This window comes from Solanum verrucosum, unplaced genomic scaffold, assembly GCF_900185275.1.
Source record: "Solanum verrucosum unplaced genomic scaffold, falcon-dt-bn FXZP01000121.1, whole genome shotgun sequence".
Lineage (NCBI taxonomy): Eukaryota > Viridiplantae > Streptophyta > Magnoliopsida > Solanales > Solanaceae > Solanum > Solanum verrucosum.
Window position 1 is genome coordinate 1 of NW_026020509.1, and position 54,919 is coordinate 54,919.

The 54,919-nt window shown below is 32.0% G+C and overlaps 6 protein-coding genes and 5 pseudogenes across 8 annotated transcripts; 3 read left to right on the forward strand and 8 right to left on the reverse strand.

The window, feature by feature from the left end:
- Positions 1 to 6,677: 6,677 nt before the first annotated feature.
- Positions 6,678 to 9,396, reverse strand: LOC125809659 (cyclic dof factor 3-like). Its single transcript, XM_049489250.1, has 2 exons — positions 9,008 to 9,396; positions 6,678 to 8,407 (listed from the first exon to the last, which is right to left on the reverse strand). The coding sequence occupies exons 1-2, from the start codon at positions 9,212 to 9,214 to the stop codon at positions 7,136 to 7,138; spliced, it is 1,479 nt and encodes a 492-aa protein (XP_049345207.1). The 5' UTR covers positions 9,215 to 9,396; the 3' UTR covers positions 6,678 to 7,135.
- A 5,287-nt stretch (positions 9,397 to 14,683) lies between these two features.
- LOC125809667 (protein EMBRYO DEFECTIVE 514-like) lies at positions 14,684 to 17,334 on the reverse strand. The gene is made up of 2 exons (XM_049489259.1): positions 16,822 to 17,334; positions 14,684 to 15,350 (listed from the first exon to the last, which is right to left on the reverse strand). Exons 1-2 carry the CDS (start codon positions 17,203 to 17,205, stop codon positions 15,054 to 15,056), a joined length of 681 nt encoding a protein of 226 aa, XP_049345216.1. The 5' UTR covers positions 17,206 to 17,334; the 3' UTR covers positions 14,684 to 15,053.
- A 2,439-nt stretch (positions 17,335 to 19,773) lies between these two features.
- Positions 19,774 to 25,458, forward strand: LOC125809724 (uncharacterized). Of its 2 annotated transcripts, none has more exons than XM_049489319.1 (8): positions 19,774 to 19,905; positions 20,840 to 21,132; positions 21,523 to 21,594; positions 22,055 to 22,122; positions 22,485 to 22,638; positions 23,530 to 23,613; positions 23,725 to 23,814; positions 24,846 to 25,458. In XM_049489319.1, exons 2-8 carry the CDS (start codon positions 20,860 to 20,862, stop codon positions 25,002 to 25,004), a joined length of 900 nt encoding a protein of 299 aa, XP_049345276.1. In that variant the 5' UTR covers positions 19,774 to 19,905; positions 20,840 to 20,859; the 3' UTR covers positions 25,005 to 25,458. The 2 variants fall into 2 exon arrangements, with proteins under 2 accessions (XP_049345276.1, XP_049345277.1); XM_049489320.1 differs by having other exon boundaries at positions 24,849 to 25,458.
- Positions 25,459 to 26,566: 1,108 nt separating this feature from the next.
- Positions 26,567 to 27,453, reverse strand: LOC125809685 (gibberellin-regulated protein 6-like). Its single transcript, XM_049489279.1, has 3 exons — positions 27,180 to 27,453; positions 27,064 to 27,097; positions 26,567 to 26,889 (listed from the first exon to the last, which is right to left on the reverse strand). The coding sequence occupies exons 1-3, from the start codon at positions 27,273 to 27,275 to the stop codon at positions 26,708 to 26,710; spliced, it is 312 nt and encodes a 103-aa protein (XP_049345236.1). The 5' UTR covers positions 27,276 to 27,453; the 3' UTR covers positions 26,567 to 26,707.
- Positions 27,454 to 30,459: 3,006 nt separating this feature from the next.
- Positions 30,460 to 31,269, reverse strand: LOC125809748 (uncharacterized; annotated as a pseudogene).
- A 1,780-nt stretch (positions 31,270 to 33,049) lies between these two features.
- LOC125809618 (uncharacterized) lies at positions 33,050 to 33,992 on the reverse strand (annotated as a pseudogene).
- A 3,935-nt stretch (positions 33,993 to 37,927) lies between these two features.
- LOC125809619 (uncharacterized) lies at positions 37,928 to 38,723 on the reverse strand. The gene is made up of 2 exons (XM_049489218.1): positions 38,112 to 38,723; positions 37,928 to 38,011 (listed from the first exon to the last, which is right to left on the reverse strand). The coding sequence occupies exons 1-2, from the start codon at positions 38,721 to 38,723 to the stop codon at positions 37,928 to 37,930; spliced, it is 696 nt and encodes a 231-aa protein (XP_049345175.1).
- Positions 38,724 to 40,065: 1,342 nt separating this feature from the next.
- On the reverse strand, positions 40,066 to 40,867 carry LOC125809620 (uncharacterized; annotated as a pseudogene).
- Positions 40,868 to 41,607: 740 nt separating this feature from the next.
- Positions 41,608 to 42,297, reverse strand: LOC125809621 (uncharacterized; annotated as a pseudogene).
- Positions 42,298 to 44,784: 2,487 nt separating this feature from the next.
- Positions 44,785 to 45,624, forward strand: LOC125809622 (uncharacterized; annotated as a pseudogene).
- A 1,352-nt stretch (positions 45,625 to 46,976) lies between these two features.
- On the forward strand, positions 46,977 to 49,475 carry LOC125809672 (uncharacterized). 2 transcript variants are annotated; one of them, XM_049489265.1, is made up of 3 exons: positions 46,977 to 47,041; positions 48,345 to 48,998; positions 49,239 to 49,475. In XM_049489265.1, the coding sequence occupies exons 2-3, from the start codon at positions 48,372 to 48,374 to the stop codon at positions 49,314 to 49,316; spliced, it is 705 nt and encodes a 234-aa protein (XP_049345222.1). In that variant the 5' UTR covers positions 46,977 to 47,041; positions 48,345 to 48,371; the 3' UTR covers positions 49,317 to 49,475. The 2 variants fall into 2 exon arrangements, with proteins under 2 accessions (XP_049345222.1, XP_049345221.1); XM_049489264.1 differs by having other exon boundaries at positions 46,983 to 47,041; positions 48,350 to 48,998.
- Positions 49,476 to 54,919: the final 5,444 nt, after the last annotated feature.

Below are 54,919 nucleotides of genomic sequence, written 5' to 3' on the forward strand. Positions count from 1 at the left end.
TGGTCAAGCGGTGCTCCGGTCCCTACATGGTGACATCATGTAGGCATAGAGTATGCGTTAGTACGTTTGAATGTACTAAGTATGTGGGATGCAATGCAATGCTACAATAGATAGACATCATAGGAAAAATGCATAATCATACCCGATAGATAGCACATAAATGAAATGATGTATATAATGACGCTTACATAAAAATCATATTTAGTGGGACGTAGTACATGTGTGGTGAGTGACCATCAATATAGTATTTCCAAGGCCTACCACCCCCTTGGAGAGGCGAAAGAGGTACAAACCCCTCAATGTGGTTACCCGGGCCTACCACCCCCCGAGCTAGGGACCAAGGTACCAACCCCTCGATATGGTTATACGGGCCTACTACCCCCCGTACTAGGCAACCAAGGTACAAACCCCTCGATACGGTTATACGGGCCTACTACCCCCCGTACTAGGCAACCAAGGTACCAACCCCTTGATACGGTTACCCGGGCCTACAACCCCCCGAGCTAGGCTTGGTCGACTCACACACTATATAGAGAAAATCATATACATGTATCCATTTCATCATCATTTCAATACTTATATAATCATCCGACTCATAGGACGTACATTGGACCTTCCATTTCATAAGAATTCTATAAATGGCATTTTATCAAACATATGGTGGGCTACTTGTTCATGTAAATAAAATCATGTGTTTCAAGAGTACTAAGTCCAACCAATTTCAAAATCCATATAAAACAGCCCACCAACAACATACATATATATATACATATATAACAACCTTCATAATTTGATCATGGAGGCATGAAAACCATAAACATCATATAATCATTCCATTTCATGATAATATACAAAAATAGACCATAATAGGATGTGTAGTAATAATTCCATAATTCAAGAGTTCATAAATGATCATAAGGACCCATAAACTTGAAGTAAAATAGAGGATAAATGGTTGGACTTGTGGAAAGGAAGGTTTCCACAATCAATCCACATACCTCAACTTTGGAGAATTCTTGATGAAGATTGGAATGGAGAATTGCTTGAGATTGAATCTTGAATCCGGAATTAAAGCTTGGGATCCTTGAATTTGGTTGATGATCTTGGTGGAATTTTTGGAGAGGGTTTAGAGAGAGTTTTTGGATGTTTGAGAAATGTTTTAGAGACTTGGAATGAACTAATGATATATAGGGAATATCATATGCCCTTTTGGAAAAAAAATTGTCCAACACTTAGAAAAATTAATGGGGCGGGTGAACAGTGTTTCGGCTTACTGGAAATGGCACTTTTCTGCCGGCGAGGTTTTACGAAAATGGTCATAACTCCTTCATCCTAACTCGGAATGAGGTGAAACAAATTGCGTTGGAAAGCTAACTCACAGAGCTTTAATTTTGATAGTTTGAGCTCCTTCCAGTTCCTTGTGTGCTGAGAGATATGCCCCTTTAAAGTTGACCCTCAAAATCGCATTTTTTTGCGATTTTCGAAATTTGATACGGTTGTTCTAAAATTCGGGTTAGACCCATTTCCCACTCAATTTGACCCCCTGAATAAGAATATGAAGTCGAATTTCCGAAATCATGCACGGATTTTGAGATATATGGAAATTACAATTATAGGTGTTTCCGAAGCACATTTTCGGGCATTTTTGGGGTCGTTTCAGTGCATTTCCTAGATGCTTCGCTCCTAATTTAATTTTTTTTCCGAATGCATGATGATAAATGTGGTCGTATTTATTAAAATTGTGATTACAATTATATGTATTTCCTAGATTCTTCTCTCCTAATTTAATTTTTTTCGACTGCATGATGATAAATGTGATCATACTTATCAAAATTGTGATTACAATTATATGTATTTCCTAGATTCTTCTCTCCTAATTATTTAAATTCTTTTATGAATGCATGATGATAAATGTGATCGTATTTATCAAAATTATGATTACAATTGTGTGCATTTTCTATATTAAATGTTCTCTCGTAATTTAATTTTTTTCGAATGCATGATGATTTTGTCATGCATTTTATCGCCAAAAACGTTGGTCAAACTTGAGTAAGATTGAATCTTGATCACTATATTTGATGTATTTTGATCTCTTTTTTTTTATAAATATCCAAAAAATTGTAGAATATTGCTTAGTATTATATCCAAAAATTTGTAGGATATTGCTTAATAGTATATTGCTAAGAAATGAAGAAAAACGCAAGAGAGTTTATAAGAAGATTTTTGTATTAATTTGGAAGATTGCTTACACTTGTTTGGCTACGTTACAAATGAAGAGATCGGAGCCAAAAGGGCAAGAAAATTTGTCGAAAATTTCAAAAGGCAACAAAATTTAGTTAAAAACCAAAAGAGCAACATTTTAACGCCCAAATTAACGCCATTGGAATTAGGTCAAATTGGATAAGGCTCAAAATTTCATGTGTCTTATAAGGCACAGCGTTGTCAGCGTCTTGTAAGACGCACGGGCACGGCGGCTGCACCTTACAGGGCGCAAGGAATTTGAGCCTTCCCTTAAAAAAAATTTTAAAAAAGTTTTTCACGTTTTGGCTTCCCTTAAATTTTTTAAAAAAAAAATCAGTTTCAATGAATTACAACTTTATTAATGGTCACTAATCACTTATCTTGCTCAATTGGCAACCCCCGTAATTAATTATATTTCCTTCGTTTTAATTTATTTGATTTTTTAAAATTCGTTTAAGAAGGAACATGGTATAGGTCCATAATGTTTATATACATTTGTGATGTACACTAAATAAAATAATTTTTTATATTTAAATAACCAATATATCTTGTGATGGGAGTGAATCTCAAACAAAAGATGAAATGTTTTTGTCAATTATAATTTTAATACTTGACTAAAATCTCTAAGAGTAATAAAAAACAAGTCACTTGCAAAAAATGAAAAACTGAAAAAACTTTAAGGGAAGGCTCAAATTCACAAGGCGCAGCCGCGTGCGTCTTGTAAGACACTGACAGCGCTGCGCCTTACAAGGCGCATGAAATTTTAAGTCTTACCCAATTTGACCTAATTCCAACAATGTTAATTTGGGCGTTAAAAAAGGTGTCTTTTTTGTTCTTAACTAAATTTTGTTGCCCTTTTGAAATTTTCGGCAAATTTTCTTGTCCTTTTGACTCCGGACTCTACAAATTAATGTCCTATATTCAGTTTGCACATCTAGGAGCTAAAATGTAAAATAAAAAGTATTACACAAGTCCATACATATTTATAAATTGATCCTTCTTCTAGAATTTTCTACAAGCCGAGAGAATTCTAAAGTCTTCCAAGAAATCTTCTAGGGTATTCTAGAGTCTTCTCCAAACCTCTTCAAGACTCTAGATTCTTCTCACTAAGGCTAGCTCGCTTATGCTTTAATTTTATGCCTAAATGGTATGATAAAATGGCGGATCATAACAGTAAGCTTGATTTTGATAGTCACCTCCAAGAAAATTTAACCGACGATTTGAAAATAGATTTGACTCGTTCATTATTTCAATACACTTCAAAAAAATTAGTTTGCAGATAATTTTTAGGGTGAATTTTTTGTGCACTCCTAAAGTGTCCTTTGGATCCAAAAATAAGGACATTAAGTTTTTCTAATCTTATTTAATACTACTATATTTTTATTTTGAAGAAAATAAAAGAGAAATTACTTTTCTTATCCTAGCCAAAGTCATGATTAGGAGTGTTTACGATTGGGTTAAAATCGACTCAAATTAAAAATTGAAAATTGAACAAAATAAATCAATTTTTATTTGGTTAATATTTAAGTTTTAAAAGATTAATAATATTTGGTTGGTTTCATTAAAAACAAACCAAATAAGAAAACCGAACATAATTGATACGTTATATACATAAAATTTGAATTATATATAGACAGTATATTATTATTATTTTTATAAATAATTCGAAGTACTTTGTATTATTTTTTCGTGAAAATTTTATTTATCTACTTTACACCTTATGCTCAATTATTATTTGAAAAAAAAAATTCTTCATAATCTAAGAAAATTATAGCCACCAGAATAAAAGGTTAATAATAGATTATAAGTTGGAAAATGATGAGGGAGGGGGAAGGGGGGGTGGGGGGGTTAATTGTAGTAGAAAAAATTAAAGAAAGAAATAGCATAGCATCATATTTTTTAAATATAAAAAATATTGAATCAAATCAAACTGATGAATATAAATTATATGTAATTTAACTTAATTTTAATAATTTTAAATTTTTACTAAATTAATTTAATTTTACTCAAATCGAATTATGAACACTCATTGGACATAACACTTGAGTTATACTCCTTCGATTTGATTAGAAATGCTGCAAGTATTTAGGTAAAATTCAAAATGCATAACACTATTTATATTTCTCCCACACAAGGGTAGGTGATTAATTTTTAAATGTAGTGAATATATCAAAATTGAATCATTATATTCGAATAGAATTTTCATAATATACAAAATATAGGTATTTGATTTTCTCTTCACAAGGCAGGAATAACTGAATCATATTACAAAAGTGCTAAGTGTAATTTACTATAATTTTGAGAGGCTTCTCCATGTGGAATACAAAATTCATCGATTGAGTTTACACATGAAAATTTTTAAGTTTATCATCAATCTCTAAATCGAGACATGAATTCTATCAACAATTATTATTTCATAAATGAATAATTTCTTCATTTAACTTATCACGTATATTGTTCGTAATAATATCAAGATTAAGAGTGTATTTAATGGACTAAAGAATTTATTTTAAATAGTCAATATAAAATATTTATCTCTATTTGGTCCATTCAATACATAAATAACATAATGTACTAACACAAAAAGTTAAAACTATATAGTCCCGTAATCACGATAGATTACATTTAATTTTGTGCTACAATCATGTCGACAACTTGTTGATTTCGTCTTTAATTGTGAATATAAATTTTATAGTTATGAGAACCGATGATTTAATCTTTCATATATAAACTAAAACCTAATTCACTAAATCATATATTATACAAATAAAGAATACACAAATTCGTATATGACCTATTTAAAACTTTATTAAATTAATAAAAATATTTCATAACAAAACTCCTTTTATATATATATATCTCACACATAATTAATATTATATATCCCAATAATTTTCCACTTGAACTTTTAATTATGATAGTTATTAAAATAAATATTATATTTAAATATTTGATTAATAACGTATATCCCTAACACTTTGCAACTTCAATTTAAGAATTAAACAGTTACAAACAGGAAACAAACTCATAGAGTACATAAAAATGTAGATATAGAACAACATCGCCAAGCAACATCAAATCAGGGGCAACTCTATGCATGTAAAAATAAGGCATTTGTTTGAGGGCTTTAATATAAAATTTGTAACTGTCTAGTTTAATACAACTACCTTCAAAAGTTTGCTCATTAAATTCTTAATATCAATTCAAAATCAGATAAACAAATTAAAATAGAACTAAAAGAAAAGAAGTTCTGCTTATAGAAAAAGTAGACTTTTTCATTTAAATAAACTAGAAAAATATACTTTAAATAAAAAAAATACATCATCAATTATTATTTCAAAATTTAAGGCCTCCTATTTATTTTTCACTTTAGCTTCTGAAATGTTTGCGCCGCCCCTACATCAAATTAATGGTCTAAAAAATGAGTTGTAAAATTCATAAATAGATATTATTTTTTAGGGGGGAAAAAAAGGAATGGCTTGAAATTGATGAACCCTACCATGAAAAATCTTCAACCTTGTATTATCAGTTGTCTAAGAAACAGAAAAACAGAGAACATGCAGATATACATCAGACATTTTTATATAATAAATACCTCTAAAAGGGAAAGGAAAAAATCCAAAAGAAAAGCAAAAGTTAATTGAAAATGCCTTAATATCATTATGAGCATATGGAATTTGGGACCCAACCCCAACTAATTTAATCAAAAGATGTGGCTTAGAGTTGCCTGGCCCCATTAAAAATATCTACTTTGTTTCTTATTCATAGATTGCTACTAAAAGTCTAGTCAGGTATTTGCCCCTGTACACTCTATCCTCTTCACTCTTTGTATAGAAGAGAGCGCTATCTATCAAAAATAAAAATCATTCATGTGACTCAAAGTTAAGCGTAGAGATCCATTCCATCACATCCTGGATGGTAACAGTTTTGTTGATATTTGCTTATCCAAATTAATTCGGGATTGAAGTGTAGTTAATTGATTGATCATTTCTTGTCTAATTAACAGGCAAAACAAGTTTTGAAACTGCAGGGTCAAGTAGAGGTATCTATCAGTTTTGGTTTTGTATGATATATTAGGTTGTGAAACAGTTTAACATTTCATAATCCAGATAATAGTGAAAAATAAGTAAAAAAAATTGAAGTGAACTGTTCTTTCGGAATTCTTGCTTATGATGTTTCAACATTTCAGTAAGGCATGCTCCATTTTATTCCCAACATATTAAGAAAGAGTTGACATAACTAGTCAGTAAGATGACAATGCCAAAATAAAGGGTTGCTACTCTCAAGCTTATAGAGCACAAGTGTTTCTATTGATATAGTTTTAGATTCTTTAAGTCCTTGTAATGTATGCTTTGAAACACATCAAGGAAAGACAGAATCTATCTTAAGATCATAAAGATTTCAAGTCTCCAAGAAAAAGAGGTACTAATAGGAAGTGGCTCTCCAAACTAACTTTGACATTAATTTAAAATATGTTACAACTGTTGGATGAGGATCTAAACAACTGTCTTCCTCCTTCTAGTGTTAGCTGTAAAAAGCTATGTACATTTAGAAAACACACAAAAAGTAGAAACCAAGCCAGTCACTAGCTCTTATTGTTACCAAGAAAACTATAAACATAAGTTTCTACAATAGCTTTCCCCAGTTTCATTGGATCACTTGAGAGATATTAGCCTCACAGCTCTGTAAGTGATCTGGTGCGCGGTAAGTGTCCATCAGGCAGGAAATCCATGAAGTTGATCAAGTACTTCCCGCTGGAGCTCAATGGGAGAAAAAAGCATTATCTTAGCTTTGTTACTTTTTGGTTGCTAGGCCCCAAAAAGCCCTCATCAGATAACAGAGTCACACTTAACTTCAAGTGAAGACCATCCTACGGAGATTCATAGGATCATCTTTAGGCACTTTGTTGGAAGGTGATAGATCTAGATAAAGCTGCAGGGTTAGTATGCAATACTGGAGATGTATTGGCTTTGTTGTGCTTGTCATTGCTTTTTGGTTGCAAGGCCTTGAAAAATTCTCCCCTGTTAGCAGAATCATATTTAATCCCAAGTGTTGACCATATAGAACTCTTAGCAGCTTCATCAGGATCATCAATCCGCAATGTTTTTGGGACCAAAATAGACCCCTCTGAATACTTTTGGTCTGATTGTTCTTTGCCCCCAGGATTGCTTGGCTTAAGCAAATCCCCTTCTCTAGAATGCTTCCCTAAAGGCGAAGTAGGATCAGAACCTGATGTTTTCTCGTTTGCTGCTCGCAGAGGTGGACTTAGCCAAGGATTACTCCAAGGAGGCACACTGCAATTCCAATAAGGAGTAGGGAAGAACGGCATAGGGAAGGGAATGGGGCAAATAGCCGACATAGGAACTGCAGCATTCCATGGAAAAGGCCAAGGTACTCCATGGAGGCAAGGAACAGGAGATGGGATGCCATTTATACCATGCATAACAGCCTTGTGGGCCTCTCCTTTACCTTCTTCCACCATCATATTTGGAGTTGGGATGTTAGACCCCCTATAGCACTCATCCCCAGTATCTCCACCTTTGCAAGAAGAATTCTTGACTTCTGATTTGTGAGAACCATTTTGGATACCATTCGATACCCTTTTCTCTGCTTGATTTAATGCAGAAGCCATAGGTTCACACAGGGGTATGTCGGGACCAAAGGATAGAATAGTGCCATTTGGTTTGAATATTGGATGGTGAATTAATCCATTTGGAGATTCAATTCCTGCTGCTAGTAATCCTTCAGGGATACTTATATGACGGTATTGAGATGCAAGATTCTTGTTCTTGCGACGACCAGCTCCCACAGGGAGATTCCTCATGGTTCCACCGGCAGTCCAATACCTCTGGCAGCTCCTGCAGAAATGACGAGGCTGGTTGACATTGTTGTTATTATAGTAACAGAATTTTGTATCCAAACTATTGCAACGAGGGCATGGGAGGATTTTGTCTGGCTTCTTCAGATTGTTCTGCTCAGAATTTGTCACATTAGTTGGTTCATTCTCAGTCTCGGATGATTTTACTGCTTGAGGGTCTTCCTCAGTTGTAGATTTAGGACTGCTCTCTGATTCTGATGGAGTCTTAGTATTTTCTGATTCTTCCATCATCTGATTTTGATCTCCCTCCTCAGATTTAGCTTCACTGAGCTCTCCAGTTATATCATCCTAAAATCAAAACACAAAACTGCATAAGCTGCTTATGAAATTGCAATTAAATATCTATAGTAAACTGTGTGAGCTAAATCCAATCAGCACAATAGCAAGAATCAATCACAGACAGTAAACTGACAAGTTCGAAACTTTTTTATAGATCGAGGATCCCTCTTCAACTATGATAAACATGAAAAAGTACACAAAAGCACATTCTTTCTCCAACGTTTGGCTACAAATTAAATGGTAAAGGGAACATTAAATGCATATATTATGATGCTGAAATATCAAATTTGATGCTTTGAATCCTCAAATTAATCAATAATCCCTAAAAAGAAGAGGGCACCAAAAGAACATTAAGCAGTGCCAGATCTAGAACTTCATATGGTTGGTGGGGCTTTCTGAATTAAACTACTTCCCAGAGAACACATATTAAAAATTCATTAACAATAAGCAAAAAGAAGAAGCAAAATCACCAATTAGACAAACAAGAACTGATCCATTTCTTCTGTTAAATCTAAGTAATTAGAAGCAAATAACCAAACCAATTTAAAATTAAACGATTAACTCATTTGGGTCTCACTTTAATTCCATAGAAATTACATAAAGAAGTACCTTTTCAGCTTCTTGCTTTTCATACTCACATCCTTCATCTTTCTCTACACTGCTTGTTTTATTTCCCTCTAAACATCGATCAAGATCAGACCCATTTCTATTTACCTCATATCTAACACCATCACTACCATACAAACCCCTACCGGCGCCGGAGACGACCACCGGAAGTATCTTGCCAAACAGCTTGATCTCTGAATCACAAGTCATTTTCCAGACTAAAACGAAAAGGGTATTCAACAAAATGAAAAGGGAAACTGTAGATACACTAAACTAAGAGATTCTCGTTTAGTATCCAACAAAGTCGCCGCCGGCGAGTTGACGACGTTTCAAAAGTGGATTTTTTTTTCTACGAGAGATACGGTTTTAGAAGCAAACCCTGTTGGCGTTCTATTGAAAGTGATTTAGATATCGTTTAATTTAAACATGGTGCCAGGTCACCCACCCACTAATTTTTTCAGCCACAAGTTTTTAATGGTGGGGTCCTGCATATTAATTTTAATTTTTTCGATTTCTCCAAAACAATTTTTCGTTGTTATTCGAATTGTAGTAATTTTTTATTGTTTAAACTAAATAAAGAATTATAGAAAAGTATTACTCCTAGTCACTAGTTCAATTTTTTAATATGAGAAGTTGTACTTTTTGATCCGTTGAGAAAAAGGTAGAGACTTCATAACATAGTTGGAGAGTCTTTGATACTATTAAGTTCACAATTTATTTTAATGACATGATTTTAAGAATAATTTTTGATATTTTGTATATAGTTTTATTTATGATAACAATAACATACCTAGTGGCTAGTGTAATTTGAGAAAGGTGATATGTAGTGTGTACATAGTCTTATTTCTATCTTGAATATAGGGATGTTATTTCTAAAAGAATCTCATCTCAATCAAAAATCAAGTATAGAAATCAAATACATTAATAAAGAAGTCATGCTAAAAACAACGAAAAAGAAAATAATAGCAACAACAAATACTACGATATAAAATGAAGCAAAGAAAATACAAGTAGATTAAAATCAAAGAATGTGATAATAGAAGAGTAATAATAACCAAACTTATGAGAGAACTAGACAACACTCAACTACCTAACTAACCTTCTATTTTAATCCTCGATCTCCATATTTTTTTCTATCAATGGTCATATCCTTGGTAAGCCGCAAGTGAATAATATCTTATCTAGTCAAATAGTTTTAATACTTTTTCAATCTACCTCTACTTGCGTTCATTCAATCATAGTGAATCTCTCAAAAGTTACACATTTTTGCTAGGACATTGATGTATCTTCTTCTCATATGTTCGAACCACTCAATTCATTTCAATTTTCAACTAACTTTTACATATATTTGCTTATACACGAAATATTTTCTTCTTTATTAAACTTCATAATTGCTCAATATCATCATATATTATAAAATAAATAAATTATTAAATCATAATTTATTTAATTTTTTAAGCTTCGAGTAAAAAAAAATTATTTGACTCCTCAATTCAATTTTCAACTAACTTTTACATATATTTGCTTATACAGGGAATATTTTCTTCTTTATTAAACTTCATAATTGCTCAAATATCATCATATATTATAAAGTAAATAAATTATTAAATCATAATTTATTTAATTTTTTAAGCTTCGAGTAAAAAAAATTATTTGACTCCTCAATTAAAAATAATTTAAATTTTATATACTACTAACATATGAATTTTGAATTAAGTTGATATAAGTAATACATATATGATATATAGTTTAAATTCTCAGAAAATTGTAGGAAAAAAAATATGTAGAATATAACTAGTGAATTTATCTCGAGTTTCCTACTGATTAGACTTTCAAATATTAAATTTCTTAATTCTTTAGTTTTCGAAGTAAAATATTCCAAATTTTAACCAATTTCATAATGAACGCTTAATTTATATAGTTCTATAATTTATCACCACTCCAAAGTTTTTAGTCTTTATTGTATATATAGTGTCTGTACAACACTACAAGTGAAGCTATTTTTTTATTTTTCTTAAAATAAAGTAAAGAAATACAAAATTTCAAGAAAAACAAAACGTTGTATTTTGTGTGTGTATATATACATATATAAAAAAAATTAAAACAATTATTTCTTCTACATCTTTTTTTTAATGTATATACCAGTATCGAATGGTCAGAATCTGTTATGTAGTTTTTATCTTATTTTTTCCTTTTGTTTTCCACTTTTAAACCTTTTTATCTTTAACTTTTTCCTTTGTTCTTTTTACTTTTTCTTTTTTTATCTTTCTTACTTTCCTAGTCAATCACTCATTTTCTTTTTAGAAAATCAGATTTTAATCTGTTTCACCTTTAACTTCCTAACAATGAAAAATCAAATAATCAAAAGATAAAATCTCAACATAAACTATAACAACTACAACAACAGCATGGATCCATTTGAATATAGGAAGATGATACAAACAAATAATTAAATTCAACTAAGATAGAATATCTAATATAATACATAATGTCATGAGACAAATTGTGATTAAGAAAAATACAAAATAGAAATAGTAAAAACTTGTTTGACATTACTGTTAAAAATTTCTTATCTTCGAAATTATTTTTTAAAAGTATATTTTTAGAAAAAGTGTTTTTGATAAAAAATAATAATAATTTATGTTTGGTTAATTCATTGGAAAGTGTCTTTCATAAGTAAATTGTGTTTGATAAATCTTTTTTTAAAGTTCTTTTGAGAGTCAAATTACGAAAATGTGTAAGTATCAAAGTACTTTTAGTATTAAGATCATTTTATAGAGAGGAACTATTTTAAATATCTATTACAAAAATAATAATTTTATTTTTATTTTTATTTTTATTAAATTAAAATCTACTTATTCAAAATTTTAATCAATATTATACCCTTTTTAGAGGGCTGAAATCTTTAAAAAAAAAATCTTTTTTCTAATCTTGCAAAAACATTGTTATTACCTTTTTTCTAATTATGCAAAACAATGCGTAAAATAACAATACATAAATGTAAAATAAAAAATAAATTAATTATATAAAAATAAAAAGTAAATTTTAAAGTGAAACTTAACCAAACTCATTAGATATGATAATTTAAAAGAGATATATTGGTAAATATGTATATATGAAAGAGATATTTCCTTCTTCGACTTTTGCTTTTTTTTTTTTTATAAGAAACATAAATTTTTAATTTCTTTCAACAACAGAAAAACTGTTTCTTCTTTCATATAAAAACAGTTTTAGTGGTTTGCCAAACACCTAATTTGAAAAAAAAATACTTTTTCTCAAAATAAATAAATAAATACTTCTGACCTCCTACCGACACAGCCAATCCGGCTCTAAAGTAAAGATCAACATTCTTCCTTCAATTTCTCCGTCTTTTTGCACATAGTACATAAACATATTCCAGCCTAACATTGAATAATTGAAAACAAATTAAATAATATATTTAAATAACTACATATACTTTACCATATGTAATTATTTAAACTACAAAGTTGAAGAATTTCTCCATCTGCTTACAATAATAAGATCTGCATCACAGATTCACAATGAAATATGAAAGAAGATAAAAAAGTATAGATATTAATATGTATTAATTACTCAATTTAATTGGAGATTTAAAATTATAGACATCATGCCTAGCTTATATTCCCTCCGTTGCAATTTAGTTGACATGTTTTATATTTTGACAATAGAATTTTTAAAAATAATTTTTATTATATCAATATAAAAAATTATAACTTATAATATACTTTATAAACTTATTAAATATTTAAATTTTAATTATAAAAAATTAATTGAGTTAATTCTCGAAAAGTAAAAAAATTGTATAATTAATTTGGGACAGATGGATATATAGATCTTTCCTTGTCCGACTCCTGGCCCATCTTTGTTCTTAAATCTCTCAATAGAGTCGATAGTGGTACGGTTGTTATGGTGCACCGTGGACTGTTCAAAGAGCTCGCGGAATATTTTAAAATTAAATTTGAGATTAAATTTATTTTATTCTATCAAATGTGAGATAATTTAAATTTTAAATTGTAATTTACGAGATAATTTAATTCGCGAACAAAACAATCCCTAAATGTGTCTGAATTTAATTGGCTGATGGAGGATATTGTTGCAATTAACTAATTCCTTGAAGCTGAAAGCAATGGCATATAAAAAGTACATATAATGAGAAGATAAGAACAATGAAAAGTTTAATCAATTTTATCCTCTACTTTTGCATTTTGTTTAATATTATATTATGCTATTATCTCCTCCACTTCTTTTTTCCCCCTCTGCCATTAATTATGTTATGTATGTTTTTGGTTGTGTTGTTTACATTTCATCGTTTTTGACTATTTGTAGACTTTGTAGTACCAAAAATGTCTAATGCACGTTGATTCATCAATTATAATTTAAAAAACGATTCATAGTACTAACTCATTAGTCTAATGCATATTGATTTAGAGAAATTATATATAGTTTTTTGTACGAAATTATACCTAACCTTTTAAAATCAAGAATATAATATTAATCACTCATCAACACTTTTGCTATAGATTTTTTTATTTATTAAATAAATTTTCAATATCCCTACCATAGACTGTTTCAAATAGGCATATGTGTCGATGCCTCCATTACCGATAAGAAATATATAAAGTATGAATAAGATTTGAAGTTTTTCTTTTCTTTTTGTAAAACATTGAACAGAAACTTAGTTAAATAAACAGCTAGTGGCGTTGGGTACCTATTTGATAGACAGCTCGATCGATATCAATAAAAACTAGTAATTATTCTTTCAATATGGAACCATTTTAACACAAGTGTCTTAATCAAAAGAGAATTATTTAAGTGGATGACACGTGTTAATCATCCATGATAAGTATATTAGACTTTGTAAATCCGAAGTCATTTCCCCTACCTAGTAGGAACATTGGAGAGATCAACATATGTCCTATTTCAAATTCCTAATTAGGTGTGTGCATTATTGTGTGCATTATTCGGTAATCCGAATAATCAAATCAAATCAAACCGAATTTTTATTTGGATTGGTTTTTTAATTTTTCGGATTGATTTTGGATTAATAAATTACTTTGTTTGGTTTTTTGGTTTGGTTTCGAATTTTAAAAAATAAAAACCGAAAAATAAAAGTGCACGCCATTTCCTTTTGTCCTATTTAGGTGTAAAGCCCACCTGAGTATTGGTGTCTTATAATTATATTATTAGATTAATCTTACTATAATCTTTTGAAAGAGACCTTTTAAATTTAAATCCCCCCTCCCAAACCTCACCCCACCATTACTAAAATCTAGGGTCCATTTGGACCCTTAGACTTTTTTAGTAGGGAAATACTAATAAATTGGTGTCCATTAGTTGAGGACAAGTTTTGATTTAGACACGTTGGGGCCAAAGAAATATATAAGAGTACAAAGTTAGGTAGTCACTCATAAAAAAATCTTACTTTAATCTTTAGCAAAATGATGGAAATTCAGAAGCCGAAGAGGTACTTCTGGAGTTGAAAAATTCCAAGTATCATCTTTTCGAAGATTTAATTAGTTTGGATACAAAGACCAGGCAATTTTGGTTGATATAACAGAGTCCTAGCAGCTTTTGATGGAATAAACTTAATAAATAGTCCATGTGAAACTCGAGGATATTGTCATGAAGTTTCACTCTATAAGACCATAACAGTAGCTATTCCTATTGAGGTCTTGAAACTTGCTGTGAATACAATTGGGAGTTTGGTGAGGGCTAATGCACTTGGGAGGGAGCCCACAATTTACCAGAGCAATATGTTTAGTTAACACCTCCTACAGTATATGCGAAAAATTGACTAATACGTTCTTCATATGATAATTTCATCTGATGTATTCATACATTACATAAATTTAACGCATATTATGGTAAGATTATAACTAGTTGATGCCATCCTTGTAGTCATGTAACTTCACTAGCAACAAACCGTTATGTCATAAACTGCAGGATTGAAAGGGGTATTGAACAAAATGTGGACTAAACAGCAGCATGCAACGGAGTACAGAATAATTGGTAGAACACGCAGCTGCCTTCAATATCTTGGCTTCCCTCCTCTTCCATGGCCACGCCCACCTCCTTTTCCACCACGAGCCAAGTCTCTGTTTGCCTCGTGTTTTACTTGCATGTTCTCTGGGAGGGGACTAATGTGATCAACACATTTCCTGAAGCTAAAATCATCCACAGAGTCATCCTCCCTAATGACAAAGAAGCAGCGACTTTTAAATTGAGGATGAAACCGGATTTGGAATGCCCGGACTCCTGTACCAATCTTTCTATCTGGCTCTAAATGACCCTTCTTTAGCAAGTCAAGTAAAACAATGTGCTCATACTGCAATACAGCAAGAAAAGGAATCAGAAAGCACAGATAAAATTTCATGTGATGAGACAATGAGTATCTAACCAACCAAAATAGATTACCCAGCACACTTGAACACAACTTCTTTCTACAAGCAATGGGCTAGGGCCTGTTCGGATGGACTTACAAAAAGTAAACTTACAAGTCAAAAACTAAAAGCCATAAGTAGAGGATACCCTACTTTTGGCTTATTTTACAACTTTTTTGGCCTAAAATTGAGTGCTTAAAAATTCCTTTTAAGCTTTCCAAACATCTTTAAAAAGTGCTTGAAAGCTAAAAACACCTAAAAGTAAGCTAATCCAAACAGGCACTTAATCAAGGAGGTCACACAACAAATGTACTATCCAATACCCACACATAATACAACCATTGTGCCCCAAGGCCTAGCTCAAGTGGCAAAAGGTGGAGGATTTGTGGCTTAGGTCGCAGGTTCAAGCCCCACAACATGCAAAGCGAAGCCCGGTATTTAAGTGGAGAAGGGTAGAGGGGCGGGCCCATTATCCACCTAGTTTAGAAGGATGTGATTGGTCCAAAGGGCGGGTTACAGACGGATTTCTCGGTTATAAAAAAATAAAATAATACAACCATTGTTTTCTAAATGCATTTTACTTCCAATTAACCAAGGATGGAAAGAAATGGAAGGTGTGGTCCATGTGGTTGTACTTGTTGAACTGCAATTATCCAGTTCAGGCCCATTTATTCAGCGAGAAGTTAGGTATTCTCTAACTTTGCATTTTGAATTTTGATACTATTTGCTAAAATTAAATGAATATATAGGTCAAAATAGGAGAGGTGCAATCTCACAATTACTATCATATCTTACAAGAGACTGGTTGCTTGAGTCAATATTCATAGTCGTATACACACACAGAAAAGAAATCTGCCATACCATCCATCTAAACGCCGGATGCTTTAGACAGGAAGCAACTTTTGGCAGGCTGGAGTTAACTTATCGCTCACAAATAAACTAGCCCAATTGGTACAACAAAGCCACACAAAGGAACAAAACAGCACAGTGCACTGGCTGACTGATATAAACATATAATTCAGCTTAATGCTCTAAAGCTACACACTTTCAGACTATTCCAATTTCCATGTAAAATATCTGAAATTGCATCCCACATTGGCAGCCTACCCATGAAAAACTAAAACTGGAGACCAAAACCACTCCAAAGATCAAATATTGGTTTATGGAATCATGCACAGTCAATCCTCTACAAATTTTATCAATATGCTCAATAGGCTACACTCAAACAACTAAGCTAAGCCTTAATACCAAATTACTGGGGTCAGTGTAAGCTATATGAATCATCATTATGCATTTCGTGACTATGTGGCCACAATTCATTATTCCGAGCATTTCACATCAAGGTTAGTTATCCATTTCGCTCCACTCACAACTGTTTCACTGCAATATTGAAGAAAAATACATAAAACAGCTTACCTTGTTGAGGTTGAGGTTGGGAGACCAAGAATGAAGAAGCTTATAAAAGTAATCGAACATCTCCACAGACGATCCAAAGTTCTTAGGACCCACGCTAACCGGACCCGACCCGTCTTTCTTTTTTTCATCCACCGTTTTGCTTCCATCTAAATTCTCAAATCGTTCTTCTTCCACAGACTTATCGATCTTCAGCTTCTTCGTGGCGTCTCCATTCTCCGGCTCGTTTTCCTCCTCCCTTGGACGCTTCGACCCCCCGTTATCTTCCGTGTCATCAGCGGCTTGAGCTTCGACATCCATGTCCTGAGCCGAAGTGTCCTCTTTCTCGGCCTCTACTACGGCTTCAACGGCGGGCGCGACGGCGGCTTCAGGCTCTGTTTCTGCCATGGCTATGCTGCTACAAGTTGATGGGAGCAAGTGAAGCGGTTTGAATTGGGGTAAAAAGAACGCTAGGGTTTTGATGCAAGTTTAAACCCTCACTGGCAAAGGTTCGTGACCCGATTAAACTGATCAACTCCGAATTGGGCTTTTAACCTGTACCTTAGCAAAACCCGGATCCGATTTGTTTTCCGGATATTTTTTAGCGATATACGAGAATTATTCTCAATTATTAAACCAAGAGTATATAGTATATGGAGTATTATTTTTCTAAAAGAGATTTCATCATTAATTTGCTAAATCAATATTCTAGTGTAAGAATCACACGTGAGATTAACAATTCTTAATTTCTCAACTAGTCATGATGTCTCATAACAAATCGATTCTTTAAGTTAAAGAATTGTATATTGATACTGGTCAATATACTTGACGAAAAATATAGTAAACTAATCATGAAGATTACAATAATTTTTTCACAAAAGAAAACAAGAAAGCTCATTTTACCTAAATAATAATAATAATAATAATAATAATAGGTGTTATTAACATGACACTCATATAAATAAAAGACATAATACATAAATGTGACTTTTAACTTGGTCTCGTTTCATGTTCTTCAACATTGAGTGTACATAAATAAACACTCAAACTTGTATAACGTTAACAAATAGACACATGAGTCATACGTGTCATAATATATGTAGGACGTTATATAGGACTCAAATTGTCATATAAGATATCACGTAGAATGTGTGTTTATTTATTTAACTTATACAAAATTAACGTTCTATTTCAAATTAAAAAACATACTTATATGTTATACCTGAATAAAATTTAGAACATCTTAAAGAGATACAACAAGTAAAGTGATACTTGTGAATTATAACAATGATGCTCACAAGCAAACAAAATCTATCATGACTCACATAAGGTCAAGAAGACACATCATTGAGTCTATGATATTGTCACTAAACTTTTTCCTTCTATTTGTCCCCATTCCTTCCATCTTCTCTTTTAAACTTTTGTTGATTAAATAATGTTGTTTTGCACACTCATCATATGAATCCTTTAATAGTTTTATCTAGTTGTTCAACCTTAGTTTTTTTTTTTAGAAATTTCGTTTTAATGCTTTTTTGTCTCGTAAACTCATAATACATCACCTTAATATGTAATGAATATCCAATATTTTATGTACTATTGAATTTAAATAACTTTTTCAAAAATCAGAACAACAAAAGATAAAACAATAATGTATATAATCAAACTACAATATTATTTTGAGAATATTTTAGATGTGCAACTAATAATTTACATTTTTTTAGATAGTATTCAAAGAAAAAAAGAAAAGGGAAGAGAAACATAAAACTAAATTGATATAGAAGATTAATTAGTAGTGTACCATCAATAAATGTGTTGTAGTGTAGGAGATTGTTCCTCCCTTAATTAGAGGTCTTGAATTTGAGCTTCAGATTAGTCGAACTCTAATATAAATACCAAACACTTGAAACAAAGAAAGAAAAGAGAAGAAGAGCAACACTTTTTCTAGAGAGCATGCTACATTGCTACTCAACCACCCCATTTTCCCTTTTACTTTTTACCAATTCATCAAGTACTGTTTAAAAGCCAAACATACATACCAAACTTTTCCACCTTTTTCTTCCTCTAATTAGTACTATTAGGCTACCATTAGACTTTTTTTATATCAATTATGTGCAAGTGTGGGTGGGGTACAAAAGGGAGCTAAGAAACATGAAATTACGTGGTACATTTTATTCCCCTCTTGGTGCTTGCTCATTTTTAGCCAAAGCAACTAGAAGAGATTAATGTCTTTGTTTATGACCATTGACTTTTATTGGTGCTAGTTTGCTTCTTCTTGGAAGAAGACCTCTTCCCCAAGGTTTTACTAAGAGGACTAATTACTTGCTACAAAATAATAATAATTTGTAGCCAAGTAAATAATGCAAAACATAAGTCTGATTAAGTGAGATATAAGGATAATTCAACTTACAGGATATTCTATGTCTGATTTGAGTAGTAAATTCTGATATAAATATTAATGATTGATTTTACAACTCTAACTTGTAATCTACAAGTCATACAAAGATGATAAATTTTTATGTTGCCTCGAAACTCCCCTATAAAGTGAGAAATAACACTTCTTAATTTATGACTTTTATGATTAAAAAACTAAGTTTAAAGTAAACACATTTGCGTTTAATATTTCCTTAACTATTTAAAATATGTAACTTTATAATATTCATTAATTAAATATGAATACCAATATTGAGAAAACATTTTTAAAAAAAATTTAAAATTTATGACAACATTGACTTTGTCCATTATACCCATACGGAAAACGTCATTTTCTTTTGGCTTGGGGCGAACGTTACCAAGACCAAGGGTAAAAGAGAAGATTTGTGATTTTTCTAAATTCACGTAATTGTGATATTCCAATCAATTTTTACCATTTTTGAATAATTCTATGGAATATTTATCTAATCTTTACTCGGCCATATAGAAGAGTAGAAAAAGACTTCTACAATAAACTAGAAGAATATAAATATATCAATTTTATCATAAATTTCTAAGCAAACCCCACAAGGAAAAAGTGTTACTGCGACTTTTCTTGTCTGAAAAAGACTCGTATATACTCATTAGCTTCTAAGCTGGTCCTTCACAATACTAACCCATCAAGAATTGCATATTCAGGTACCTTTTCATTTGTTGTTTATCCTAATTTTGCTCTTTTTGTTTGGGGTCTATGATTTTACATTTAGGTGAGTTGATTCAGTTCAGTTATCTCAAATTCCAACCATTAATCTACATTTTAATCTAAGTTCCTAGTCCAAGATTGAAACTTTTTGCTTTGGGTGGAAGATTTCTATAATTGGGTGAGCTAATTAATCGCTGGATTCTGACTTGTTATATAATTTTGCGATTTATTGAAACTGAAGGTAAACGATGTTTTTTTCATCCTTTTTATGCCCAAAGCTTGAAGCTTTTAGAAGTTCTATCATGAAATGTATGGTCTTGATTTTGTCAAGATTGTTGACTGTTAGAAAAAAGAGAGGAAATGGGACTGAGGGAACTCAGAAGGTTGTTTCATGCGTTTGTTTAACCGTTTTGCTTCAGAGTTTGGGTTGAATTTTTGAACTTATTTTATAGGTCAATTTGATGTTAGGTTTCAAACTCTAATTTTCTGTTCAAGAGTGCTGTTCTTTAGTAGTGAGAATGTATGTTTGCGAATTTAAACTAGGAGATCCAGTTTCTTTGCATGTTTAATGTGGCATTCTGGACTTTTGATTCTAAACGAGAACAGCATAAACCTTGTTAATAGGAAATTAAAGGGAAGTACATCTTATGCTTTTCAAATTCCTTTCTCTTGACATGTGATGGCCATTTTAGTAAGTAGCAAGATTCGTTTTTTAAGATGGCAACATAGGTTGCTAACTTAGGGCAAAGCTATACAAAGGTAAAGCAAAACTATACAACACTAAAGTATACCAAATTCACTAAAACCAGTATCTCTAGTCGTCTGTAAATATGTGATGGTTAGAGAATCTTCTTTTGCTTAGTGAGTGTCTGAATTTTTCCTCTTATATTTTTGTCATATGAGATGGCTGACGTTGTTTGAGGATCTTAGGATAAGTTGGTGAACTGGTAATGGAAGAACATTTGGTTTTGCGTGCTGACCATCTTATCACACCCGAATCATTGCACTCTCTGCCACGGCCCGAGCATACAGAATTCTCCGGAGGCACATCTGTCACTCAGACAGTTGGTACGTCCTCAGGTATTGATGCTCAAGAGAATGAATATCCAAGAGCTGGAGATGAAGAAGAGCCATTACTTCAGACTGTGGAATGTCGGATTTGCCAGGAAGAAGATAGCTTGAAAAATTTGGAGATGCCTTGTGGTTGCAGTGGCAGCTTGAAGGTATCTTTGTGAAGTTGGTGAATTTTTGTTCTCTTCTTGTTCAATGAGTTGCTTATGCTTTTATAATTATGTCAATCACGTTTTTTACAGCTAAAGCCTAAATTTGCTAATCCCTGATACATTTTTTCTCAAGATCTTAAGATTTGAATGATTCAACATTCTACAGAGGCTTGATATTTGAGTTTTCTATCCTCTTCAACAAAGTTGAAAGCATTCTAGTCTACTTCACTGTCACTATGTCCAACGATTATTTTGTGTACTTCACTGTCACAGCTTATTTATCTCTGTGTTGCAATGTCCAACAATTATTTTGTGTACTTATATGAGCTTTTATTGGTATGCTAACTATTCTTTTTAATTTGTCATCTACTTCACTGTCACAAAATCCAGTATGCTCATAGAAAATGTGTTCAACGATGGTGTGATGAGAAGGGAGATATAACTTGCGAGATTTGCCATCAGGTACTCCTATGTGTGTTCTATTTACATTGTTTTATTGAGTATGATGATTAACCTTTTGCCTCTCCCCATACCAAAACAGTGTAAGACAATTGAGCCATAAAAGAGTGAGGGTAGGTGTCTAGGTGAGATAACATAATTGACTCTGTACCAGACCACCAGCTGAGAGTATAGACAATCATATTTCCTTTATGTGCTCGCACTTTCCTCCTCAATACTCTTTCCTGACGGTAGAGTGTGTCACTTATCCCTACGCAGCAATTCAGCTGTTTATTTATTTTTTTACTTCAGAAATATAGGACATTGATACAACTAATAAAAAACAAAGGGCATTGATACTTGTCACAAATTTGGAATGCCAGTGAATGCTTGCTGACAGAGTTTTAGTTCAGCTACACGCGGAAATATTTCTATCTAGCTGGCAGTCTCACCAAACTTAGAAAATTTTGTGTCTAACCTGCAGCTTTATCAGCCTGGCTATACTGCTCGGCCCCCGCCTCCTCAATCTGAAGATACATCCATTGACATCAGGTATGTCCGGGTAGCTTAGTTTTCCCCAATATACACTGTTGATGCATAATTTGTCCTTGTTACTTAAAATTTGTAACATAATCTGATGGAACCAATACTTTGGAGCCAGTTTTTGTCGTTAGTAACTTCTGCCTGTGGTAAGTGATTGTTCTGGCTATTTTTCCCTCAACTTCTTTCTTTTCCCCTTTTTAAGAGTGGTTTTCTAGTTTTTTTCCAATAAAATCCAGACAGTGTTTCTATGCTTCTGGGGTCATGTAGCACTCGAAACATAAACAGCACATCCTTTTGTAATCTTTATATGCTGAAAAACTTCTTTTCTGTCTTATCTGTCAATGATGAATTCAACCATGTGGCTTATGTAGAGGTTGGACAGTGGGTGGCACTCAGGTCGACTTTCATGATCCTCGACTTCTTGCAATGGCTGCTGCTGAACGCCGTCTTCTAGAGGCTGACTATGATGAATATGCAGATTCAAATGCTAGTGGAGCTGCATTTTGTCGGTCTGCCGCTTTGATTGTAAGCAACTGAATTATTGTGTAGTTAATTCATTTTGTTTTATTGCAGTGCAAACTTCTTTTGCTTAGTAGTGGCTAGTGTGATGTTGGACATGCATTAAAATTGTTCTTCTAGCTGGTATGTACATGAATGGATTAAAAGTCTCTTGAGAGAGAGGAGGGTGGGAGTGACATTGGTAGTGTGATTAATGAATTTTCACATTATGCTCTGAGATGGTAGAGTGCAGTTGAATTGGTAGTAGAATTTTATCAAGATTGCATTTTTGGGCCGATTCCATCTTTAGAGAAAATACAACGAGGATTTTCATCTCATTGGAGGCATATTTTAGTAATGATATGTAAGAGAAAACATTATTTATATTAAAAAAAGATAGATATTAACTCATCCACCCTTTGTATAGATGACAAACAAGCTTCCACACCCGTCATTACTTATACCCTCATGCTTGTGAAGGTTGTGGGTTCAAGCCCCGGCAGGACCATATTTCTGGTTATACTTGAATAAATAAATAAAAAATAAAGATTTTCCAGCAAGTCCTTGAAATGGCAATCTGTATTAGTATATGATATTATGCCATTGCAATGGTCTCTTGGTAGAGTTCATACTTTTCTTCACTTTCCTCTTATTACCTTGTCTTGCTTCTTATGCTATTTTTCTTCTGGTTGTCCAATGGGATCAGAAATGAGTGTCAATCTCGTTCCTAAATATTTAAAGATTTCCACAGTATGCATGGCATGTATCCTACATGTTTATGGATGTTAAACTTGAAGAAGATTAGGGAAGAATCTTTTAGATGTGCCAAAAACAGTAGATCTTGGTGACAAATTTGTTTTTCTATCTTCTCACTTTGTTTGCTCACCATATTAAATTATGCACTCTGTTTTCCTTCAGTTAATGGCCCTTCTGTTACTGAGGCATGCTCTGATCGTTGGAGATGCTGATGAGGATGAGGATGATGTTTCCACCTTTTTCACGGTAAGTAATACAGTGAGTTTTAAGTCTACTTGTTACTTTCTATGATAAGTTTATGACACATCTACTCTAGACAGCGGGTGGGACTAATAATCTAGTTGATTCTTGACACAGCTTTTCCTGCTCCGTGCTGCCGGTTTTCTTTTACCTTGTTACATTATAGCTTGGGCTGTTGGTATATTGCAGCGTCGCAGGCAAAGACAGGTTAGATACTTTTTCTCTTCTTTATATAACTTTCAGAACTGTATTGACATTTGTCTTCATTCTTGCACATTTAACTGACACTTTGTGTTTATGCCAAATATGTCACTCTTATCGTTTAAGTCCCTTAGTTTTTTCTGCTTTTCTTTTGGTGGTAATGGTTAACTAGCTGCTATATTTATGTACATTCATAAACTTCTAATCTTCATGCTTATTCCATGTTTAACCAACTATTTGATTACCATCTTTGGCTGTTTAATAGTCTTAACTTTCATGAATGAAATACACAATAATTCTTGTTTCTTATACAAACCCTTAATTGGCGTACTTGTTTTCTTTTGAATTTTTCTTCCAATAAGTATTAAACATCACATTTTCAGATTTCATATTGATAACGATGAAAAATAATAGTAGGCCAATGGTTGTATACATCGTGGAAGTTATTCAATGACCACCTTGCACCTGAGAGACATCAGAACTATTTTCAATCTGTGAGATTTGAGGTTCCACTGTGATTTCAGAATTCCATTTTTCACTACTGGTGTAAGTTGGTTGAATCAAATAACGATCAGAGCATTTCATTATCATGATTAATTTTTTTTATAGAAATTAAGAGCAGGTTCAACATTTGAGAATTTTCACCACCTGTTCTAGTTGTGTAGAAGTTAATCATGCCCACTGGTTGTTCATGGTGCTGTTTATTTTCATACATTTTTGGTGTAACCAACATTAGAGTCCTTTTTCACATGTACATAAATGCCTTGTAGGTAAGATAAGACACTTAAAAGTTTCAAAAAAATAACGGGAGACATCTAAAGGTGTATTTAACTAATACACTTGAGTGTACTAATGGTTATGGTAGGTTACTTGCATATTTTTCTAAGTTACCAATCCAACCGTATGATATGCAGGTATCTTTTATTTTCATAGACTATTAAGTGAGTTGACTGTGTAAATTATAAACTTCATTTAACATGTTAGTGTGTAAATGTCAAATATATACTGATGATTTTTCTTTTTTCACATCTATAAAGCAGGAGGCAGCAGCATTAGCAGCAGCCGAAGTTGCTTTCCTGGCGCAGGCCGGGCAGCATAGGGGTTTGCATGTCACAGTCGCACCTGGACCTGCACCGGCCGCAGAACCTTTGACAACACCAGGACGGGCAACAACTCCTCATCTACAACCAGTATAAACAGCTTTCTCTGTTTCCATAAGTTAATTGTACAGATGGTAAGCTACATAATGGGGAAAGATTTTTTATCGTTTTGTTTTAATCATTTACCCACTGTATCTTTTCATCGAGAGATGCAAAAGCTCCAAATTTCCTATTCTGTTATGTTTGTACATATCAAAACATTGCAGCCACTAGGTGGCGTGGAAATCTTAGCCTCCAGGGTCAGTTACAACTTTATCAGATCGTTGCTTCAGTTGTGTAGATACCATATCTTCACATGACATTAGTCGATTACTGTCATTAATATCATTTATTCTTCTCAAGTGACTTAGTGTTGCCATGCCTTTTGCTTCCATTTTTGTGTAATGTTTGCACTACTGTAATCCTCCAGAAGAGAGGACAACTTTGTGTTCTGTCACTGTGATTTTAGCAGGAAACAACCGCTCTCTATAACAATGAAGTCTTTGTGCAACCTATTTTCATGTTATGTTATATTATATGTTCTCCATAGCAGCCAAAACACATCTGGACAAACGATGTTGTTATAGAGAGTTTGACAATATATGATAAAAGAGTAGTGAGGAGAGGATCTGAACCTATAACTAGATTAATGAGGAAAGATGGAAAATCTGTTTTTCTTTTTTTGGTTATTTTCTAAAGGGAGGCTGTTGGGAAATTCTATGTTCTCGGTTGTCAGGTTGTTATGCTGCTTCTTTTTTATTGGCTTTTTTCTAAAGGGAAAAAGGACAAATATACCTCCGAACTATCATAAATGGTATGTGTATACCCAAACGGAGGGACACATGACATCATCCTAGGCATTCATCTGATTTTAATTTATTTACCTAAAAATAAAATTACTCACTCAACTATCCATTTCTAAGATCCAATTAAGACCCGAATTAAACTCCAAACCCAACTTAAACATCAAATCCTAAATTCCAAATTCGTTGAGCCTTGTTGTGATTCAATTGAGGTTTTTAACGTATAGTGTTGCTGAGATGATTTCCCACAGAATTGCATTGTCAATTAACATTTTGGTGGCATGATGCGACAACGATGTCGTGACTGAGATCCATCAAGGGTGGCATTGCCTTCAAATACAATTTGGTGTTCTTCTTCTGTGTCTTTTAGGTCTTTTTGACGAGTTAGGCTAGCGATGGGGTGACACCTCTTTTTGCATTAGCTCCATTGACATGTCGGAGCTCCATCGAGTGAGTAATTTTATTTTTAGGTAAATAAATTAAAATCGGATGAATGCTAGGATGATGCCACGTGTCCCTTCGTTTGGGTTGAGGGTATATACGTAAAAAGTATAATGTCCTTTTTCCCTTTTCTAAAAGCAGAAGATGAAAAACATAGGTAAACCAGCAATTGCATATGTCATGACGATATTTAATTTTCAATTAGAGTAGGTATTTGTGAAATTTACCCTAATTTTGTTGTAGAAATAGAAAAACAGAACAGTAGACCATAAATAATTGGCCAGATATGATCTCTTATTAACCAAAATAATTGGCCACACCAAACTTTTGGTCCAAAGGAACATTAAACTTTCTAGCAAGAGTGTAAACATTAAATGCAAGTAATATTTTTGTTCCATTTAAACTGGAAATATGGTCATATTACATATATAACCACTTGGGTTAGATAAAAGTGCAATAGGAGAAAAAAACAAGAAGATAAGGTAGACATATTAGATGAAGAAAATAGAAAGTAATTTAAGGGCATTTAGGTCCTCCTTCCTTGGTCTTCCAGTTGTTGTAACAAGGACAAACAGCCTTGTTTCCATAAGTACCAGGTGGAACACACAAACACTTGTTGCAACATTTTTGGCAGAAGAACATGCATGGCTTGTGGTACTGTGTCTTGCTACACCTCCTCGTACATTGTGGTAGACATTCTGGTAAAATACAAAAGAACAAAAAACAATCATCACTTAAAAGTTCTCATAAACATTTTTATGAGTTAAAAATCCAATGTTTATAGCTATTTAGTACATTTCTCTGCCGCTTATAAACATTAGATGTTTTGATACTCATACTTTTGGAGAGTGAAATAAAAGAGAAATACTTACGCGAGGGCTTCAAGCTCCCTGGTCCATACTTTTTCTGAGATAATTTGTCACAATATTAGATAACAAATGGTTACAGAAAGTGTGAAAATTCAATAATTAAGAAAAAGTTAACTTACAGCATGGTGGTGTTTGCCATTTGCAGCCATAACAGTGTTAGCAAGCATGGAGATGGCAAGGAGGGCCAAAAGGAGAATTGAAACAATCTTGGCCATGCTTGATTTTCTTGGTGAAAATGGGAGAGCAAAGTATACTTTGTGAGTATAGAAGTAAATGTGGTGTATGATGCAAAGTATAGTGAAAGGTTTGGAGTATAAATAGGGCCAAAAAGGCAACAATTGTTTATTAGTAATAAATCCAGGATTTACAGTTTCCCTATTGGCCGTTGAGAGCATTAAATGTAGAAGCATAAATATTGGGTGTTGGGGTTGTGCAAAGGGATATAAAAAGAAAAATTGTAACTGCTTAGTAGTTGAAGCGAATGGTAGTTGAAGAATGATGGTAGAGCCTCAAATAAATGCAAAAGAGATGAAACACAATTTGCCATTGGACATAAATGTATTTACCTAAAAGAAGTGGCCAATAAATAAATTAGACATCTCTTCCTTCTTTCTTAAACAGAGATGAATTCTAGATTTGAAGTATACATTTGTAATATCAAATGGTTAGACTTTACCATTTTACCAACAATAACACGTATAGGTTTATGGTTGCGGATCCTACTTTCGTAATAACATTACGAACTAGTAAAATGAATCTAAGGAGATTTGTCGTTCTTGAAAGTAATGCGGTCAAATACATGTAATATTAATGTGGATAGGCCATTATCTTATATTCTCAGATAATGAGAGCAACTGAAGAGGCAGTTGCATGTGAAAATTAAAAGGGAAACAAGTGGTGTTACGGTAAATGAGTGAAACCCACACTTGAGGCAAAGAGACAGTGAAACTGAAATCTCTTTAAATCTTCGCATACCGACCCCAACAATACAGACATCAATGCTTTACCTGTTGTAGTACGGCACAATAGAGGAAATACCTCTGCCTCCTCATGTGCCATCATTAATTTCCTTTGACTAGCTACTACTCCTTTCATCCATTATGATATACTAAATCTTAATAAACGGTGTGTCAAATCAATACTGGACAAATACAAATAGATGGAAAGAAGTACATTTAAGAGGTGTACGAAATCAAATATGGACGGAAGGAGGAGTACTACTTTTTGAATTAGAATCCAATGCTACCTACATCTCCAACCTGGATTTTCTCCTTACTACCACCTGCATTCACATTATCTTTCATATTACCTATAGCAGCAATAAGTTCATCTAAACAACAGCATACTTCAATCAGAACATTTCATAATTTAACACAAAGTCATGCGACCAAATGAAACTGTACATTTTAAACCAAAGTGATTGAATAAATAGGTACTCCATAAAACGGGGTAAAAGCAGAGAACAAAACAACAATAATTTCAAAACCAGACAAATTAGTACTCCTAAGATTCAAATATAGCTGAACCTACAACTCAAAAATCAAAGCTACCGGAACATGAAACAAAAGGAAACCATTAAAAAGTAGTTTAACTAAAACAACAACTTCAATTATGTTTAATATGACTCTATTTCTCCGCTTGTATGCTGCTCATGAAAAGACTAGTCAGAACTGCTTTCGACTCGAAAGATGCTTTCAGCGCCTGCAAAATAATACAAATTCTCTAGTCAGTAAGCGTTGGTAGTGTAATATAATTAAATTGAAATTAAAGTGTTTACCTCTTCCATTCCAAAATGAACTACTTTCTCGTGCAAGACAGCAACATCCTCGACATTAAACTTGTTAAGAAGTGTAATGCTAGAGATGGTGGATATAGGCGTAATGACCAAGTCATCCATCACCATGTACGTCACAAAACCTGTGCTTGTAGCTGCCGGTGGAGCAACATTAATTGTCGACCTTCTAACCACATCTTCATCACATTCTGGACAGTAAGCATAATACTCCCTCTGTCCCTATTTAGTTGTCCAATTTAGAAATGACACACTTATTAAGGCAACAATGATTAGCATAGTGAAGTTACAATTTTGCCCTTATTAATTATGATTCCAAAATAAATTTATCCAAGATAACTAATCAATGTTGGGGGAAGTTTAAATTTTCAAGAAGTTTAAATGAGGGTATAATAGGATTTTTTTTTTGTCCTTTCTTGATTTGTCAAAATTGACAAGTAAATAGGGACATCTAAAAGAGGAAATATGGACATCTAAAAGAGGAAATATGGACAAGTAAATAGGGACGGAGGAAGTATTCATTGGTAACGAAATAGCAGCAGGAGTTAGTACAGGATATTTTTGGCTTCGTTCGACTTCATATAAGTGTCATTCAGATTCTCTACGCTTTGGTAGAGGTTATGCAAACACCAATTCATTCCTTTTTCCTTAAGAAGACTAACGACAGTGCCCACTGGCAATGAGAGAATGTGAAAGTGGAAATCAACACAATCCTTTTCAGCTTCAGCAAATAGGACTTTGCCAGCCTTGGTGTCAATCAGAAGTTTCATGCTCAATTTGGTTGGCTCTACTTGCAATGTTTTTTTTAGTTGTGTATTCTGGATGGACGAGAAGGTAATATGCTTAAATAGTTGCAGTTTCTGATCAACATAGAATTCATGTAGACGACGGTAACTCTAGTCTAAAAAATAATAGAGAATTCAAAGAGTTGGCATTGACTAATAATTCAATAGAAGGTCACTCACATCTTCGACCATAGTAACAAAAGGTACACTAATCAAGAATCTCTAGGAATTGTTTTTTAAAAAAAGTAAACGGTCACAGTTAAAAGTTGAAAAATACAACATTTGGAAGTTGATTCGTCAGTTTTTCATTAATCTCATGCCTAAAGGAGTGTGTAGCACTCCAGGTTTTCGACGTGGAAATAAAATGATTAGACAACTCTCTCCATTTCAATTTGTTTATCCTGTTTTGATTTTGATTATAGGGAGTTCAAAATTTTTAAAAAAAAGAATTTTGAATCTAATAACCTTAAATTAGAGATATATCAGAAATATCATTTCCTTTAATGTTGTAAACCTGTCGCGTGAAAAGTTCAAAATTGAAAATTTATTTTAGAAAAACATTATTACTTTTTAAATGTACAAGGAAGAAATTAACAAAAACAGTCAAACACAATGAACATATGTTTGAGAATAGATACTCCATAATACAAAAATGAAACAGAGCATAACTTAACAATCTCAAACTAGTGCAAAATAAGATTGATTAATTAGAAACGGAAAATAAAAACTTAGCTAGATAAAAATCAGACACAACTCCAACGGGAAAACACACAAAAGAAAACCATAAACTGAAACATCGAAATTCCATGATAACATATGTGACTATTTCGACACTTTTATGAGGCTCATGAAAACACTAGTCAGGACTGTCTTCGACTCGAAGGATGCCTTCAGCAACTTCAGCGCCTGCAATATATGATAAGAAGTTATTGAGTTGGTCAACAAAAAAATTGACCCAAATAAAAGCAAATAGAGAAATAAAAAAATAGCAATAATCAATTGAATTACCTCTTCCATTCCAAAATTAACAACTTCCTCTTGAAGTACACCAACATCCTTGACATTGAACTTGTTGAGAAGAGTAATGCTTGAAATAGTGGACATAAGCTTAATCACCAAGTCATCCATCACCATGTATGTCACAACATCCTTCACAAAACCACTTGTTGATGCCACAGCTCCATTCGCTATCGGTGGAGCAACATATATCAAACGTCTTGACATAGGACATTGACAACTTGTACATTTTGCACTAGGGTCATCAGAAACAGTTAAGTGATTGTAGTGATTACTGCTGGAGCAGGAATAAAAGGTCTTATGTGTCGTTGGAACGTCATCAATCGATAGAAAAGGAATGGAAGACATCCCAATTACTGATGACTTAGGTTTCAAAAGGATATCCTTCGACTGAATATAGGTGTCGTTCAATTTTTCGACACTATCATAGAGTTTAGGCAAGCATCCATAATTCATCCCTTTCTTCTTAAGAAGCTTAATGACTGTAGCCACTGGCAATGAGAGAATAAGAAACAAGAAATCAACACAATTCTTTTCAGCCTCTGCAAATAGTACTTTTTAAGCCTTGGTGTCAATCAAAAGCTTCATGCTCAATTTGGTCTCGGAAGTCGTCATTATGCCTAATTGGATGATAGTTAGGAGTGGATTATGAAATTGTCACGTGTACTTTGGCGCTTTTATAATCAAAATTGCTTCATCGTCATAGTAAACTAACAGTCATCAAATTAATTCAGCTAGTAAACCAGTACGTTGTTCAAGAATATCCTTTTCATTAATCTCATAATAAAATGGAGAATTCAAAAAGTTACAATGAATAATTCAATGTACACTGTATCTAAATTTTAAAAACCTCAACCGGTTGAGAACTCAAGGAGTCACGATAGAAGGTTCTCTTTACTGTCCACATCTAACCTGAAAGTGAATCGTTAATGATTTAGGCAATTCTCATGTAACTAATACTTATTAAACTTATTTTAGCATGATTTTGTACTTTCAAATTATGATCATTTTTATTATGACTTGTTAATTTGTAATATTTGTTTTACGCGATTTCATTATTTTATTTTATTTTGGATATTTTAGTGTCATTAATCATATCATATTTTGTGTTATTTTCTTAAGAAACACCTTAGATAATTGTATTTTGATACGACTAAAGAAATATTTGAAGTACAAGTAAAATATATGTTTGTATTAATACTTTACTGGAAAAACCCAAAAAAACCCGAAAATCCGAAAAACCCGAGTTTTATTAATTTGGTTTGATTTATAAATTTAAAAATCCAACAGTTTGGTTTGATATTTGAAAAACTTGAACCAACCCAATCATGTACACCCCTAGTGAAGGGTATAAATAAATTAATAAAAAATTATGTACTCTAGCTTACTTGCTCAATCTCGAGGGAAAGTACTCACTCACACAGTTTCAATACACTATTCAGGCAACATGTTAAACTTAGAGTGTCTGACTTGATCTGGACTAGATTTGCTTAAGCATTGATTCATATTGCGGTTAGCTATACAAGATAGATTACTAACCAAAGAGAGACTCAATAGATTAAATATTTCAGTGGAAGATGACACATGTTGTTTGTGTGATAAACCAGTGGAGGAGACACATATTCACATGTTCTCTACTTGTGAATGGATAGTGAGAGTTCAAACTGAAATGAAACAATGGTCTGGGACACTTATCCAATTGGAACTGTCAAAAATATCCTAAATAGACTCATAAGGAAGAATTGGCAACACTTTCACAAGGAACTTATTGCTAAATTGTACGGGGCAATGATATACCAGGTTTGGAGAGCAAGTAACTGGAAATTGTTTAAAGGCTCATTGTAAATACAGATACGGCCGTGAATTTGTAGATAGACTTGAGGTAGATAAACAGTCTAGAAAGGCAAATAAATATTGTTGGTTGTTGCATAGATTAGTGTAACTAGAGTTCTATTATAGGAGGCTTAACTCTTTTAATACCCTCCTTAGAGGGTGATTAGGATATTGAGTATTCTTTAGGTGTATTTGTTTTTCGTTTGTTAATGATAATTTACATTGGTTACCAAAATATGGATAACAGACAAGTTGTTTTCCCAACACACAACGGATCCTAACCTTAGGGCGACAGTCGAACCAAAGCAAAAGGATAACACTAAGATGGTTGAAGAATCTTTATATTTGATAAGATGGCGTGAAAAGAAACACTACAGTTATAACATAGGGGATGACTGAAGAATATCTAAATCCAATAATAGACTTAAGACATGATTTATATAAATGGTTTGAGATGTCAAACTCAGAGATACTGGTAAGTAAATACGGAGTATTAACAGATGAATCTAAGCAGACAACATAATGAAAAAGAATCTTAAACCAGATTAACTAGTAGTAAGATTTATAAGCAATGCTTGTCTGAATCTACAAACAAAAGTAAACCACTAATAATTAAAAGGACAATTACATAAACTGAAACATCCAATTCCCTCATGTCTAATAGCATATAATTCTCCGCTAGCTCTACACTTTGCACTGCTCATGAAAACACTAGTCAGAACTGTTTTTGATTCAAACGATGCCTTCAGCGCCTGCACGATCATAAGAGTTAACAAAAGTTCTCAGTACCAAACATATGTAAGAGAAAATTAAGAATAAGCAATATGCAATTCTTTTGTAATAATTTATGTGGAAGTTTTTCAGAAATTGGAACGAATGCATAGTATATAATTTACTTGAATACCTCTGCCATTCCTAAATTTACTACTTTCTCCTGCAGGGAGCCAACATCCTTGGCATTAAAGTACTTGTTAAGACCGGTAATGCCTAGATACGATGGAAAGAGGTTTCACAACCAAATCATCCATCACCATGTATTTCACGGTCTCCTTTACAAAACCAGTGCCTGTAGTACCCACAGGCTCCTTCACTCCCTGTGGAGCAAGATACGTCAACTTTCTTGACATACGGTTCCGACAATTAGGGTCATCTGTAACATAAGTAGAAGTGGTGGAACCACAAACATAAGCACTAGCACATATATAAGATGTTTTTTGTGCCCGAACGTCATTAAGTGCTAGAAAAGATCCCAACTGGAGATTTGGGTTTTAAAAGTATGTTCTTGTCTTGGTTAGACTGAATATAAGTGACGTTCAGATTTTCTACGCTTTCGTAGAGGTTAGGCTTTAGTCTTGAGAAGCCTAATTAATTACAGTGCTCAATGGCAATGAGAGAATGTGAAATAGAAAATCAACACAATCCTTTTCAGCCTCTGCAAATACGACTCTTTTAGCCTTGGAGTCAATCAAAAGCTTCAAACTCAATTTAGAATTACAAGTAGTCATGATATGTTTTGTTCTTGCAGAAATACTTGTGTATGGATGAGGACTTAATTAATTATGCTTAAATAGATTCAGTTTATTCATCATCATATGGATGACAGAGTAGTCTAACAGTCATCATCAAATAACGCTACACTAATTAATCAAGATTCTTCTCACTAATCTCAATAAAACGGAGAATCCAAGGAGTTGCCATTGAATGTTCCAATTAAGTGTCAAATTTCGACCAAAGAAATGGCACTTTTCTAAGTATTTTCCTTTGGCTTTTATTTTTCCACTTCCTGCCATGCACGCCTTTTAAAAAATAATACTTCTTCCGTTCAATAATAGTTGTTTACTATATTAAAAATAGTTATTCAATGATACTTGTCAAATTTTAAAAATCAAGAGATAATTTACTTTTTGTGTCAATTTTATCTTTGATATTGAATATTATTTATCATCTAACACATTTTCAAAATATTAAATTTAATAAAGTCAAAGAATAATATAGAAATATTACCCCTAATATTTATTGCTTCTTAAATAGTTGTCCACTATACTATTTTAGAAGGTTCAACAATAGTTGTTCACTTTATGAAATCAATTATAATTTTACACTTTATTCCTAATTTACCCTTATTATTAATTATAATATATAGTCATTCACTATTACATTTTTTAAGACATTATATTTATTACTCCTATCCAACAGTAGTTGTCCACTATTGACTTGACACATCGTTTAAGAAACTATAAATAGAAGGATAATTTTACTATATCACCCTTTGAATATAATAAATACAATTTCTTGAAAAATGTAATAGAGAGATGAATAATGATAAGGGTAAATTAGGAACTAAGTGTAAAATTATCCATTGATTTAATAAGAGAAAATGGTTTAAAGCACCCCAAACTATACCTGAAATTCCAACTACACACTCCAACTTCACGAGTGTCCTATTACCCCCTGAATTGTTTAAAACTGATATAATTTACTCCCTAAACGCTTATGTGGCACAATGAGTGTATCTCACTCTCTCAAAGGACCAAAACAAATAATAAGACTTTATTTTTAAAATTTCTTTTCATAAATATGTGTATTTTTAATTATTCTTTTTTCTTATTTATTTCCTTTCTTCTTCACAACAACATAAACCAAATCTCTCCACCACTCACCTTTTCTAAGCTTGGATTCACCATGGAATTTCATTATTCCTCTTGATTCTAGAATTTTCATTATTTAATTTGTGCATGAAATTAGGATTTTTTTTGAAAACCAACTCTTTATTAATATTATTCAAATTGTTAATCATCATGCCTAACCACATGGTCAAACGGGTTAGAAAATTCTTTTCTTGATTTTTGGTGCCCTAGTTTAATAATTTAAATTCAAGTTCGAAAAGAATTTTGGGTTGTCAACGAAACTCATATGTGATTTTGAAAATAGAAATGAAAAGATCCATTGTTATGTACCTATTACCTCAATTTGAAGAATTCGACAAATTCATCCATGAAAATAACTTGAGTATCAATCAAATAGTGGATGAAACGATTAGGAATAAAATTCTCGTCAGATTTTACCTTTCAAAATTGTTGTTGCGGTCATCGATGATGAAAACATGAAACATATCATCAACTCCTTCAAAACTTGAGTTTTTTTTTAATATATCAAAGGTTTAAGACTTGATAATATTAATGGTAGGAAGGAAGAAGTGAGTTGGGTTGATTGATAAACTTTTGATGTTTTCAAGGAAGATGAAAATGGTGGAAAAAAGATTAATCAATGGCAAAAAATGAAAGATTATCAAAGATTTATAACTTTATCTTTCAATAATAAAACTTGAAATTTCATAACTACACATTTCATTACTGTAAGCTCAAAACTATCATAAACAAAACTTGAAATTTTCTCTTCAATAGCAGAAAAAATTTCATCAAACAAATGTCAAGAAAAAAGAAAAAGAAAAGAAGAAAGAGGCTGAAAAGAGAAGAAAAAAATATAAAAGGAAAATAGAATAAAGAAAGAAATAATAATTTTTTTATTAAAAAAATAATATATATGACGTGGTAGGCGAGTGCATTCACTTTCTAACACAAATCTTGGTGTGACCTTTTAGGGGGATATATATTCTATTTTAAAAATGTATAAGGGGTAATAGAACCCCGTGAAGAATAAGTGTGTAGTTGAAAATTCGGTAATAGATTAAGGGGGCATTTGACTATTTTCTCATTTAATAAAGTGGACAAATATTGTTGGACATTCTAAAATAATATAGTGGACAACTATTGTTAGACAGTGAAAGTATATTCAAATGGTGATATAGTAAATTATACTTTTATAATTTTTTTAATAAGTATGCAAAGTCAATAATTGACAAGTATTATTGGACAAAAGGAGTACTACATTACTCATATTAATATTATAATTGATATATAATCTTATGTTTTAGATAGTGATTTAGAAAATAATTATCTTTTCGTAATATGTTAAAAATGAAAAAATATTATTAGAATAATAGATATAAATAAAAATAAATGGACTCAATCAAAGTGTGGAGGACTTAGAATTGCAATAAAAAATGTGTATGGCACAAAAGAAAATGTTTTTCTGCGAAACTATTTTCTTTCAAAACAAATGGATTTCATACTTAATATTTTAGTGTTCTGTAAGTAACCAAGAAAAGTATTATCCCAAAATATTTATATTTTCTTTCAAAACAAATAGATTTCTTACTTAACTCAAAATATTTATATTTTCTTTCAAAACAAATAGATTTCTTACTTAATATTTTAAGTGTTCTGTAAGTAATCACGAAAAGTATTATCTCAAAATATTTAAATGTAATTTAGTAAATATTATGATAATGAGATGGGATAATGGGGTTAGAAATTGGAAGGGAATATTGGGTGAGTAGGAAAGTGACAATAATTTAAAATATCACTGATAAATCTATTTTTTCCTACATCCAAAAATATCATTCTCCTCCTTTTTTAAAAAAGAAATTTATTTACCAAAAAATAAGAAATGCAGAGCATTGAACCAACCAAATATAAAAAAACATCAAAAAATATTTTCAATTTTTTTTTACTCCTTACCAAACACACCCAAAATTCTAATAGTCCACATCGAAAGAAAATAATCCTTTTCTTCGACTCTTGAAATGTGTGTTGAAAGTAGCTTTGTACTTTTGGATTTGGGCGTAGTAATAAACAAATAAAATATCACATAATTAAAAAAAAGGATAAAAAATTAAAAATGATTTATTGTTGTTGCTACTGTATTTTTGTTATTAATTATAATCATTTATTAAATTATTAAGTTTACAGAAAAGGGTAAAAAGAATATAGCTAAACTATGCAAAATTAAACAAAAAATGTCCCTAGTTCATAATTTGGTCTAAAATATTATTATTGTCATGGTAATTGGTATATTAAAAAAACCCTCTATTTTCACTATTAATAAGTCCGAAAAAGTCCTTTTACAAATAAACATATTTTTTTTTCTTTTTAAACATATTGATCCCTAGTAGTAATTATTTTTTATTAGATACTTATCCTACTTCAATTTAGAAGGAAAAAAAAAGAATTACATATTTTATTAGAATTCTTTTATCGTTATTTGAATTAAAAATTAATGAAATGGTTATTTATAACCTACCTTATCAGTTCAGTTACTTTGTTTGCCTTGACTATTTTGTTTGAGGGAGAAATGTATAGCTGAAACCTGAGCCATCCGATCAAATTATTTGTGTGATGATTGGTAGAAATGACTGAATATCTAAAAAAAAATATGATTGAGACGAGAACTAATTACGAAAAACAATTCCAAATCAGATAAAGTTTTTCCAATGATAAGAGAATCAGCAGATGATCATAATCAACGTAAGCGGTAAATGAAGCAAAAGAAAGTCATTAAAAGGCAAATATCTAATTCCAGTAAAATGTTGAATGACTAGCTATTTCTCCACTTTTACAAGGCTCATGAAAACACTTGTCAGAACAGCTTTCGACTCCAAAGAGGATTTCAGCAACTTCAACGCCTGCAAAAATGATTTAATATTGAAATTTCTATAGTAAGAACACTAGTTCAACATAAGAAATTTACATGTAACTATTTATTTCCTAAAACATGTTATTTACCTCTTCCTTTCCAAACTGTACAACTTCTTGGTGCAATGAAACAATCTCCTTAATATTAGAGTAGTCTTTAAGAGCGGTAATGTTAGATAGGGAGAGAGGCTTAACCACCAAGTCATCCATCACCATGTACTTCACTACAGCCTTTACAAAAACCCCTGTTGCTGCCTTAGATTCCTTTACTCCAGGTGGATCTGCAGCATAAGCCACTTTTATTGACATACGGCTCATACAATTTGGACAGCAACTAGCAGGATCATCGGTGACATAAGCAGTGCAGAAGGAGACGGAACATTTAAAAAGAGCAGTTGGAGTAGGAATGCCATCAAGCAATGGAAGAGGAGCTTTTGAAATATTAACAGGACACATTGGTTGTAAAATGATATGCTTAGACTTCATATAAGTGTCATTCAGATTTTCTACGCTCTCGTAGATGTTAGGCAAGCACCCATTCGTTCCTTTATCCTTAAGAAGCTTAGTAACAGTACTCAATGGCAATGTAAGAATGTAAAAGAGGAAATCAACAAAATCTTTTTCAACCTCAGCAAATACTACTTTTTTATTCTTAGTGTCGATCAAAAGCTTCATGCTCAATTTGATCTCATCAGTCGCCATTTTGTCAGTATTTTAAAGCACTCAGATATTAATTTTCCGAGGTAGCTACGCTTAAATAGTGCCGCTTGCTGCTTCATCGTTTTAAAAAGTAGTGTAACAGTCACCAAATTAATTCAAACAAAACGGTACACTAATCAAGAATCTCATCGTTGATCTCAAAATGTGTAGAGTTCAAGGAGTTTTCAATTAATAATACTAAAAACAGAGAATATTTAAAATTAAATGCACACTTGTATTTGTATCGAATAGTCAGACTCTAATACTGCCGCCAACAAACAGGAAGTAAATCATTTTCTCTCTTATGGCCGTTGTGTAAGTTTATGTGAATAAATTCATATCGATATAGGAAAAATCAGAAACTTTGGCCAGCATGGTATTTTACCTATGTTATTTTATTTTTTTAAACATTTTTATTCTTTTAACTTTAATACCTTTTAATTTAAAAATAGAAAAAAAATCAGTTTATTTTAAAATAAAAAAAATATTATAGATTTTTTAAATTTCTGACCAAATGTTATGGTCATTTAGCATTTACCCATAGATATATACTTTGTCACTTTATGGAAAAGATTTATATGAATTCTTATTTGGAGGAACTCGTGTGAGTTAAAATTGGATCACCATATACATATCTCATTCAGAATAAATGAAAGGGACTATGACCCAAAGGTAAAAAGAAAAGGAGCTATTGATTGACACCAAGGCTCAAAAGGACTGTTGATTTTCTCTTTCACATTCTAACACTGCCGGTGGCCACCGTCGTTAGGTTTCTGAAGAAAAAAGAAATGAACTATGGATGTCAGCCTAAACAAATAGATTCAGGATTTTAATTCTATTGGTTCAAGATTTCGATTTCAACCACGGAATCCATCACCTTGTTTGAGTTACGGATTCATAACTCAATTTTTGAAGCTACTTTGGTGAATGTAATACAGAAAATCCAGGTTAAGGGTTGGAGATTGAACCCATAGACAAACTGTTGGATCAGCCCCTACTTGCCTAACCATTATGATAGCGTCAAAATATGAAGGACACTTAACTTCTCCTTCTGATGAGGTTGTTAGTGGTTTTGGTATCAACTTGAACACTGTGTATGCTGTCTTTAATAAAAAGATTCCATTAAAAACACTGGGCAGTGATGAAGCTACTAAGGTTCGATTATATTAATTTTTTGAGAAGAGATGTGTAAATTAAAAAAGAAACTCAAACTAGACAAAGTAGTGCTAAGATATATAAGCAACGGACAACTGAAAATACAATGCAAAAATAAACCATTAAAAAGGACAAAGACTATAAACTGAAAAATCCAACTCCATTATGTCTTATGGCTTAATACTCTGTTTTACTCTGTTCTTCTCCGCTTTGCACCGCTTATTAAAACACTTGTGAGAACTGTTTTCGACTCAAAAGATTCTTTCAGCACCTGCAAAATCAGAAGAATTAACTAATTCGGAAAAAAATCACCAATCAAAAAGGACATATATAGAGTACACATAGCAAAAGAAATGATTTAATACAAACTGAATTATATACCTCTTCCATTCCAAAATTTACAACTTGCTCCTGCAGGCTGCAGCACACCAACATTCTTCACATTAAACTTGTTGAGAAGGGTAATGCTAGATATTGGGGACATGGGCTTAACAACCAAGTCATCCGTCACCATGTATGTCACTGCTTCCTTCACAAAACCACCTTTGGCAGCCACAGCTCCTTTGACTCCCTCTGAAGCAATATAATTCATCTTCTTTGACCACAATTTGGACATATAGCATCAGGATACTGGGTAACCGACATGGAACAGCCAGAGTTAAAATTAGTGCAGTGGATTCTCCTTAGTGTTGAGATATCATTAGGTATGTTGTTGTTATTGCATCCATAGAAAGTCTTGTCATGTACTGTGGTAACATCATCAAGAAATAAGAAAAGATCCTCTGAAGATGTTCCAATTGAAGACTTGGGCTTTAAAAGGATCCAGTCATTCCTTCTTTGTTGAGAAGCCTAATGACAGTACTCACTGGCAACGAGAGAATGTGAAAGAGAAAATCGGCACAATTCTTTTCAGCCTCAGCAAATACTACTTTGCCAGCTTTGGTATCGATCAAAAGCTTCATGCTCAATTTGGTATCAACAGTAGACGTCATTTTGGTTATGTCAAATTAAATGGGACAAATCTTGTTCTTGAAGAGGTTAGTGTGGATGCATCAGCCTCAATACATCTTTGACTCGGTAGTCTAACAGTCATCAAATATTTGATGTAGCCGACGAGTTAAATGCTACACTAATCAAGATTCTTCACACTAATCTCAAAAAAAAAGAAAAAAGAGAAGAATTCAAGTAGTTGTCCAAAGTAACGTCTCGATCAGAAAGTGTGTAGGCACTTTAGGAGTTGCAATAAAGTTCTCTAACCATATTGCGTGGAACCGTTCTGTTTTTAAAAAATGTACTTACAAGAATAATACTCTAAAAGCCTCTTTCTATCTTTAATGAGCCACATAAATATCTATGGATTGATTTAGACAAAAACTTCAAAAGTCTTCATTTTTTTCTTAAAAATCATGAGACAAATAGCATCATATTTAGTTGATTAAAATAAGACACTAGTGGTTCGGTAATAAGTTGTACATTTATAAATTTTACATATGTTGCACCACATTTTGGTAATTGATTATGAGGTAAATTATTTATGTATAAAATTTAATACGATGTTTGTTTTGCAATTTAGAGATCCAATATTGTCATAAATAAACATAGAATAAACGGAAAACAAAATTAAGACGAATTGAAGTAAGGTTTTATAATCATAATTGAAACTACCGTTCATAACAACGACAACAGGAAACGAAACAAAAAACAAGAAATAAAAAGAAAGACACTAATCTATCTATTTCTCCATTTTCACTCCGGTCATGAAGAGACTTGTCAGCACTGATTTCGAGTCCAGTGATAATTTCAGCAACTTCAGTGCCTGCAAAACAATAGTATGATTTACGAATACAATCAAACCGAAAAAATGACTCCGTCATATATTCTATTCCTGAAACAAGTATATTAAAGAGGTCACCACTTACCTCTTCCTTTCCAAATTGAACAACTTCCTCGTGCAGTACACCAACATCCTTGACATTAAAGTAGTCTTTAAGAGTTGTAATGCTAGATACTGCAGACATGGGCTTAACAACCAAATCATCCATCACCATGTATTTAACCTGCATCTCCTTCACAAAACCCCCTTTGGTAGCAACAAGTATAGGCGGAGCATTATAAGCCAGTTTTTTTGACATTGGGGTCCTACAATCTGGACAGAGAGCACTAGGGTCATCGGTAATATAAGAGACACAATTTGAGCAGTTGTTGGAGGGGGAACATTTATAAATGGCCCTGACCCTTCTACGTTGAAAGTAACTAAACAATTGAAGAGATTCCAACTGGCCACTCAGGTTTTAAAATGATATCCTTAGACTTCAAATAGCTGTCATTCAGATTCTCTACGCTTTCCAACCTCAGCAAATAGAACTTTCTTAGCCTTGGTGTCAATCAAAAGCTTCATGCTCAATTTGGTCTCAGTCGCCATTTCGTTAGTAAAATTTCTTTGAGCTAATAAAGATGGTAAAAATGATGAATTTTGTAAGATATGTGGGCCTCACAATTATATTTAACAGTTTTTGGGGATAAATTGTTAAGTTTAGGGTAAAAGACTAAATTGAACACATTTTGTCATGCATGAAGGACTATTTCAATCACCTAGAATATATTAAGGGCCAAAATAAAGTAACTCCAATACATCAAAGACCATTTTGATCATTTTCTCTTACTTACACTAACCCGTTTATACACCATTAAAAAAAAATATTCATAAATAAGTATGATATTTTTACTAAGTTAGGAGTATTATTTGATCTTTTTAACATTTTTTATTTATATATATTATTTATTAATATCGATATTAATAAAAAAGGGCTTTTTAATATTTTTTATAAAAAAATTTAAAATATAATTTATAATTAATAAATAAAAATTATGGGATGTTCATGCGTCAATTTGGGTGGGTTAATGGTTAAAATCAAAATCAAATTAAATACTATAAATTATTAAAAATTTAAAATCAAAATCAAATAAAATTTGATTTATTTAATCGAATTGATTTGACTTTTTGATTTGGATCAGTTTTTATCCAAACGATTTACACCCTACCATTGTTGAGATGTTTGGGTTGATCTTGAAGTGTGTCCTGCTTGGAAAATTGACAAATAATTTGAAATAACTATTTGTGGTAAGATGAATGAGTAATGGTTGTACTTATAACTGCAACTATATATCATAATAAACAATTGCGGGAAATTAAACAAAAAGAAAACCATTAAAAAGCAATTTATTAAACTGAAATATCCCATGATCCATTATTTCTTAGCACTAAGCTAATTCTCCACTTTTACTCTGCTCGTGAAGAGAGTTGTTAGCACTGTGTTCGACTCCAAGGATAATTTCAGCAACTTCAGTGCCTGCAAAATAATAAGTAGCAGAGGTAACAATACTGTCCAAAAATATATATAAAAAAAATTATACATTAAAAGTGGTTAGGTACCTCCTCTATTCCAAACTGTACAACTTCCTCATGCAGCGCAACAACATCCTTAACGTGGCCCATAATGTTGGATACAGATAGTGGCTTGACGACCAAGTCATCCATCACCATGTATTTAACTGTCTCCTTCACAAAACCCCCGTCAGTGGCCGACACAACCATCGACATAGAGTTCTTACAAAGCGGGCAAATCTTGTAAACACCTTCCATGACATAAGAGCACTTGGCCGAAGAACATTTGTATACATTTTTTTTTTTTTTGCGGAACATTGTAATTAAACAATTGAAGAGGAACTGAAGAGATTACAACAGGACACTCAGGTTTTATTATCATGTCTTTCGATCTCTTCATATAAGAGCTATTCAGATTCTCTACGCTTTCGTAGATGTTATGTAAACATCCATTCATTCCTTTTTCCTTAAGAAGCTTACTGACTCTGCCAAGAGGCAGTGAAAGAATGTGAAACAGAAAATCCACGAAATTCTTTTCAACTTCAGCAAATACTACTTTTTTAGCATTACTGTCAATCAAAAGCTTTATGCTCAATTTGGTCGTCGTTGCCGCCATCTCGATTAATCTGAGAGAGAAGAGTTCGTATGTTGAGGTGTATACCTTAAATAGTTTTTTTAGATTTAAAATAGGATACCACAAGACAAGTACAATTTATTTTCAAATTCCTATTTAAGGCAAATTTTATTTATTTTTAAGTTAGGTATATAATTTCAATAAGGAAAGGCTTATTAAAAATATTCGAAATTTGATTTTGTCAAGTCCACACAACAATTTGAATTTATGTTCGAAGTGGATAAATTTTTATAAAATAAAAGAAACCCTTAACTTCATCCGTACGTAAGATTTCTTGTTCTATTTTCTCCAATATACAACGCCTTATAATTGCAGGTAAGTTTTCAGATGTAGGATTGATATGATCTGATTTTAAAAGTTCATACAATTATTACGCTTAATCTAACTTCACATATTCAGATTTTTGATTGAGTATCATGATTTCTCCATTATTTATTTATTTATTTTGAGATTAGTGTAGAGAATGTTGATTAGTGTATCGATTTGACAACATGCAAATTATTGACTGTTTCACTATTGATTAAAAAGTTATATGATGGTGAAGCTAAGTGCAAATTTTTAATTTCACCTCTGCAGAGAAATTAATAAATATAATGTGTTGTTTACTAAACTTATCCTATTTGATACATTTTTTGTCTAAAATTATTTTGTCCTGAATGAGGAAAAGGAATATCAAATCTTCACTAAAGTTAAATTTTTTACTGGTATTAGTTAATTCTCATTGAATCCAATGTCGCTATAGAATTGCCTCTAAAAATACATATTTAGCGTAAATTAAGTTATTGGTACTTACAGAATGCATCTTGTTTTAGCTCTGTATTTGTGCTTTAATATGAGATTTGCCTGAGAGATTTGGAACAAAACTTGCAGCTGTTATCAGCCAAAACATAATGACGAACGATGATTCCAAACTAACGTTGAAGCTGTTGATTGACACCAAAGAGCGCAGAGTCGTATTTGCTGAGACTGGAAAAGATTGTGTTGATTTCCTCTTCCACATTCTCTCACTGTCATTAAGCTTCTCAAGTCGAAAGGAATGAGTGGGTGCTTGCTTGCCTAACCTCTACGAGAGCATCGAGAATCTGAATGAAATCGAAACAATGCAAGGATGTACTTTTAAACCCGAAATCTTCACTTGGAATCTCTTCAATTGCTTAATAATGTTCCGATTCAAAGGATATTTTACGGATGCCACTCTCTTTCCCACACTAGAGCCCTAGTGCTATCTGTCCAGATTGTCCGAGAAATACTATATTGTCAAGAAAGTTGTATGTTGTGAACGCTACAAAGGGTTTTGTGAAGGAGGTTGTAGCCTACATGGTCATGGATGACTTGGTAGTTAAGCCTATGTCCGCCATTTATAGCATTGCCCTTCTTGACAAGTTTAATAATATCAAAGATTTTAGTGTGCTGCTGGAGATCAAGTAAGTAGTAAGTTTTGGAATGGAAGAGGTAATTAAACAGTTTTATTACTAATATCACTGGATTTTAATACATGTTTCAAATCTCACTTTTTATGACTAGTTACATAAAACTATTCGTCTATCTGAATTATACAATACTGCTCATGTTGTTTTGTCGTTAAAGTATTGCTACTTAGTGAACACTCCTACAGTATGATTTTGCAGGCGCTGAGGTTGGTCAAGGCATCCTTGGAATCGAAAACAGTTCTGACGAATATTTTCATGAGCTGCATGCATGAAAGCGCGCAGAGAAATAGTCATAATTAGACAAAATTTTGGAATTGGACGTTTCATTCCCTCTTGAGTTGATTCTGATTTCTAGGTTACATATCTATTGTTAAATTTTACTCACTTGTGTATATATACCTGTGAGTTTATTTTAGTCTGCATTCAATCTTATTTTACACAGTATCTCTTTTCAAGCATCTCCAACAATGCACAAATGCCTTCAACTGTCCATGTCCCTTAGCTTGACCCCGTCAAATTCGAGGTATATGGATGAAATTAATCAATGTTGTTTGAGTAAAAAGAAATAATATGTGGTATCACGAGTGAAATGCAAAAAATTGACAAACTCAATGTCTGAAGCTTTAGATTGTTAAGTAAGCTTTTATATATGTACTTGAATAAAAATTCCAAAAAATCGACTGTCTGTGCACTTACCCCTTCTTCTGTTATGGTATGGTACGATATTTTATATTCAGTTTTTCAAATTATTATATCATTAATCATATTGATTTATTTCGGTATATATGAATTAGTATTTTAAAGTTTGATTTTGATATTTTGCGATATGATAAATCGGTAATCATAGTTTGTTCAATTTTGATTAATATATACTCATATAATTGACTATTATGACTTTGACAAGTTTAAAAAGATATCAATTATATCATACTAACACTGTAACACATTATACATGTAGAAATATATATTCAAAAGAAAGTAAAAATAACTCATTTAATTAATCAATTATATTTAAAATACATTTCAATCAAAATAGAGTTGTCAAAGTTTCAACTTCTAATCATTTAGTTTATACTAATACTAGGTTGCATATTTATTTGAGTAATATTTTAATAATATACATATATGTTATTTATGTATGTTATTTCCTATTTTTAAATATAAAAAAAATACTACTAAATATCAAAAAATTTAAAATGTATACCATATATCATACTCCCTCCGTCCCTTTTTAGTTGTCCACTTTAGAAATGACACACAGATTAAGGCAACAATGATTAGCACAGTGAAGTTACAATTTTACCCTTATGACAACTTTTCACTTCAAAATTACAACCACTTATTTGAATTCAAGTGAAATAAATTGGAGGGAAACAACATACACTTTTACAATTTTCAAGAAGTGTAAATAAGGGTATAATAGGAAAAAATTTGTTGTCCTTTCTTGATTTGTCAAAATGGACAACTAAATAGGAACAACTAAAAAAGGAAATATGGACAAGTAAATAGGGACGGAGGGAGTATCAAATACTATCATAATTTGGTGTATATCATACCATGTCCATTCCTATAGGCCCAACTCATTATTTTTACTTTTTCATTGCGGAAATACATATAATCCTTTGTGCAATTCGAGAAGCTTCTGGAACTTCAATCGTCATTTTCTCTCTTTCGATCGTAGGGTTTTTCTCTCCAATATTTCACCTTTGCTTTGCAGGTAAGTTTTCTGATGTAGAATTGTTATAAACTGCTTCTTTAAGTTTATAGATATCTAGCCATTTAGGCAGATAGTTAATTTCTTTAAACCAGTATTGGGTAGGTCATAGGTGGGGAATAAATAATGAACTTGAAAAGTTGCTTATGAAATTTATTTGTAAGGAACTTGTAGATCTATGGTAAAATTTAACAATTGTACAGAAGCAGACTCTCTTGTGATAGAATCTAACTTCTAATCTTATTTTAGATAGAACATACTCCTATAATGGTTAAGGATGTAGATTGTAAAGAGTATATCTGTATAGAATTAAAACTTAAGAATGTAATTTTGGTTCCATACTTTAATCATAAGACTTAGATAAAATGGTTTAGTAAGCGTTGGTAATGAGAATTTTATTGCAGTACACAACTGTGCATTTCATTGCAAACTCTTTGTGTTTCTACATTGTATGAGATTAACGAAGAGAATTTTGATTAGTGTATATGTATGTATCAAAATTGAATTAATTGGAAAAGATATCGAACATATGATGAAAAGCCCTTGCTTTAGTGGCTTGACCCTTTGGCCAGCCCTGTCTCTTGGGATAACATAGGACCTATCTGTTGAAAAAAAAACACAGACTAACATAAAAATACATATGATCAAAATAATGGAAAAGCAATTGCACCTAGAATTTTACATGGAAATCCTTCTAAATAAGGGAAAAATCACGGGTCAAGAGAAGTAACTGATATTACTTTAGTGAGAAATTTTTATACTGTGTAGTCACGAATATAATACTCAAAGTGATTGCAATACACTCTAAAGGAATAACACTCTTTTGATTTATTACCACCTTACTGAAATATCGCTCACACTCTATTTTACTTTACAAACTAATTTTCTTGTATAGTAAGTGGAATACCTCACTTTGCTCTCAAATATTTTTTCTCTATATCTTGATTTGTTCTTACAAATGAGCAAGACTGCTCTAATTATAGAAAAAACTAGTACCGACGATATACATCATGAAAGAACCATCATTTCAAACTTAGGTTGGTTTCTAGGTAAGATTTGGTTTGAAAATAATGATGATGTTATGGTTATAGAGATTTGCACCAAGTTGCAGTAAAGTGGGACTTTAACGGTGGGAAATGGGGCTGGAACCCCACACAATCATAGTTTCTGCAATTGATATCATACACATTCTGCTTTTTTCTGCATAGAATAGGATTGAAAAGGGACTCGATGAAAGTCAAGTTTACATAGCGTAACTTGTCCTGTTTTAGCTCTCTTTGTTCACTGTGTTTGTGCTTTGATAAAGTGTAGATCCTCAACATTCCGAACAAAAATGGCGACTACTTGTGATACTAAACTGAGCATGAAGCTTTTGATTGACACCAAGGCTGGCAAAGTCCTATTTGCTGAGGCTGATAAGGACTGTGTTGATTTCCTCTTTCACATTCTCTCATTGCCTGCTGGAACCATTATCAGTCTTCTTAAGGAGAAAGGAATGAGTGGTTCCTTGCCTAACCTCTACGAAAGCGTAGAAAATCTGAAGGACACCTATATTCAACCGAACCAATGCAAGGATATCCTTTTAAAACCCAAGTCTTCAGTTGGGATCTCTCCAGTTCCTTTTCTATTGCTTGATGGCGATGTTACGACACGTGAGAAGACTTTTTACGGCTGTTCCAACACTAGTTCCCACTTAACTGTTTCTGATGACCCTACTGCTCTCTGTACAAGCTGTAATTATACTATGTCAAGAAAGTTAGTTTATGCTGCTCCGCGAGTAGCAGGTGGAGCTGTGGAAACAAAAGGGGGTTTTGTGAAGGATGTGGTGACATACATGGTGGCAGATGACTTGGTAGTTAAGCCCATGTCCACCATTTCTTGCATTGCTCTTCTCAACAAGTTTAATGTCAGGGATGTTGGTGTACTAGAGGAGGAAGTTGTAAGTTTCGGAGTGGAAGAGGTAATCAATTATCTTCAAAATTTAAAGATTTTTTATACTGTCACCGTCTTTTAATATGTTATAGTATGTTTCTATTATCTTAAGGTCTGCGTACATGTATACCACCCTTCCCAGACCCCACTGTTGGGATTACATTGGGTGTGTCTGAAATAAACTCAATAAATTTTGCTCCTGTCGTTTGTCTATCGTTTTCTATTCGGTTTAAGTATTCCTACTTAGTGAACTCCTAGTATTATGCAGGCACTGGAGTTGCTGAAGGCATCTTTCGAGTCGAAAACAGTTCTGACAAGTGTTTTCATGAGCCGCCGCGAGAAATAGTTATAAGACAATTAAAATTCACATATATAAGTAGTTGTTTTCTTTTGTTTCATTCCCACGTGAATTGGCTCTAATATGTTGGTTACATCTATTGCTAAACGTATTTGTGTAAATAGTTTTAAGTATGTTTTTGTTATATTATGATCTGTCTTCCATCTTTTTGTTGCGGAGTATCTCTTTTCAAGCATTGATATCTTTTAGCTAGAAAACATGAAGGGATTAAGATTTGCGGCCAAGATGTAGTAATATTATCCTTTTATGGATTGGAATGTAAAAATGAGAATAATGCTAATTTTTGTAATGTGGAATTTTAATGTTGTTATCATAGTGTAAAGTTCCTATCAAAATGGGAGATCAAAGAGAGCAGACAGATATATAGGTCATTTGTACTTTTTTGCCCTATTTTGTGCATATTATAATATCTCACAAGTTATGTTTGAAAATGACTTAGTTTCTAAAGAACTTATGTCTCACTTGGCATAAGTTCGATTGTCAAAGAGCAATAATTAAAGATTAGTTAATTTGAAGGACAAAAATGTGTCCATCCTTCTTGTAGCTGAGGGCCCAATAAGACCTGGGCTTATGGTTTCATATCCTCCCAGCCCATCTTTTCCTTTAGCCCGTTTATATATGGCCCAAGTCGACAGTGGATATGTTGTAGAACCATGGTTTAAAAATGTTTTGTCATCAGGAAAAAGGCGGGACCTTATGCCCCAAAGAAAAGAAAGGACTCGTGTCTCAATGATATGGCTAAATGATAATAAGGATAGATATATCAATTGTCAGATATGATTGTAATTCGTAGAATATCTTAATCACAATAGAAGAATATTAGCAAGCACTACTAATAATATTTTCATGAGAACAACAACCATTAATTGTTGTACTTTAGTGCTCGAGTGAAGTTTTTCTATTGGTTGATGTTCTACCTTGTAACCTATAAATAATAGTTTTAACACAATTGTAAAGGGATCTGATAATAAACAATATAACAATGATCACTCATGTTTTGTGCTCCAAGCTTTTCATATTTTACTAATTCTTTACTTACTTAATTGAAGTAAAAAAACAAAAATCCCGGCATGCACTTGCTCGTGATTTAATAGACTTATGATTTTTCATAAAAGAAATAATTATCATATTTTCTCTTTTTGCTCATTCCAATTTCTTTGATTTCCTAATAATATGATATATTGCAGAGTCTAATCAATGTTATGTACTATATATGATGAAAAGAATTAATTAGGTGTACTTCTCATGCAATGCTCTCTTCCTATATATTAATCGTGAATATATTATGAAAAGTGATATATTGGGTAGTCATTCCAACGACATTTGATTTTCTAAATACTATAAATTATAATGTAGTGTATCTCAAGGATAGGATCATTCTTTTTTAAATATAAATTAATTAATTAAATCTTAGTTGTCATTTATTATTTTTTATACATATATGAATAAAACGGTAGGACAGAATAACGCCTCAATCAACCACTTGACTATTCCTAAGGATGAATTAGAAAATCTAGTTGCCATCTCATCCGAAATAGACCTATATATATATGTGTGTGTTATAATTATGTCCCTACAACATTTAATCACTAGTTATCTATCACCGGAGGTGGTATGAATTTCTACGTCCATCACAAGTTAATATTATAATAATAATTAAATTTATGATTAAGTATTTATAAATATTCAGTAAAGCTATTGAGTTTTGATGAATCTATATACAAGTCTCTACATCCATTTCTGACTATCACTTTAAAATATTTCATTACAAAAATCTTAATAGGTGTTTCATCATACAATTTTTGAGTTCAATTTTAAAGTTTTGATTTGAAATTATATTTATTTATGAGATTTGAATAAAATTTCTAACTTCTATTTGAAATTTTAATTTACTATGGATATAAATTGAATCCTAGTGTTATTTTTATATCATTATGATGAGTGGTCGCATCCATATATACTACCTCCCTTATCGGTTATCATCTCATTGGACCAAATCAAAGTCAAATATAAATGATGCATTTACATATGTGTGACTCAAAAAAGTAAATAATACACTTTCATCATATAAAGGGTTAAGAAGCTTTACATGGAAAAGGCAAGGGGCTTCTCTTCGGATGGACATGACATTGTTATTAAATGATTGTGATTTTATCTGTTTCAGAATAAGAGTTAATTGTAAGGAAAAAAATTTATAAAATAAGTGTCATTTTAAAAATTCAAGACAAAAATTAGTATATTTTTTCAATTATATATACTCCTATATGAATAACCACTTCTTAATGGTGCTTAACAATTCTCAAAAAAACATCTAATAAATAAAAGTAATTAAGTAAATTATACATCTCTATTCATATTTTTCTTAATGAGCGTGAAATGAATTAAAATAGTAGTAACACTTATTTTAAAATGGATGAAGCATAAATTAAATGAAATATATGTCACCCCTTTTAAAATATCATATGGTCTATATGCATGGTCCAGCAACCCCACTTGAAAATATTGTTACGATTATATTATAAGGTAGTTGATAAAAAAAAAATGTTCAGTGAGCTTAGCTGTTCTTTAATCTTCTTACATTTTTAGGAAAAGAAACATCATGGGTGCTCATCATGGCCTGCTGTAACTATGCAACTATATATATATATATACACACACAATTATATTTCATTATTCTCGACCATACGTAAATTCTTAAATGTTGTCTCTAAAGTGAAGCTTCCTTTGGCAAGTGGAATAGTTAAAAGTTAGGTCTTTTTACTTCTTCATGCGATGAAGAAAATAATGTGCTTTCAATAAATTCTCTAATTATATTGACACTTCAAAAGGTGAATATGTCATGTATAGTGGTATATATTTCCTTGCCATTTGTTGGTGTTATTCATGAGGGACTTATGCATTCTATTGTTCCTTTTCAAGAGGAACCAGAGAGGTATAACTTCTTAAGAAGTCCCACGTCGGTAGAGAGATGAGAATTTGGTCTCTTTATATGGACTTGGACAAACCTCCTCTCATTAGCTAACTTTTGGGGTTGGGTTACACCCAGATATCACATCTTTACATAATGTATAAGCGAAGTCACATCCAAGAATTGCAATGAGTGAACTTATATACACTACAACAAAAACAACTTTTAGCGGCAATAAATAATATAATCGGCATTAATTAAGTGTCATTAGATCCATTGTCGCTAAAGGCTTAAGAGACATATACAAAGAGTGTTAATTGCCGCTAAAAATATATATTTAGCGGCAATTAAAATTTATTGCCACTAAAGATCATTTTTATTGTAGTGATAATCGATACAAAATAAACAATATCAAACTATGTCAAGGAGTATAATTGTTTAGGTTATCCCAAACACATACATTTTCTCTTGATTGAGAGGCAGGATTGGCCTAGGCCTTGTGAGTGGTTAGGAGCAAGCAAAGTCAAATACTCCACATGTTTTGCATTTAATACAAATTAAAATTGCATTTTCCCAATATAAGTTTCCTGGCTATAGTTATTCCCCTGAATTCAGATTGCTTTCAATGATAATTATTATGATAAGAAAAAGGCAAAACCTTCAAGGATTCTCATCCTCAAATAATAAACTTCAATTTAATTAAGGGTAGCTTTAGTTGTTGAAACCTTCTAATAAAGTACACTTTGGAAGTTCAACTTGAGAAATTCTTTAAAGTTAGCTTTTAACTGTTCTCTTGATGTATATATGTGGATCTAATCCAATTATTCCTGTGGTGTAAATTGATACCATGATATTCTTTATCGAAAAATTACATTGTATATATAAATATATATTTTTTTTTCAGCTCTAACTATTGGTTCTCCATGTTAACATTAACCCCACCACTGTTGAGCTTTTGGGAACCTTCTTAGCTTCACAATGAAGGTATACATGTAATTATGGTTACAGGAAAAATATTAGTAGAACTAGTAAAATGCCACCCTATAAAAGTAATATTCTTTTCTATTTTATTTTATTTTGGTTTTGCTATATGTTGCTTCACGACATTCACTAATAAATAACTAAACTTAAAAAGAACAGACTAAATTGATTAACCTTCACTTGAAGACTTACTAGATTTTGACAACACCACTGAGTTAAGACTTTGTCAAATTAGAGAAGTCAGTAGGAAATTGGAAACAAATGATGTTTTAGTTCTTGTTACCCTGATTAAGGAAATCAAACGTGTCAATTTCAGCTGAAAATTCGATATATTTTTCCGTTTCAAAGAATCTGTCATGTTTGTCTTTTACACGATTCTTAAAAAAATACTACTCCAAATGTTCTAATTTATGTGACACTTTTCGTTTTTCGAGAGTCAAACAGTTTAAGTTTGATCGGTGAAATCTTCAAAAAAAAATTAAATGAAATTTATATATTTGTAAACTACGTAAAAAGTACTATAAGTCACAATGATTAACAATTCAAAATAATTAAAAGATATACAGTATACAAAATTTACGATCAAAGATAGACTTGTTTGAATTTGAAAATCCAAAAAGTGCAACGTAAAATGGGATGGAGGGAGTATTAATTAAAATAGTCTTTGACTATTTTATCCTTATTTATTTGTTGTCTTAAGATGTAAGTAATTAATCTCTCTTCATTAAATATTTTCTCTATTTATGTGTAGCTGTTTATAATCTTTAACAACAATTACTATTAATAATAAAATAGGAAAAAATGATTAATTTTGTTTTGGACTTCTAAAATAACGAATAATTTATGATGATGATATTTTTAAAAATCGTGACAAATAATTTAAAACGGATGGAGTTTGAGTTTTTTTCAATCACTTAGTACTTTTAGAGTGTAAAGTAATAATCTTTGATCATTCCTTTCATCCAACGCTATAGTTCCTCCGGGAAAATTTGTTTCATAACAATGACATATTTATCAATTCTCTTTGATAATTATTCCAAGTTTAATTTCATATCAAGTAGTCAAACTTTCAAAGTAAATCCAAGACTTATCAATAAATAATACAATGATAATCAATGCTTTGACAAAGAGTGAAAAACAGTAATCAAGCACTTAAGCAATGATGTTTGATAATGAAATATATTAACAGAATAAACAAATTTTATAAAATAATTTTTTTCGTATCGGTCTTTTTATATTAATAAATATACACAATGCAAATCATACCAAAAAAACAGTTATTAATAATAGAGATAGATTTAATTTATAAAAAATTATTAAAATATTATTATTTTAAATTAAAACTTTATGACGATAAAAACTTAAAAATTTATCACGTGATAAGTTAGTTTAATCACATTAACTTTCATGTTTGAAAATAGAGTCAATAATTAAAAGTTATTCACTTTATAATTATAATAATAACGCACTAAAGTAGCTTTTGAATCTTTTGGAATAATGAGATTATCAAACTATATGTTCATGTCTCCAATAAAGTAAAAACAAACGGGAAGTGAAATATTTTTAAGGATCAACCTATTTTTTAGGATCCATTTTTAGAAATTAGATTCTTTAACTCATTTCTAAATTATAAAACCTATTTGACCCATTTCTATTTGGTCTTTCATAAAACAAATTAGCCGTCAAATTATTTCCTTCTATC

What these genes read in the sequence shown, in the direction of transcription:
- LOC125809685 (XM_049489279.1), bottom strand. Translation starts at nt 27,275, where the DNA reads ATGGCCAAGATTGTTTCAATTCTCCTTTTGGCCCTCCTTGCCATCTCC. An exon ending in ATGGCAAACACCACCATGCT is followed by an intron (nt 27,098 to 27,179) that starts GTAAGTTAACTT and finishes AAATTATCTCAG; the next exon opens with AAAAAGTATGGACCAGGGAG. An exon ending in AGGGAGCTTGAAGCCCTCGC is followed by an intron (nt 26,890 to 27,063) that starts GTAAGTATTTCT and finishes GTATTTTACCAG; the next exon opens with AATGTCTACCACAATGTACG.
- LOC125809672 (XM_049489265.1), top strand. Translation starts at nt 48,372, where the DNA reads ATGGCGACTACTTGTGATACTAAACTGAGCATGAAGCTTTTGATTGAC. An exon ending in TAAGTTTCGGAGTGGAAGAG is followed by an intron (nt 48,999 to 49,238) that starts GTAATCAATTAT and finishes AGTATTATGCAG; the next exon opens with GCACTGGAGTTGCTGAAGGC.
- LOC125809619 (XM_049489218.1), bottom strand. Translation starts at nt 38,723, where the DNA reads ATGGCGACTGATGAGATCAAATTGAGCATGAAGCTTTTGATCGACACT. An exon ending in TACAGTTTGGAAAGGAAGAG is followed by an intron (nt 38,012 to 38,111) that starts GTAAATAACATG and finishes TCATTTTTGCAG; the next exon opens with GCGTTGAAGTTGCTGAAATC.
- LOC125809724 (XM_049489319.1), top strand. Translation starts at nt 20,860, where the DNA reads ATGGAAGAACATTTGGTTTTGCGTGCTGACCATCTTATCACACCCGAA. An exon ending in GTTGCAGTGGCAGCTTGAAG is followed by an intron (nt 21,133 to 21,522) that starts GTATCTTTGTGA and finishes CACAAAATCCAG; the next exon opens with TATGCTCATAGAAAATGTGT. An exon ending in CTTGCGAGATTTGCCATCAG is followed by an intron (nt 21,595 to 22,054) that starts GTACTCCTATGT and finishes TCTAACCTGCAG; the next exon opens with CTTTATCAGCCTGGCTATAC.
- LOC125809667 (XM_049489259.1), bottom strand. Translation starts at nt 17,205, where the DNA reads ATGGCAGAAACAGAGCCTGAAGCCGCCGTCGCGCCCGCCGTTGAAGCC. An exon ending in CCAACCTCAACCTCAACAAG is followed by an intron (nt 15,351 to 16,821) that starts GTAAGCTGTTTT and finishes GCTGTATTGCAG; the next exon opens with TATGAGCACATTGTTTTACT.
- LOC125809659 (XM_049489250.1), bottom strand. Translation starts at nt 9,214, where the DNA reads ATGACTTGTGATTCAGAGATCAAGCTGTTTGGCAAGATACTTCCGGTG. An exon ending in AAAAGCAAGAAGCTGAAAAG is followed by an intron (nt 8,408 to 9,007) that starts GTACTTCTTTAT and finishes TTTTGATTTTAG; the next exon opens with GATGATATAACTGGAGAGCT.